Source organism: Genypterus blacodes, unplaced genomic scaffold (genome assembly GCF_046128005.1).
Source record: "Genypterus blacodes isolate CSIRO-AG114 ecotype Tasmania unplaced genomic scaffold, CSIRO-AGI_Gbla_v1 ptg000021l_1, whole genome shotgun sequence".
Lineage (NCBI taxonomy): Eukaryota > Metazoa > Chordata > Actinopteri > Ophidiiformes > Ophidiidae > Genypterus > Genypterus blacodes.
The window spans coordinates 6,714,988-6,769,301 of NW_027466834.1; the positions used below are offsets into that span (position 1 = coordinate 6,714,988).

General features: G+C 43.9%; 2 protein-coding genes across 4 annotated transcripts; one reads left to right on the top strand and one right to left on the bottom strand.

Moving 5' to 3' along the window:
• Positions 1–15,367: 15,367 nt before the first annotated feature.
• On the top strand, positions 15,368–22,002 carry znf710a (zinc finger protein 710a). Of its 2 annotated transcripts, none has more exons than XM_076142073.1 (5): positions 15,368–15,413; positions 17,616–19,124; positions 19,751–19,942; positions 20,029–20,203; positions 20,615–22,002. In XM_076142073.1, exons 1-5 carry the CDS (start codon positions 15,369–15,371, stop codon positions 20,782–20,784), a joined length of 2,091 nt encoding a protein of 696 aa, XP_075998188.1. In that variant the 5' UTR covers position 15,368; the 3' UTR covers positions 20,785–22,002. The 2 variants fall into 2 exon arrangements, with proteins under 2 accessions (XP_075998188.1, XP_075998189.1); XM_076142074.1 differs by having other exon boundaries at positions 17,616–19,094.
• A 485-nt stretch (positions 22,003–22,487) lies between these two features.
• On the bottom strand, positions 22,488–37,977 carry LOC142991901 (isocitrate dehydrogenase [NADP], mitochondrial). Of its 2 annotated transcripts, none has more exons than XM_076142070.1 (11): positions 36,387–37,977; positions 27,317–27,387; positions 26,733–26,898; positions 25,621–25,781; positions 25,289–25,432; positions 24,764–24,900; positions 24,462–24,613; positions 24,170–24,282; positions 23,779–23,876; positions 23,585–23,677; positions 22,488–22,932 (listed from the first exon to the last, which is right to left on the bottom strand). In XM_076142070.1, the coding sequence occupies exons 1-11, from the start codon at positions 37,975–37,977 to the stop codon at positions 22,848–22,850; spliced, it is 2,811 nt and encodes a 936-aa protein (XP_075998185.1). In that variant the 3' UTR covers positions 22,488–22,847. The 2 variants fall into 2 exon arrangements, with proteins under 2 accessions (XP_075998185.1, XP_075998186.1); XM_076142071.1 differs by lacking the exon at positions 36,387–37,977 and adding an exon at positions 31,988–32,196 and having other exon boundaries at positions 27,317–27,408.
• Between the last annotated feature and the right edge of the window lie 16,337 nt (positions 37,978–54,314).

The following is a 54,314-nucleotide window of genomic DNA, read 5'->3' on the forward strand; positions in this document are numbered from 1 at the left end:
ATGAAATTCAGGAAAAATATATATATTGGGTGTCTGTTGGAGACGCTTAAAGCTTTCAGCACAGAAGCACTTGGAAGACAAAGGGACTAATTACAAAATGGACCTGAAGTATTTCACAGCTGGGTTCACAGACACAGCTGTAACTCACAGACAATACACTGTATATGTTCTATAATGGATACAAAATAGGTATTGTTAGACACACACGTCCATTACATCTAACAACCATACGATACGATGTGAAGGACCGGCCAACAATGTGCCTCTTTGTCTTTATTCTCTCTCAGGTGTAGTGTCACTGTATACTTTCAGTATTGTACCACGTCAGAATAAGTTTGCCAACTACACAATACAAATTTCTAAACTTCTGTTGTTGTCAGTCGATACAAACGAGTGCAAAGAAGCAGCGATGCATTGTTCGGTGTCATTTTTCAGGAATGGCGTTGCGCAACAGCCTCACAAAACAAGACCTCCATTTTCTCTTTCAGCAGGATTGTGGATGTGTTCATGTATGAAAACAGAAAACAGAGGAGAGGTCTCAGTTAAAATTAAAAAAGAATATAGAATTGTAATGTGAGTTCTGTATGTGCATGATAATGTGACTTTAACTGCTCCTGTAGGCTGTAATTTCCAGAATAATGTTTTGTTTTTGATATGATCAGAATAAACAAATGAGGCACTTTATAGTTACTTTCATCTGTTGGCTATTTTCCTGCTTTGCCTCTTCACTTCACTACACACATTCGGCTCCAGCTCATTGAATTGAAGAAGTAATAGTTTTAAATTAATTTTCCTCCCGTTCTCTTAAAAGACTTTGAAGCAGGGGCTTTTTGGGTGAATACAAATTCTCAGTTTGTGATCAAACATTTAACCTGAAGTGCCCTTTTATATGAAGGGCTGCTGTGGTGCAAAGGTGTGTACAGATATGAAGATGTGGAGTCTCGTGTGTTTGTTGTAGCCTGATGGTTTCGTGGCAGCACAATCCACACAATCAAGATTCTGCTCTTTCCAACAATAAGGTGTTGACACATTCTCAGTTTCTCCACCAAAAGAAGAAATCAGAAAGAAACCAGCTCATCCGGAGTAATGACGACCTTGCGTGGCCTTCAATTTTTTGGAGATAGTGATGTCATTTTTTTTTATGGTGTTCACGCCGCCACACTGATGAACCATGACCCAGGCGTCACACACCACTGGCTCTCTGACTGACCTGAATTTGGCCCCTTGAAGATACAACGCTGTCGTGATCATGTTATGAAGGAAAAAGTAAGTATATCTTTGATGACTTATGGAGTCAAAAAAAACGGGGGACGGGTTACACTCAGCTTTCCTGCAGCCTCAGAAAAGCCAGAATTCTAGAGGCTGCATTTAATCTTTCATATCAGGATTATTAACTGAAAAACTAAATTCCAGTTTTGAAGAATTGATTTATTGATTTTTCTGCTCAAACTGCAGGATTAAAGGGAGGACTGGAGGATTCAAAAGTGTTGATTTTCTTACTTATAAATGAATTTTACGTGTTTGCTTTCCCCCTTAGAAAACGTTAAACAAATTCATAATCTCTCTTCCCCCGTTAAAGGTGTTGTATTTTGCAAAGCTCTCATTATTTTTTAATTAAGTCTGGGGATTTTGGATCTTTATTTTGAATCTTAAAATGCATGAAAATCTGAGTTAAAAATCAATAACTGAAGAATTCAGGGGAAATCATTTGAGAAAAGAACAGCAGATGCAGCACAACCACTATGCAGTTAAAACATTAGTATTATTATTATCATTTTCACTTTCTTTGAGGAGGTCTGATGCATAATTATCTCCTCGCTGGTGTTTTCTCGCCATTTCTCTCTTCACTTTTATATGAGTGGAAGCTGTCGGTGTCTTGTTTCACTGTAAACTCTGATGAAACGCATCCTCTTGCAGCAAGAAACAACAACAACTTTTGCATGCCCGGGGTGGGGAGAGAAATTCTGGTTGAAAAAAAAAAACACTTTCAACACAATGGCTCCTCCAAATAAAAGTCTTTCTTTCTTTATTCCAGCATTCTACACACAGAAACGATCACATTTTCTGAGATTTTGGCGTTTGTGTTTAGAAACATTCCATAGTCATGAGAGAAAGAGTAGCGATAATTTGATGGAGGTTTTTGGTGCTGGAGTGATGTTATTTGACCTGAACTTGTAAATGAAGCTTTGAAGTGGACTACTTTACGTGAAGAACGGCAATAATTGGAAAAATTTGCAAGTACCCTTCCAATCCGAACATTTTAGCACTCAGATTTGCAAATTGTTAGAGCAGTTGGTTGAATTTGCATTAATTCCTTCAGTCAGAATTTCACACATTTCAGGAGGGTCTGAAAGATGAACAAAGGATACCAAAAAGCATGGGGGTCTGCAGTACATGCAAGGGGGGTGGGGGTGAGGGGGGCATACGTTAACCATGCAACTGTGCCTTTTGTGGCACCTCGCAGCCATGAAATGAAAATCTCAGGGATTTGCCAAGCTGACAAACAACATAACAAGTGTGTTGTGTAATCCCAGCTCAGTGATAAATGTCAATGCACTGCAGATTTCCCCTCCTGGCTTCAGTCACCGTGCTCTTGACAGTGCTGCCTACCAAGGGTGTACTGGCTGGCAGTCGAGGAAGAGGAAGCTGAATGTTTCCATTGTTTGGTAAGCAGGTGTTTAGTAGATCTCGGTCTGCGTGTGTGGCAGAGCAGCATGAGGAAATGGTGGCATAGGAGCAAACAGACAGAAAGAGCAAAAACCATGGAGATAATGGAGAAGCTCGTCTTCAGCTGAAAATCAGAGCATTGGACCAGTGATTCATGTTTAATTGCTGGTATAGCGCAAATAATCATAACAGCCTGTTTGGGTGTAATCTTATCGCGTGTTGTCGTTAGTAACAATATCACTAAATACTAAATATCACGATTAAACCCCATGTAAGACTTCAAACAGTGCAGGATTCAAAACACTCAAAAACAAATGATTTATGAGGCAGGAAATGTATTCTACACGTTAGACCTTCAGGGATGCACACAAACTATGCTTTGGCAAGAGATGCTGCGCGTAAACAAAACTCTGTTTGTTTGCAGTGAAAACTACCTTTATGTCCTAACTAAGAAGTTACAGTCTCCACCTGACACACACACACACACACAGACACACAGGTACTGTATTTTACTGTCGCAGTGAAGGTGTAACTTATACCCTTATACCCTGCTGAGGTGACACTGAGTGAGGAGGAGTAAAGGCTGAGTAGTTGTGATTATTCACCAGCTAGACATTAGGAAACATTTCAGGAACCTCTCAACGAATAAAAGAGCATATATAAGCAGGTGGAAAACTTTTGAAAACATATCAATGTCTAGAACTAAAGGGAGTCGAGGCTGTCGAAATAATTGTTACCTGCATGCATAATAGTGGATAACACAAGAGGGACAAAGTCATTGATTTGCAAGACACAAGTAAGTCTGTTAGATAATAACGATAATAATACTAGTAATATAATCATAGAAACACTTCAATAGTAATAATAATACATTTCCAAGTACCCAAAGAGCAGAAAGGACTGAGGAAGAAGTTATCATTCCGAGACCAAAGGCTTAAGTCCAAGTGAAATCAAAAGTTACAGGTGTCAAAGATGAGTTGCTAGTCTTTTTTTAATGAACAACAAGACTGTCTTCCACTTATCTGGGCCTTTGTGTCATATTTGCACACTGGAAAAGCTCAGTGGCTGTTCTGAAATCTGTACCAAGGTTCTGAATAAATGAGAGGTCCTGCAGCTACAGAATCACAGAATCTGTCTACTTTAAATGTCCTACTATTATCTGAAGACAACCTGTTGGACATGGTGGTAGACCTCTTCTCCGGCCTTTGTGTGACTACAGAGATCATATTTGAAATTTCTCTCCGTCTCTTGAAGTTTGTTGCACCTGTTTATGGCGAGTCTGGGGCCTCCTTTTATCTCCTTCCTGTCTCCATTCTTGCATTCCTATTCATCTCCTTCCTGTCTTCTGTCTGTCCTCCCCCATTGCTCTACTTCCCATCTTTTTGTCCTTTTGCTGTTTCTCTACGTACGTCTCCTCCAACTTTGGCTAAGTCCAGCTGGCAAAGAAAAGGTTTTCAAACATTTTGCTTAAGTTAGAGAACATATTGTATCTATTATTGTTGTTTTTAATAGATGACTTGATGACAACGCTCCTGTGGGCAATTGTTGCTACAAAAGTGTGGCATCTGTCATAAATGTGATGTGTTTCTTATCCAAAACAAGTCATTATGTGTTCTTTACCACTTTCCTCCCATAATAATCACTCACTCTCTGATTGTTCAATGTCAAAATGGGGAGATGTGTAAGAAATCAGTGCTCTCTTGCTTTTAGAAAATAAAAATAAAGCCTTTTTTATTGATTACTCGCTATGTCATCATATCATCAGCACTGTTGCTCCTATTGATAGCCATTGACACTGTGCTAGTATTATTATTATTTGGCAACATCAAAGTAAGGTAAAGACCAAATTGGCAGATTCCTTGAACATTTTTGTACAAGTTTAAGGAAAGCAAAGGAAAGCACAGAAAAGCAAAAACAAGTCAAAATGGCTAAACTAATAACTATAGCCTGATCATGATTACAATACGAAAATCACAATAAACATACATAAGGAAGTATGGTATATTGTGTTATATCATGATTGGATTGTGGATGGAAGATTAAATCAATTCCATACCTGCTATCCCCTCAATCCTGCCTCTTACATGCGATCAATGATCGAGTAAGCGCTCCCCCTAGCGGTAAAATTCTTTCTCCCAAATTCAGTCAGTAGGAGGCGCTACAGTAACATGATATTTTTTTTTACAGGGCAATCAATTTACGTGTTGCTATCATGATGTAATGACGCCTACAGCAACTTGCGAAAGAGTCAACAACAGCATAATTTTGTGAATTGTGTTGTTGTTGTAGTATTTGTTTTTAAAAGCAATGCTCCTCAAAAGCTCCCTTCATGAAACCTGAGATTTAAAGATTTGAAGATTTTAATGGAGCCACACTGTTTGTCAGTCAAAGAAATGTGCTCTTTTGCAAACATTACATATTTTGATATTTGCAGAACAATCTCAAACCTTGGGCCCGGGGTATTTTCTACTCTCGTGGAACAAAATGTAATTCTGTATACAGTTAGCAGCAGAGTTCTTATCAGGACAAAGGTTGGTGTGTGTGCACCAAAATGAAGCAAGGGAGTATTGAAATAACCTGCACAATGTACTGTACCTCCACGATGCATTCACACACACTTATGAAGGCAATATTCCACCTACCGCAAACTTACCTGAGCAAGGTTATCCTACTGGCATTAAGCTGTTTAAGCAATAATTAATTTGCTTTACTACCTTTGTCTGAGTATTCAAAAAAGCTGAATATCCGCAGATTTTGAATTATTTGTGTGTATGTAAATCGTTGTTGCACACTCAGCCTTTAGTCTTTCCTTTTCAAACGGATGTCTTCTCCCTACTTAGATACTGAGCTGTGTGACAGGCGCACGTCTTAACATACATCCAGAGTCACTATAGGGATGACACACCAACGCTGATATTGCACCACTGGGATGAGGCTGTAACTACGGAAGCCGAGATAGGATGTGCAATGTAATAATTTTTATTGTTTGCCTCAGATAACAAAAGAATTTCCAAAAGATCTCGAGAGAAACGAAAGCTGTTTTCTCGAGATAGCGGAATATTTAGTTGAGATCTTGAGAAAACAAAAGGTAAAGACTGGCAGGTATTTCAGCCACAGCCAAACCATTGTGGGAGTTATCATCCTCTAGCCACGGCAGAGGAGCAGGAAGGTATTGATCAGCACATCACACGGCCGGACGCAGGTGGAAATAATGCCTAATGCCTTGCTACACAAAATATATACATTACTGTGTGTAATTTAATGTTCCAAACATGTCATTTTCTCCAGTGCCCATGGCAATTACCCTTAAAAAAATTATGATAATCATAATGCACGTCTTGTCTCTCTGCATTCAGATATAACAACATGCTTGCACTCTGTAGGATCCGGCGGTATAAAATCAGCACAATGTATACATATATGTAATAATACACATATATGTAATAATACACTGCCGTTTTCTGCATTGTTTGAAGTGATGCTCGAGTTTGTATTATTGCTGTACACAGTGAATCAGTCCACACCCCCACACACCACCACACCTCTTGTTGGTGTTTGAACGCCATTGGAACTGATGCACTTATCAAAGTGTATTATTGGGCTTGTTTATATCTTCTTATTACAGAGATATCTGTACTTGTTGTTCCTTGCCTCCTTTCTTCACCCGAGCCGTCAGCAGAGGGGGGGAATCTCTCTATGAACCTCTCTGCAAAGGTTCCTTCAATTTATCCTTTGTCCAAGGAGCAGCGAGATGACAAGGCTATATGGTCTCAGATGAACATTCTTTGGAATCCTGCATCCTCATCGCTCCCTTGCTGTCATGGTGTTGGCACGCCCCCTACTTTAATTGCATACACGTGCACGTGACCGTCTATGTGACATCTGGGATGTGCCAGTCATTACCAAACATCCTTGATACTTCAAATGTTAGCACCGGATCAAACAGACTCCTCTTCAAGGGAGTGCACTGTTCCAACCCCACAGAAATTACACAAGGAAAATGTAAGATGTCTTTAGAAATAAATATATATCACATCTAATGGGTTCTTTGTATGTCAAGGTTAGAGCTGGGTTAGTTAGGCTTTAGTTCGTAGTTAGTCTTTGTCTTAAATGATATAAATAACCCCTTAAAGAACATTTCGGTAAATGGATGAAGCCCCTGAAATTGACTGCGATGTGAATAGAAATATGACTAAAATGTTAAAATGATTGTGAATTAAAATTTGAGTCATTTGCTGGATGGGTGGATGAATCTATTATATTCTCGTAAAGCCTATATTCAAACAGCCTCTATGTAAACAAAGAATTGTGTAAACTGTACAGCCATGCAGTCATTATGACATCTTTCATATTGACCAACGCAATTATTATTTTTCTTCACATGCATCTTTGCCAGAACAGAGCTGGAAGGTCAGTGTTTTCAATTACAGATTGTATTGCTGATAGCCAGTATCAGATTCTTGATCATGACATCATCGGTGCCAGTGGACAGCGTTAACCTCCTGCAGAGCACACGGGCCAAACACTGTTCCTTATAGCACCACACCTCAGTCAGATGCAATGGCCGCAATTACATAAATTGTGTCAATTGGACACAGCAGACTTATTTCATGGAAAAATCCTGGTGTATACAATCTCTCAAAAGCACATTATGACTCTGACTGTAGAGTTCTGCCATTTTTCTGGTGTCTGCAATTTTTTTTTGTAGAAATAGCCAATTTTACACTCTAGCGGAGAAATAAAAGACACAATAACAAACATGTTATTGCTTCAAACTAGGGATATCAAACTCTTGCATAAAAACACTGTTTAAGGTATCTATGTTACCACTGATTCAAGAGAAATCCTCCAGATTCTTTCAGTTGAGGTATTTTATCAGAATATTCCTTGGATAAGAAAAAAAAACCAAATTCTCTTTTCAAAGTTGGAATGTTTCTCTCTAATAAGGGAGTGATTATAATTCTTCAGCCGAGTCTGGGAGCCTTTTGGGGTCCAGTTGTGTAGCTCCAACACGCAGGGAGTTTTGCTGTATAGTCTGGTTATCGTCATTGTAACTAAAGAAATCCATATTATGAATATTTTATCCATGATACATTAAGGAAAGTGAAATACAGTTGGTAAAGACAGAAACAAGGAATCAAAGATGAAACACCTAGGAGGACATACAGACCAAAAATCAAAGCGATTGTCGTTGTGATTTATGAAAATTTAGACTTTGTTTCTCAGCATACACAGATTTATTTTTTTTTTAAGATTTCCCTTATGTTCTATACACACCTTGCAGTCATAATTACAGTGCTACAACCGTGGCCAAACCAAGCACACTGATGAGGAATAATGTGAATTAGAACCAGGGGAGCTCACATTAAATAGTCACTTTCAAAGGTCAAATGTGTTTTGCTTCAGTTCGACACGGACTGCTCCAGCGTTAGTTTCATTATGACTGAAAACAAAGAAGTGTCTCTGTCTGCTTTGCTGTAAATGTTTATTCGGCTCAAATCTAGACCACTTATAGTATCCTATTTACAAAATCTATACTGCAAAATTGCAATTAATAAATTTTGCAAAGCCACTCAGGGCCATTTCCAGATAAACCTCCTCCTCTCCAATATATCCCTTCCCTCATTATCCTCTTAGAATTTACTTCCCCCTGAAATGTTTCTGTCTTTGCGAGCTGCCTGCTTTATGCTTCTGCTCTGTATCTTTTTCTGTCTCCCCTCCCTCTGTCTGTCCTTCTTTCTCTCCTTCCTTTTTTCCTTTGGCTGCTTTTCATACTGTTTTCTTTCATTGTTTTCTTTTCTTTCTCGCCTAGGGACCCCATTTTTTTTTTCCCTCTTCCTCTATTCAGGTTTTCTTTATTCTCTTTTCTGAATAGTTGTGGTACTTTAAGGGGAAGGGGAAGGAGGGGGAGGAGGAGGGGGGGGGGGGGGGGGAGGTTAGTTTCAGTCAAAGCTGCAGAACAAAACTTCCTCCCACACCACATGCAGTGTCTCTTGGAATGAGTTTGTCACTGACTTGAAGACACACTCCCCTCCTATGTATACCACCGTGGATGACAACCCTACAGTGAATCGCTATTAGGGCCAGCAGCCCACGCACGCCATGCACGCAACATATTGATGATCCTCCTCTTAAATATCAATGGGGCATGTTCCCTCTGCCTCTGTGTCCTTGTCACTGTTTGTGGTTAAGTGGTGTTAGCTCGGCGTGCAGTATCACATGGTGACACATGACGTGGTGGTGCGTTAAACCAGCCACAGCTGTGTGTGAATACGATTATCTCCCAACTGAGGAGCGTAGAGGGAGGCATTTGTGCTTCACAGGGACGTCTTCATCACTGCGGAGAAATGACAGGCTACCTTACAGGAGGCAGCCCCATGCAGAGGTGCTTTACCTCCTCACTGGCTTCGGTCTCAGTGGGATTCTAGTGGGATAAGCACATCGTGGAGTGTAGTCCACCACTAAATCCAAAATAATAAAACCATAAATGGCAATTTGTAAATTTGTCGATGTAGCAGTTGATGTGGTAATGGGGAAATAAGAGTGTACTCTGTGGGAAAAAATGCTGATCCATTATTCAGCCCCCCCTGATAGACAAAAACCGCACCAGCCAGTTAATCTCCAGATATCATGACAGAAATCATTCCTCTTCCTTTATGATAGTGAAAGACTCCAAGCCTCTGCACCTATGGCTTCCATCTCAGTCACACACACACACACACACACACACACATTCTGCCCAAGACAATTTAATGCATGCCTCAATGGCACTGGAAGTGGGTTGGATAAATTGGAAATGATTAAAAATGCAGAATTGACAGGGAAACCGATAAAACTTTCCCTCTATAAGTAAGAACCAAAAACCAGCATGATGGAATGGCAGGCTTGAAGGGGAGAGAAAGGTGAAAGACAGATGAAAGTGAACAGAGATAAAAGCCGGAGTGAGGAGGGTGTGGGATAAAGCAGGAGGAAGGGAGGCAGAGATGAAAGCAAAATGAGAAAGATAAGAACAGAGTGAGAGAGACAGAGAGGGAAACGGAGGAAGAGATAGATAGTGTACAGAGCAGAGAGAGAGGTAACCATGGAAACAGGAGGAAGGTACAAAAGAAGAGATAGACAAAGGGTTTGATTTAAAAGAATGAAACTTGGACGAAAAGAAAAGTAATTCCGACTGAAATTTGTTACCGGGAGGTAGAGGAATAATACAAAAGAGCGACGGCCATAGAGGGACGGTGGCTCTGTCCCCGCCGTCTGCTCCAGCCACTTTGAATGGAGTCGCCTCTAACCAGCGTACCAGGCACTCCAGAGACCTCTAGTGTTAATAGGCTTCCGTGGTTGATTGTGGGCCTCACCTTGAGTGAATCTGGGGCCGTTCCCGTATGTAGGACAGTGACGAATTTGTCATTTGCCAAAAAAAAATGTTTAAATTCTCTGCCGTGTACGTCTGCGTGTGTCTCACATAGTAACACACACACACAGACGACACGTATGGACGGCGAGGACGTGTAGGTTTGTTCTCCGTACTTTTCAATGAATCACATCCGTACGGGGGGGAGACTTTGCAGCGACTGAAATAGGATGGAGTACCTCTGTAAATTCCTCTCTCCCACCTTTACTGCCGTGAAAAACTGCATTCCTGATAAGGCGATATGAGTCCTGCCGCCGCGCACGGCCCCACGTTGTGTTTACTGACTTATTGAATGAACTTGAGTTGCATGTTGAATTCTGTGCTGTTGACTATGCCTCCCCCGTTGAATAAATGCAAAGGCGCACCATACATTAGGATTCATATTTGTATATCTATATAGAGTTACAGACAGACAGAGGGTTTTTATTCTGTGGTTTTTGAGTCTCTTGTGGCTATCCCTCTTTCTCCCTTCCCCCTCTCTGTTTTTCTCTTTTCTCTGTCTTTCTCTTTCGTCCTCTGTCTCTGTTTCTCTCTCTCTCCCTCTCTCACTCTCTCTCTCTCTCATTCCCCCTCCCTCCTCCCTCTTTCTCTTGATCTCCCTCCCTCTCTCTCTCTCTTTCTCTCTTGCTCTCCTCTCCCATGCCCCCCCCTCCCTCTTCTCCTTGCTCTCTCCCTCTCTCTCCCTCTCTCTCTCTCAAGCTCTCTCTCTCTCCCTTCCCTTTCTCTCTTTCCTTCCATAGCTCTCTCTGTCTCACTCCCTCGCCCCCCTCTCTGTTCCTTTTATATCCTCCTTGCTGAATGCTCTTCTCCTCTCCTCCCTCAACTCTGTCTTTTCTCCTTTATATTCAGTCTTCTTTTTTTTTTTTTCAAGCTCTCCCCACACTCCTTTCTCCAGTGTTGTCTCCAAGCAGAGCTATTTCATTGCTAATATTCTGTCTTTCCATTTAGTACCCAACTACAGAATAGGGAAAGCAATGCTTTATTTAGGGGTTTTGGCTCTGGCTATCTTTGCATCCTGCTTCAGTTTTCCCGTAGGACTGATTTATGTAACGAATTTAAGACTTGATTTGCTGAAATATATTAAAAAGAGGTGGGGGGGGGGAAAGGCACCAGCAGTGTATTTGCAGCAGGATCTTGTTTACTTGCAGAACGCTTGAAGTTGAATCGATTCCCCCCTCACCTATAGACCAGTCTGCCTCCAAGTACGCATCAAATATGATTTACAATTAAAGTTGCCGTCCTTCGCAGCCTCGTCATCGCCGCGCAGATGTGAGACTTTCTGTCTTTTCATTTCCAGCCTTGTCCTCACCTGTCCACGCGTCCACTCGTGTGTTTATTGACCTTATTGGAGGAAGCTTGGGAGCGTGTGGGCTATTGTGTCGGCTGCTTTCATACAGTTTAACTATATTCCATGTGTGTTGCTTAGATTCAAGCTGGGAGATTGTCTGTTCTGCACTTATGAGAAAGCCCTGCTGTGCTTTTTTTAGTGAAAGCTTAATTACAGCAGCTAATCATGCCTGAGACTTACTATTATATCAGCATGCCGTGCAGAGGTAGGACTGATCCGGCGCTGGAAATGTGTGCGTGCGTGTGTATGTGTGGGTTTTCCATATTGGATGCACGTCTGAGACAGAAGGAATAGCCTGGGTAAAATATCAACATCAGTCTAATAAAGTTCCCAAAAAAACGAAGAGCGTACGGGCTCCTCTTCACCCTATAGTGCGGCTACAATAACAAACCGGCAACCTGTACGGCGTCCATCTTCCCTGACAGTGAGAGGATGAGCAAATTACAGCCATCATCCAGGCACAACGTCACACCCAGTCGCTGCAAACTCTGGCTGTATCCAGTCTGTCACTGGGCAGCCGAATGAAGAAACAACACACTGACAACGCCGAGCTCACTCACCTATACAGCAAGAGGAGCGGATGTGTGTGTGTGTGTGTGTGTGTGAGAGAGAGTGTGTGTGTGTGTGTGTGTGTGTGTGTGTGTGTGGATCCTCTCCATGGTCTCATTTCCATTTATCAGAATGTGTACCTGCATTTATTTGAACAGAATGAGCTGTGAGTTGTCATTAATGGGGCCTCTATAGTTGTATGATGCATTGAAAACAGGCCAGTGATATGTCAACCTCCTTCCATGTGTGTCTCCTGCTCTCTCTCTCTCTCTCTCTCTCTCTCTCTCTCTCTGCATGCGTGTGTGTGTTGCTCTCTTCCTCTAGTTTGGAAAAAACCTATCACTTTGACCTATATCACAAAGAGGATATGACATCTCTGCTCGGCCATCCTCCTATAGACAAACAAATCAAAATCAAGCCGCTTTTGGGAGAAACACAAATTTGTCGAGCTGGGGAACTGAAAGTGTGTTGGTGTCAGCGGTGCGTGCGTGCATGTGCGCGTGCCCGTGTGTGTGCATGCGTGTGTGTGTGTGTGTGGTGTTTGCGTGTGTCTGTCCCTGATCTCAGACATCAGACAAACACACACACACACACACACATGAGAAGTCCCCGTTGAGGGTTAGTACACTGGAGAGTTTGGGCGATGCCTTGCTTACCTAGCTCTCTCTCTCTCTCTCTCCCCCTCTCTCCCTCTCTCTCCCTCTCTCTCTCTCTCTCTCTCTCTCTCTCTCCCTTGTGTGCGTATAGGAACCTGTAGAATTGACTGCGGCCTGAGACACAAATGCAGCCGGGGTAAATGGACGGACAAGCAGGGTTTTTTTTCATTTTTTTTTTTGTACTGTTATGAAGATTCAGGCCTGGAAAGGAGCCAGTGTGTTTCTTCCCCCAAAACTTTTGTTGTCTGTGTCTTTTTCATTCTCCCCATAGACTGGTTCTGTGTTGTTTTATGTACGTTTCCCTTGTTGTTTCTTCCATGTGGTTTCTTTGTCTTTCAGCCTCTTATCTCTTTGTTTCTTCCCTCGCTCTCCTTCTATTTTCTCTCCCATTCTCTCTCCCTCGACTTCCTGCTATCTCTCCCCCTCACTCAATCTCTTTCTCTCTCTCTCTCCCCCCACCACCACCACCTCCTCCTCCTCCTCCTCTTCCTCCACCTCCCTCCTCACGCTCACTCTCATTCCCTATCTCTCCCTCCCCTCCGCTCCCCTCTCTCTCTCTATCTTTCTCATTCTCGCAGCACTCCCAGCCGCTGATGATTGATCAAGGTTTTCAAGGTTTGCCCTTTCCTGTTATTTAGTAGGAAATGTTTATGCACAGTCTTCAGCATTACAGTCACAACTGGCGTGTGTCCATGCAGTGTTGTCGTACCTTTTTCCACATACACACACACACATACACACACTGTTGTGACACAAAACATTTTTTTCTCCACACGTGTGTAAGGTATACAGCGCGCTCATAGTTGGCCCGAGCATACCTGTTTAATTATCAGGCTCATCTTGGCCACACACTCTTCCTCTCTGAACACAACCTGTACTTCCCCTCAGGTACTGCCGCACTGTTTCTCCACACAGTCTGAAAGAAATCTGGAAGTTCAATAGTTAATGTCTTCCCTTGCTGTTTTTCCTTTTCCTCACTCTCTCTCTCTCTCTATCTCCTTTCCTCTCTCCGTTCCCTTTGCTCTCACCACCACCCTCCTCCTCCTCTCCTTCATTCTGCGCCCCCCCCCCCCCCCCCCTCCGCCCCCCTCCTCTTTCTCTTGCTGATGGACTCTTCTTCTTTATTTTCACACTCCACCATCCCCCCTTTTTTTCTTCTCTCCTTTTCTCTCTCCTTCTTTCCTTCAGCCCTCCCTCCCTCCCTCCCTCCCCCCCTCTTCTCTTTCACTGCGTTTTCTTTCAACCCTCCCTCTATCTCTTTTTCCCATCCCCACCCCCTCTCCACCACTCCCCCTCCCTGCCCTGTCTTTCTTTTTTCTCTCTCTTTTATTCTTTCTTTCTCTTTCTTTTGCCACATCCTTTCTTATGCCTCAGCCCTCCCTCCCCCGTCTCTCCTTTCCCTTCTTCCTCCTTTTTGCTGCATTCTCTTCTTCCCTCCCCCACCCCGGCTCTCTTTCCTCTCTCCCTTTTTCTTTCTGTCTCTCTCTCACCCCCAGCCCCCCCCCCCTCCCTTCCTCCGCTCAGCTTCACTCCCCCTCCCTCTGCCTCTTTCTTCCTTATTCTTTCTCCCCCACGTCTGTCTCCCTCCCTCCCTCCCTCTCTCTTAACTGCTTTTCTCTCCTTTCTTTCTCCTTCTCTTTTCTTTTGTCACTCAAATTTTTTCTTCTTGAATTTCTCAGACACTATACTTCAGGCTGTCTCAATTGTTAATTAGTTTGAATCTTGAAATAATGGCAGCAAACTACAGGATCTCTGGAAAGTTACAATTTAGTATTTCAGACATTATCTGTCTGCCTGTTTGCAACTGACAGGCGCACCTCCACCCATACTGTGTGTGCGCGTGTGCGTGTGTGTGTGTGTGTGTGTGTGTGTGTGTGTGTGTGTGTGTGTGTGCGCGTGTGTGCATGTTGCATGTCAGATAAAGATACACAGTGTATACGTATATCCTTCACTGACAAGCAGTATGTGTATATATATGGAAAGATGTACATATATAAAACACACACATATATGAATATAAACATACTGTATTGTAATTTGTATATAAAATATATATATATATATATATAATATCACATTAATATTCATTTATTTGTGTTTGTGTGTGAGAGAGTTTTGTGTGTTTAGATACGTGCATAAATACACATTTCTATCTATCAGTCCACACACACACACACACACACACACACACACACACACACACATACAAACAGCAACTGCTGATTAGATTCTATAATTGTTTGTGTGTGTGAGCAAATGCACGTAAAAAGGAAATGCAAAGTGTAAGAGTGATCAAGAAGAGATAGAGGCTGTGTCTGCGTGTGCTTTAAAGAGAAATGTGTGTTGAAGGGTCATGCTGAATTGTATGTAGTGAGAAAGGAAGATAAGATGTGTATGCGTGTGTGTGTGAGCGCGCGCGTGTGTGTGTGTGTGTATGTGTGAATGTGTGTCTTTGTAAGAGAAAAGAGGAGAGAAAGAGAAGTGCGATGGGAAGGAGAGGGTGGGAGGAAGAGAAAGAAATGGGGTGATACTGTGTGTGTGTGTGTGTGTGTGTGTGTGTGTGTGTGTGTGTGTGGAGGGGGGTGTGTGTGTGGTGGTGGTGGTGGTGGTGGAGGGGGGCAGGCACAGTCAGTTCTGATAACAGCAACAGTAGGAGGAGGATGAGCCGTGGGACCGCCCCACTCTCCCACAGATATAAATAGGAGGTGGATTTTTTTACTCCACTCATTTCTCCTGAAGGATGAGATCCCTGAAACACCTCAAACATCACTCCAGGAACAATGTGGTGAGTTTGGAACCCTAAAGATGGAGACGGCTTTTTTGTTTGTTTGTTTGGGGTTCTTTTCTCTTCTTTCTTTCACTATTGCTGTTGGGGGGTGGGGGGTGGGGGGTTGGGGGTGTGAGGAGAGTGTGTGTGTGTGTGGGGGGGGGGGGGGGGGGGGTGTTCTTAGTGAGGTATTTACACTTGTGTCTGCCTGCGTTGAGAGGAAGCCAGATTACTTTTCACGTTCACGCCAGCCCCGCAGTGGGAACATCTCTTTAGAAAGATAAAGAGTGGAGACTGTTTTTTGTTTGTGTGTGTCTCTCTCTCTCTCTCTCTCTCTCTCTCTCTCTCTGTCTGTCTCTGTCTCTGTCTGTCTCTGTCTGTCTGTCTCCTGCCACACATTGTTGCTTGCATGCTTTCCATCTCTATTCTAATTGTTTTCCTTTCGTCCTTAGGTGTCTTTCAGTTGCAACTTTAAAAAAAATGTGAAAGTACAGACTCTGGCAATTACTGCCCTACCTCTCTCTCTCCTTGTCATTTGTCTTTTTCTCTTTCATTTTGTCAGCCTTTCATTTCGCTGTGCTTTTTCTTCTCTCTCGCTTCTCTCCAGCTCCCCTCCCTCCTTTCCCTCTTTCTCTCTCACTCACTCACTCTGTCTTTCTGTCTCTCTCGCCCTCTCTCTCTCGCTCTCTCTCTCTCTCGCCGGCTCCCCCCCGCACCCCCTCCCTCTCCTTTTCCTTTCTCTCTTCCCTCCTCTCACATGCTCACTCAATCTCTCGTTCCCTTCCCTCCCCTCCCTCTCCTCCCCTCTTTCTTTATCTTTCAGCCCCTCCATCTCATTTCTCTCTCCGTCTCCCTCCCTCCCTCCACTCCTCCCCCACCCACAGCTCTTTCTCCTTCTCTCCATACCTCCCTCCCTCTCTTTTCTTTCTCTCTCTCTCTCACACACATACACACACACACACACACACAAACACACACACACACACACACACTTTCAAATACACACCCAGTCTCTTTCCTTTTCTTTCTCACAAACACACAAAACACACAGTCTGTCTCTGTCTGACTACTTTAAAAGCAGTAATTATAAATGACGTGGTTATCAGGGCATCCAGGTCTACTCCCCTCTCCCAACACACACATACACCCACAAGCACACACACACACGCACACACACACACCTTTTACCTATTTTTTGCTGTATGTCCTCTTCCTTTTTCTCCATCCACTCTCCTCTCTGTGTCAAGGAAAGAAGCAGCTCTTGCAGGTTGTGTACAGCACCGGGTTGACTGGTGTGTGCAGTGTGTGTGTGTGTGTGTGGAGAAACCAAGGGTCAGAGCTTCTCCATACATTGTCAGATCTAAAATAAGAAAAAATCAAAAAAAACCTGACAGCAGCGAGTTACAAAACTGGCTGCTGTTTCACGCTTCCTCTTTTGCAGACAGAAAGAGAAAACACGAGAGTTTGAGACGTCTTCAACCAATAACCTTGTTCAATGGTTGAGAATACAGAGAAACACACACAGCTCCAAATGTGTGTTATGGATATGAAACAGCCCGCCAGCATGTATCACTGAGTTCAGGAAGCTGCGATGAAGTCAGCTTTAATAAGAGTTTTCGCGTTAAGAGGAGGAAAAGCTTTGCTCCTCGTGAATGTGGCGAGGAAGTCTCAGGGATGAGCTGACTCTGGTCGGGCCGAGCTGCCCTGGGACCTCACAGGAAGTGCTGAGGACAGTCCACGGAAGTCAACTTCCTGGTTGGACCTGCATCCCTTGTTGTAGTCTTTATTATTGTAAAAGCCTGTCAAGGAAGGAAGCGGGGTGCTAACAGAGATCTACCTTATCTCCTCCATCTAATGTTCTCAGAATTCAGAGCAAAGAAACAAGGCGTAGTCTGAAAGCAGCTTTCACAGGCTGAAGAACATTGTCTTAATATTCTTCTAGAGTCGCAGGGAAGGAAAGTTGTATTGCTTTTAAGTGTCCCAGTCTCAATAACTATTCACAGCATTATCTTACCATTACATCAACATTAAACAAAGGGCTTGTATTACTAGTAATGTTACAGATGTCATGAGGCTGCAATGAGGAAATGAGGGTATAGAGGAAGTATTGCGCAAGGCAGGTTTTGTAACAATGGACTGATGGAATATAATAGATGTACGGTGACTTCTCATACATTTTATCTGACTTATGTTGTGTGTTTGTTGTGGTTTTCTCCTTAGGAGGAGGAGAGTGGCCGCCTGGTGCGGACGTACCCCAAGATGACAGAGGGCCCTGTGGACGTAGGGACGCAGACGGAGCCGGTGGTGGTGCTGTCTCTGGCTCAGGCTGCTGTTCTCGGTCTCATCTCCCAGAATGAAATCTTTGGCGCCACCATAGCTCCCAATGGCTTTTACATGGGAGAGCCGCGAGAGTGTCCCCCACCTCCGACCGAGGCAATGGAATATGAGTACGCTGACCAGCTGATTGGGGCTAATGGGGACTACCTTGCCGAGCCTGTCGCCGAACCAGAAGCCCACTGCAGTGAGAGAAGACGACCCGGACCCCGCGACAGGACCAAGAGGCAGCGGAGCGACGGAGAACCTGAGGCTCGACCGCACAAAATACAAACTCCTCAGGCTCAGATCAAAGGCGAACGTATCGAGTCGAATACTCCTCCTTCCTGCGTTCACATGCACAGCAGGCACAGCCCGAGCAAGCCGGAGGACCCAGGTGCCAGACAAGGTTCCCTGAAAGAGGAGCAGACTTGCGGGAACTGTCCCTCGTGTGTTCGAGATACACCCAGGCTGCAAACACACAAACAGGAGCGAGAGGACAGTCCAGGCAGAGAACGAGAGGGGAAGGAAGAAGATCTAGTAGTGGAGGACGAAGAGGAAGAGGAGGCACTAAATCTCAAGACCGGTGGAGACACAGGAAGTCCTTTGGGGAGCCGATATTACGAGTCCAACGAGGTTTCCTACGAGGCGGCTGACATGACGATGCCCGGAGAGTACGAGGAGAACGGTCAGGCCATGCTGTGGTCGGACCCAGAGGGGCTCGCCAGGCGCATGCAGATTGACCGACTGGACATCAATGTACAGATCGATGAGTCGTACTGTGTAGACGTGGGAGAGGGTCTGAAACGCTGGAAGTGCCGCATGTGTGAAAAGTCGTACACGTCCAAATATAACCTGGTCACTCATATCCTGGGTCATAACGGAATTAAGCCCCACGAATGTCTACACTGTGGAAAACTGTTCAAGCAGCCCAGCCACCTTCAGACTCACCTGCTTACCCACCAGGGAACGCGACCTCACAAGTGCACCGTGTGCGAGAAAGCCTTCACACAGACCAGCCACCTGAAGAGGCACATGCTGCAGCACTCGGACGTGAAGCCCTACAGTTGCCGTTTCTGCGGCCGCGGCTTCGCCTACCCCAGCGAACTGAGGACCCACGAGAACAAACACGAGAACGGCCAGTGCCACGTTTGCACTCAGTGCGGCATGGAGTTCCCGACCTACGCACACCTGAAGCGCCACCTCACCAGCCACCAGGGCCCCACCACCTACCAGTGCACCGAGTGCCACAAGTCCTTCGCTTACCGCAGCCAGCTGCAGAACCACTTGATGAAGCACCAGAACGTGCGGCCCTACGTCTGCCCCGAGTGCGGCATGGAGTTCGTACAGATCCACCACCTTCGACAGCACGCTCTCACTCACAAGGTACTGGCAGAGCACGCCCTGGCACTCAAGGTACTGAACTCTGAAACTCAGTCATGTGCCTGACTTTGTCGGCCTCTTTATGTGTTTGAAACTTTTAACTCATTTACAAGTAGGTTGGGCTCGTGCAGTCGCAGGGGAGACAACAGCTCCTTTAACAGAATCCCTATAGCACACACCTGGACATGCTACACACACTTGCCTCACAGACGCTTTACCCCAAACCAGTTGCTTTGTAAACACAACCATCAAAGGCTTCATTTTTGTGTGTGTATGGCTCAACCCTACACATGCATGTGTTTTGTGTTGCGTGGTTTGCAAAGCTACTTTTCTTTATGTCTGATGAATCATTCTCCTCTCAGTCTAGTCCGTCTCATTACAGGCTGTTTTACGTCTTGCTTTGGTCAAAAGTTTGAATCAATGTTAAAATAATTGCTCAAATCAAAGAATTATTGATTTTTTTCCATTGTTAGACTTTCCTACTCCATGTTTTAACACTTTAGGGGGGTGCTAATGTCATCTACATGACATGGCAACAGCAAACATCCTCTCTCACGTGGCTTCCTTGTGTTTGGCTCCCTGTGAGTCATTATTTACTTTCTCTAAACAGCATATTTAGCCAAATTAATTAAAATCTCCAAACACTTGTGTCTCCCCAGGGTATGAAAGAATTCAAGTGTGATGTTTGTGCCAGAGAGTTCACTCTGTCTGCCAACCTGAAGAGACACATGTTGATCCATGCCAGCGTGAGGCCATTCCAGTGCCACGTCTGCTTTAAGACCTTCGTCCAAAAGCAGACCCTGAAAACCCACATGATTGTCCACCTGCCGGTCAAACCTTTCAAATGCAAGGTGAGTGGCGAGCGGATTGTTGCCGAACTCCACCAGCTAGGCTCCCGCAGACACAGACGCTGACTGTTGTCCTCTTGTCTTCCCAGGTGTGCGGAAAGTCCTTTAACAGAATGTACAACCTCCTGGGCCACATGCACCTCCACGCTGGCAGCAAGCCCTTCAAGTGCCCTTACTGCACCAGCAAGTTCAACCTGAAGGGCAACCTCAGCCGACACATGAAGGTCAAACATGGCGTCATGGATGCCTCTATAGACGGACAAGGTGAATAACTTCATTGTCCTGAAGAACACCGCAGTCTTCCCTGTAGTTACCTCCAATTATATGGAAAGCCACGATGATTTTCTGGCGAATTTCATAGCCGACTGCTCGGTGGGCTTCATGTTGCATTCATGTCACTCTGTCTGTCACTAATGCACTTTGACTCAGCATGCACTGTAATCTAGTGGCCAAGTGTTTTGATGTTTCCCTGTCAGTCTCTCTCTGTGCGTTTAGTAAATATAGCAGTGCCTGGATTAGACATGCCTGTCTCTATCAGTGGAGACTGATACGGAGGCAGGCGAGGAAGGCCGATCTAGCGTCCGACCTCGATGAGCTGCGCCTCTTTATGAAAGGTTCTGTGTGCGTTTACCGCAGACAGATTGAACTCATATGTGTGTCGCTTCTTCCCTTCAGAAGCCCCCCAGGATGCAGAGAGCCAGGAGGACTACGAAGAGGAGAGCTTTGAGTTCAGCGAGCGAGAAAACAGGGCTAACAACAACAACACACCGGACATTGCTAAACTATCTCAATTGGAGTATTACAGCAGCTATGCGAAGGGCGCCGGGCGTTTCAACACCGCGTGAATTATTAAAATGACCCCAAAACTGAGTGTAAGTGTGAACTAATAAAAATTGGGATTGTGTTTTTTTCAGCTGTTGAAGGTAGAAGAGCGTGGGTTTGTACTTTAAGGGCAGGAGGCAAAAAACTGCACACTCACATGCACTGGAATTGAAATTTGGAAATGTATCATTGTACCTGCCTATTGTTATTCTTCATCTCTAACACTCTGCAAAGCTACTGAGACGATATATACTGTAATATCTGAGAGGAGTGGACTGTCTAAAAAAAAAAGGATCATTTATTTTTTAGGGTAACATAAAAAAACAATATATGTACGTTGTCAGTTGAGAAGAGGAAGATTTTTTCGGAGCCTAAACTGCAAAGCACATATTTACTCATAAAAAGCTGAAAAGCGAGAGGAAAAAAAAAGGTTCTAATGCACTTATTCAGACAATCCCACTCTCTTTTCAAGAATGTTGGGGCAAAACTAATGTGAAGGGTCAGAGAAGTAAAAAAAAAGAAATAGAGAAAGAAGTGTTAATACTCATTCAAACTCACCAAAGCCTGCTAACTTGTAGAGGTCACTCATTTTGAAGTCGCTTATAATTCCATAGGATGTGTGATCATGGGGTTTTATTGTATATTATTGTACAGAATGTGTCAGCCTCCTCTTCCTCCTCCTCCAAGCTGGCTGGTGCTCTAAATCAGTGCATCTCACCGAGGGCCACTGTGTCAACTTTTCTAGGGTTCTTCATTAACAAAAGCATCGATTCTGTACTGATCTGTAGTCTTATGAATGTAATTGTTACTGTGGAATGTTTCAAAAAGATGCTAATGAAAAGAGAATCAAAAAGCCGTTTTAATAATAGTAGAGCCCTTTTACCAAAGAACTGGATCGGATCTTATAGCTTAAGGGGCGGTTGGGGGATTTTTTTTTTTTTTCATTGTCTAATCGCGGCCCTCGTGAAATTACATTTAGGTTTCCCCCCCTCCCACTCCATCTGTAGATCTCTCCGCAGAGATTACCAGACTCTTTCAAAACCTTCATCGTTTACCCCCGCAGGCCCTTCAGGAGGATGGACTGCGGCATTTTTTGACAAACCAAACCCAACGCAACCCCAAACCCACCGACTCGCCCCACCCGCCCCTGCATTCCCCTCTTTTGCGGTGTCGCTGGATGTATCTCAACAACAATCGTCCCAAAAAAGTCAGACAGAAATATTAAGTGCCCCAGTGTGCCTGTGAGAGTACGCCATCCATCATGCTGTACACTGGTCTCAAAGTGATGAACGACAACCTCCCACCGTGTGACAGGGAGCACGGACCCTTTGCCGGGGAAAATGATTTGGGGAAATTTCTCAATATATTCAGTTTCCCCCAGTGCTTCGCTTTTCAAAAAAACGTGTAACCTGCAAACAAGGTATCTATTTGATGAGATGTTGATATAGTGCGTTACAAAAAAAAGAAGACAATGCTCATTTTTGTGAGTCTTTGGCATCCGTGGTTCATTCCGTCACAGTTCTAGTGATGAAACAAAAGGGAAATTTAAAAAGATGTTCCAACTTTAAATGGCTTTCTGTATTAGCATTAGTGTGGAGATTATGTGGATAGAAAATGTATGTACAATGTTGTGTACCAGCCAATACTGTAAAATAATAAATTTATTTACCTTTAAAACGCTTCGGTGTTGCTCGTTTTCCTTTTGAATCAAACACGAAAAACGGTGTGTGTTCCGACAAGTTAGTTTATTGACAGGTATGATTGACAGGCTTCAGTCTTTTCTCCCCCCGCAAGGTTTCACACGGTATCTATAACAGTACTTCACATTACAAAAATAAAACCTTGTAATTACGGGACAGGTAGTTAAAGGAGGCGTCGAGGTGGAAAGGAAACGACCTCTTGATTGCTTCATCTTTACCTAATAGAGCACTACAAAATTCTATAGTACAGTAATACAGTACGTTTTTGCTTTCTTTAGATCAAATGCGCGTGGATTTCTTGACCTTTTTTTAAGTTAAAAATGAGGTACAAAAATGAGAACAATGACATCGCCATCTACTGGCTATGCGTGCTCCTTCCGACTCCTTCACTTGCCGAGGGCTTTGTCCAGGTTCGTCTTGATGGCGTCCAGGAAGTCTGTGGTGTTGACGTAGTGCTCGTTCAGCTTGACACTGAGGAGACAAAGAGGGGGGACACGTTCTCACTCCAACTGCTTTGTAGTGCTTGTAACTCCATTCTATACGAGTGAGTAGAAGGTAAACATCCTAACGCAGGAGAGGTATGACATAAGCAGCACTGAGGAAGTAGTAGCTATTGGTGGCAAACGTCTGTTGATGCGTCTAAAAATGGCTGCTCTCCAGGTATTTTAATTCGACGCCGCGTACCCGATTCGCCAAGAATAAACATCTAGACAACGAGAGAAACATCCTTGGGCGTGCCAGCCCAAACAAGACGCATGAAAACAATTGCGCGTTAAAGCGAACGCCGGGCAATAACGGAGCTCATTTCCAAAACGTGATGCGTGACAGAGGCAGAACTCCTCAAATGCTTAAAATAGTTTTACATAAAAGGAACCGACGGGGGTTCCTGGCAGCTAATAAAGGATATTTTAGGATGCATACCAGCGCTTTAAATGCCACTTACCCAGAATCAAATACGTGCAACAATGGGGTGCTGCAGTGTTTCCAAACGGTTTTCAAAATAGTTTTGTTCTTCCGGCTGTTTTTGTAAACGTTTCTCTCTGCTTTTATTGCTGCGAGCTGACTTCCTCTGAATGGCTCGTAGCCTCTGAATCTCAGTGAATACATAGGTTAAGGTGCTTACTTGGGGAGGCCGTGGATGCAGCCTGCAAGGTCCTTGGTCATAACGCCGCTCTCCACAGTCGCCACACACACCCTCTCCAGAGTCTGAGAGAACCTGCGGGGGTTAAACAGAAAGCGTTTAGGAAGAGCAAAGGTTCCTCTCAGGTGCGGTGCGATCACACCTGCAACCACAAGACGCGTGGATGTATCCTTTACTTGATAAGGTCGGGGTTGCCGTCAAGTTTCCCGCGATGCTCCAGGCCCTTAGTCCAGGCGAAGATGCTGGCGATGGGGTTGGTGCTGGTCGGCCGACCCTGAAGGAAGAAAAGGAGGCAGAAATATGTTTTAAGGGACTTGGTTAGGACAAGAATATACATTTTCTATTTCTAACCCCTATGGGAATAGTTAAATAAACAAGCCTCTGCTATTTTTGCACAGAAAAATCGATTTCCAATTTCCGCCACATGATGGCAGTGTCGCCTCACAGATCCTACAGAGCGACTGCAGGGCCTACAATGTGTCTCACGTTGAGTTTTCCATTGCCAAATTAAAGCGTTTGACTAGCACACAGTCACAAGGCTAATTAAAAGAAGAAGAGGCTTGTAACCTTCTGGTGCTCGCGATAGTGCCTGGTCACGGTGCCGTGGGCGGCCTCGGCTTCAATGGTCTTGCCGTCAGGGCAGACGAGGACGGACGCCATCAAGCCCAGGGAGCCGAAACCTGAAGGAAGGGAAATGGAAAAAATGCGGAGATACTATTTTTAGGAATCCATTTCACAGAAACGAGCACGTGCTCAAAAAAAACAGGCAAGCGGCTCGCATCTCTCCTAAGATTCCCACGTTTTCGTCATGACCTTATTGCCGTAACAAAGCGAGGCGATCGCCGTCCGAATGTCTCACCCTGTGCCAGGATATCGGACTGGACGTCTCCGTCGTAGTTCTTGCACGCCCACACGAAGGCTCCGGACGATTTCAGCACCTGAGCCACCATGTCGTCGATCAGCCTGTGCTCGTACCAGATCTTCAGTTTGTCAAAGTCGGGCTTGTAGTGCCTGGAGGAGATCGCCAAAGCCAAAGTTAAAGCTGTGAACGTTCAATAAGAAGCCTTTCCCCCCCGCCCCCACACTCTGTTTCATCTGTGTTACACATAAAAACAAGCCTCAGAGATGATGACATCGCAATGAAAATCGGAGGACACTCACTTCTCAAAGATATCCTGGAAGATATCCTTGAATCGCCCGTCGTACGCTTTGAGGATGGTGTTCTTTGTGCTCATGTACAGGGGCCACTTCTTACCGATGGCGTACTGGAAGCAACTGTGTGCAAAACCTGTAATAGACTGATGGAGAGGGTTTATCAGTAGGACAGGGGGGGAAGGGGAGGCGGGGCGAGGGGGGGGGTCAACAACCTGCTGTTGATCTCTGATAAGATCTCATAAACACACACACATCTCTCAGTTTTACTTCCCTACAACCAGTTCAGAGTTATACAGTGTGACCTGTGATGTTGTAAAATCAAACAGACGCTTGCTGATGAGGGCAAACAGTAGGAAAGCGGGTTGACAAGAGGTCAGTCATTAGTGCAATGACATCATCTCCATTTGTGCAGAATAAAGAATAAAGACTATCAAGATTCTCCGCTTTACCAGAGAAAGTATTTGATAATTATTATCATTATTAAGGATGAAATGAAAAGATAAAGAGCTAAATGTAGGTAGATATTCTCACCTCATCCGTGTTGTACATTCCCATGCCACAGCCGCCGGCGGGAAAGTCGTACACCTCCCATTCCTTGCCTGCACTGCCATCGGCGGGGGTGAAGATCATCTTAAACTTGCCTGGCTGGTCCACCACAAAGTCTGTTGCTCTGTACTGCAGGGCAAATAAAACACGAGTCAGCGTTAAGACTCGTCTGGCTTATTTGCGTGTTTGCTCAAGATGCAAAGCGCCGCCGCAGCAGGCGGGAAGGCACGGCTGCGGGGCTGTTTGGCACGGCTGCGGGGCTGTTTGGCACGGCTGCGGGGCTGTTTGCCCGGACGTGGCGTCTCGGCTCGGCTCACCTGATCACCGAAGGCGTGTCTGCCGATGGTGATGGGCTGCGTCCAGCCTGGGACAAGCCGGGGAATGTTCTTGCAGATGATTGGCTCGCGGAAGACGGTGCCGCCCAGGATGTTCCTGATGGTTCCGTTGGGGCTCTTCCACATCTTCTTCAAGCTAAACTCTGGGAATGAAAGACAGAAGACGGTGAGGAACTGCACATCGGCTCTGCTAGTCTGCACTCAACCCCCGCTGCACCACAGGGAAACTACAAATAGAGATTAAGTACAGGTTAGTGAACTTGGGGATGTTTGTGACTCCTCATTCCATAAACCAAACCAATTCTGAAAAGATACAGATTCTTAAGACCGAGTTAGAATCTTTATCTCCTCTGAATTCTTTAATAAAAGTGGACACTTAAGACTTTGACTCTCGACAAGTTGTGTCTTGGCATCGCAAACATTCCACTGTGTGTGTGTGTGTGTGTGTGTGTGTGTGTGTGTGTGTGTGTGTGTGTGTGTGTGTGTGTGTGTGTGTGTGTGTGTGTGTGTGTGTGTGTGTGTGATGCAAATGAGACCCCTGTGAAGGCGACAGTATAGGAATGAGGTGTCAACAGTTCCTCTCAGCTGTTTGAGGCTTTTTGATGCCGTCTAAAAAAGAAAGCTTAAACTCTTTTCATGGCGAGCTCATTATGGTCACCCTGACTCCTCCCAGTGAGTTTGACGGACAGCCGGCTCAGACGTCGGCTGTTATCCAGGAAATCAGCCGGATTCACCACAGAAAGTGTCAAACTTGCATTTAAATCACACGATATTTACTACGTATCCATGGTTACAGATACAGCGAGTCGCACAGATGTGACTCGCTGTATACATTGTGTACCCATGTTGCCGTGGATACACCTTGCACAACCGATACAAAGCTCACAAGGAACAGTCTGTTCTGTCTGAAACCAAACCTAGAATGATGTCGCTTCTAAAAGGAAATCACAATATGAGCATCGACTGTAAAAACATGTTCATACTCTGTGTTGTCTGCTACAGGAAGTTCCAAGACTTAGAAACGTACACGTGGACTCAAAATACATTCATCCTGCAGTGAGGTGATGGGGTATCGGAGCGTTATTGCGGCAGACCTTGCACTCTTTCCTCGTCGGGTGTGATGGTGGCACATTTCACCGCCACGTTGTACTTCTTGGTGGCCAGGGCCGAGTCGATGGTGACCTGGTCGTCCGTCTGGTCGCGGTACGGCAGACCCAGGTCGTAGTACTTCAACTCCACATCGACATTGGACAGGATGAGCTGGAGAGACAAAACCCAGAGAGGGAGAGAGATGAGGATCCACGCTCCACGGCCAAAGACAACATTTGTTCAGTCGGAGCGTGACAGTGAATTTTGGAATCATTAGGATTAGAGACGGGGGAAGAAATACTGACTTCTTTTAAAAAAACCTACTCCAAAAGCGAGGGATTTGATCTGGTGCTCCCCTTCAGCAAGACAGAGACACGCTGAGCCATCTGCTCGCTCTGGCCCCTCCCCCTCCCACACACACACACAACACATAATGTTCCTAAGCGTCCTCCATACAACCGCCCCCTCCCGTCCACGTGTCGGTCAGCGATACAAACACACACAGGTCAAACAGTGTGGACACGCCCCCTGAGGCCTACACACACACACACGCACATATGGACAGACAGAGGAGTGTGTAGCCCGTCACCTTCTCTTTGATGAACTCCCAGATGATCCTGGTCATCTCGTCTCCGTCCATCTCCACCACCGGCTGGGCCACTTTGATGCGTTTGTCGGCATCTGTTCAAATTGTAAAGAAGAGACTCTCTTTAATGACTATGACCTTAACGGGTTAAAAAAACAAATCTAAATGCTATAAATGACCTTTATTTCAGGGTCAAAGTCTGCTGAGCAACAGCAACCATCAGGAACACAGGATACTGCGCTGATCGGAAAACGAGATCCTGTTTTAAGGACGTGCACTTCCATTTCCTGTTCCTTCTATAAATACAGAGCCGAGCGGACAGAGTGTGCCGGGAGGAAGTTAGACAGAACAGACGGTGCAACTTCACTACTAACTAACTTACTAACTAACTAACTTACTAACTAACTAACTACCCAACTGCAAAGACAACTGGCAGAAAAGGTTTTAATTGATAGATTTAGTTTAATTATTGATTATTCAGCATCACTGTCAAGAAGTTTCTCAACAAAAACAAACTGCGTGTCCGTTCTCAAAACCATCCATTGATTATTTGCCCCCTTAATGTAACAGGAGTGCTGAGCATCATCATTGCGTTGCACTTCAATCATCAGGTGTGATTGTGTTTGCCGTCCTCGCTGTTCTCGCTCTGCTGGTCAGATGTCTGCCAGCGCGGCGCTTTCACTGAATAGGAAAGTACAGGAGGGGGAGGGGCGCGCGAGCGGGGGGGGGGAAGAGATCAAGTGACGCTCAGATTTCCCAGGCAAGTCGACGCAGCGCTGCTAACTTCACAGAATTACGCAAGTCCACATATGAAACTCTGCCTGTGGTCGGTTATAGAGTGGACTTCTTCCTCTACATACCAGACTCTTACGCTTACATGAAGAAAAAGTCACAGGTGCACGTGGGCTCTGGAGAGACATCTGACCTTTAGCTGGCACCATGCGGCCATGACAGCACCTGTTAAAACACGCTGCTCCCTTCCCATGCTCCAACCGTGACACGCCAGCCCCAGCCGGCTACAGATTAACCACACGCCGCCAGAGAAACGCTGGAAACGTCCTCGCGGCGAAGACGGTTTCAAATCCCGCGCACCCGCCGTTACGTAATGACACAGCGTGGCCTTATCTTTCTTCCACTTATCAAGGAGGATTCACATGGACACGCCGTTCTCTCTTTAGAACAGCTGCACGACACAGGAGCAGGCGACCGTCGCGGCCGTAACTAATCGACTGTTAGTCAAACGTTGGCAGCTTGTTTGGGCTTTTGGTTCCGGACCTTCACGGCCCATTTGTTGTCGTTTAGGCCCGTGGTAAAGGTGAGGCGGGGTCAAAGGTGCACATAAAGCTGGGATTATAACTTTTGAGTCACGAGGGGAGTTTCTTTGGTATGCAGATTCCGTGGGCCAAGCTGATGCCAACATTCTCTTGTTCCACTGTTGATATCTTAAAATAACAAGACTTAATGTTTCCACAGCCTACAATTTTTAGCGCAACAGTCACAGAAATTGTCATGCCAGGCCAAAAGAAGTCCGATTTTAGATCTTCAAACGTTGTATGTTGAAAAACGTGTGATATTATTGAAGCGTGATGATATAGAAAACAGGAAATGAGGCTGCATCTCAACAACGCTTAAAGGCGTCGGCACAAGCTTCATTTGTATCTTTGGTGCAACAGCCCTGTGGTGATAGTGCTTTATTTGGCCAGGTAAACAGGAAGTGAGGTCACCTGTTGCCTTTCATTAAGTCATAAAAACTATTGCACGTATCTAAACATCTTCTGACGCTCTGCAAGTTGATGAGGATAGGGATTTGGCGTGCGATGAATGAACGATAGGAGTGTATACGCTCACGGCTCTCCAATAGGATCAACTTAATACCTGACAGTGAGAAAAATATCTTTCTCCTGTGGGCTTTAATATTTCAACCAAACCTGCACCGCCGCAGAACAGAGGGAAGAGGAAGAACCACGGAAACTGCAGAACTACAGACATTCAGGTGAGACTGGCTATTTTACAAAATGTCAATCGGGTGCGAGCAATGAGGTCGCTGACATCGCTGCCTCAGAAGTAGCTGAGAGTTTGGCAGATACTGTACATGGAAAAATACCAGCATCACAAGACATGATTAGCTTTAATTCATAGCCGTTTGATGCATCATTGTATTGTTGGGAGTAACAGCACAGGGGTCTGTAAAGGGTTCAATCAAAGGCTTTCAGGCCTGGTAAGTGAGGGTAAGTGAAGCCAAAATCTGTGCACCACTCTAATTAAGACAAACTAGCGCAGAGCCCTTTGAATGGCAACGCACACACAAAGACAACACACACACACAGGCTCACACAGGCCCTTCCGATTATAGTGCTGTAGTGAGAAAGATGATTGTAACAGCAGTTTGCTATGTTTACAGGCTTTTAAGGCGATTCAACAAAGAGCAGAGAGGACAACAGGGTTTGTCAAACATACTGTACGAGCCATTCCAAGGTTGGTAAGAGAATACGGTGGGTCTAATAGCATCTCTGCCTCTGTGCACTGCAGACGAGCCAGTTGCTTTTTGGCATCGTCTCAAAACCATCCGACTCAAATCTGCTCACAGAGGGCTTTTAAGGTGCTGCTGCGGGAGGGGAGGGGAGAGGAGAGGAGAGGAGAGGAGAGGAGGGGAGGGGGGAGTGCAGCAGGGAGCCGGGGACTGAGCCACATTACGTAACTTGCGAGCGTATCAACAAACTGCACACTGAAGGGCGAGCAGAAACAAAGTCATGTGGGCCGGACTGAACCGTGCCTCCTGGACATGGATGCATTAGTTCCCTCCCCCCCCCCCCACTCCTATAGATTGAGATTAACCCAGTTACAGGAAATATATTGTACACACTATGCGTGAAAGGTCTAACTTTGTAGCTCGTACCACAATCCATGCTCATCTTAGTGAGGCATCACGAGGCAAAGCTTGCTTTTTAACAAGGAATGAACCTGCTTCAGTTCAGCTGGGGAACATTTAGAGGTCATTTGATCACGCTACAAAATATAAAAGGGCAAATACAAGATCATGTGTGCGATATGCATAACAGAGAGAGCGAGGACTCGATGACAACATGGCAAAGTCATGAAAACTGGTATATAGGTGCTCCGTATAGGATGTCAACACCTCCATTGGATATGATGAGTATGTTATCAGCAGAAGGAGCCATTCATCTTATGACTGCAATAAACAAATATTCTTGTCGAACCAGCCGGCCTCAGTAATGACTATTTTGGAAAAGCTTGTCTCAAAGATAGGCACGCTGCCTTATATCACTAATAACTCGGAATTAAAGATAAACCAAAAGCTTGTGATGATGTAGATGTTTACAATAACAACTTTGGCTGCCCAGTGTGTGTGAGAGAGAAAGTTGGTTTCTCTTTCTTGGATTAGTCTGACCTGATCGAGACTAAAGCCCGAATCCTTCACTGCCTGACAGCTCGTTTGAGTACAAACCCAAGCTCAAATGTCATGTTGACTCAATCACACCATGGAGAGGAGCGAGTAGAGCCGTGCAAAGTGCCCTTCAGTTGACCCCTCCACTCACAAACAGGTGCAGCAGGTGTAGATTGCAGTTCCTATTGTATTTAAAGCAGCAGGGGCTATAGATGTTCAGCCTTAATCCTAGTTGTATAGGAAGTGTCAACAAAGCCAAACTGTAAATCTGAATCTAGTCTGTAGATAACAAAGCTGTTCATTCGGTTTGATTCTTCAAATTTGTTAATAATCTATCAGATTTGTCAGCAGCATGTAAGCGAGGTTGTAAAGGACTTTTATAGGTGGAAATTCGGTGTTTATAGCTGCAGTGTTGATGTGACCCAGATGGTGAAGAAGAGTTTGTAGGACGGCAGCCATTACCGAGTATAGCGGAGTCTCGTCTACAGTTGCCTGACCTTGGAAAACTTTCCCCCTCAAGTCAATGTCGCACTTTCACGGGTCACAGAAGCAGAACAGCTTCTGCACGACGCCTCGTTACTTCTACACTCACAGATCGAAGGGTTTAAGTGCCTGTGTTGGTGTCCTTGGTGCTGAAATTAGCAATTAAATCACAAAAAAAAGTGATGGCTACCCCGAGGGGGTTAATTCAAACTGCCGGCAGGTTTTATGTGGCGCTTTTCCAACTCTTGGTTTCGTTTTTATTCATTGATAAAAACGGGTTGGCGCGTTTAAAGAGAATGTGCACCGCGCTAAACAGTTTGTTATCTGTGTCACATTTACCGCGTCGTTAATGGAGGCGAAAAACTTTGAATGGGGAAAGACAAAGACAGCTCGCCGGCTGAAGACGTCGCTGTCTCGGCCACATCTCATCTCTTATCGTTTTGTCTCCAAATTAAGCACCCAGTCTGCCACATAACGACAGATAACAAAAGGGAAATCGTTTACGGTTTCGCTGCCCTTTCGCCGTTTAAGCCATTAACACCATTAACCGCATCCGCTGTGGCTACTGGCTAACAGCAGCTGCAACTTGGCTAGCATGGTTCCGTCAGCACAGCGCCACCGGCTTTCGTGGCTGGTTGATTCTGACGCACTGTAGTTAAAATGACTTATGCTGGCAGATGCCACCCGTGCTGCATTTAAATCGCCATCTTTACCCAAAAGTGTGGTAATTCTACGACGAGAAGATACTGATGGCGAGGATGAGAGCCGTTATTGCTCTTACTCACAGTTTCTTTGTTGCAAATTCTGGCAATTGGCAGCCGGTGCGAGAACGGCGGGGTTTCTTGAGAGAGCACCAGCGGCAGATCTCGACAGAGAGCTGAGGACTTTCAGGTATCCAGCCATGTCTCCCGGCCCGAATCACTTAGTGGCTTCACACACGACGGAACTCTGAGCGAAGAGGGGGCGAAGTGCTCCGAGGCTCTCTGCAATATACTCAGCAGCAGCAGCGACTGCACCGCCCTCCCTCCTCCCCGCCCCGGCGGGACACGCTGGGTGCTACGTCAGCGTCACACAGACAGAGGAGGGACCCAAACATAGCGGTTTAGCGTCCATGGAGCTTCAATACACACGACATAGACACACTTTACGCGTTTATAACGTGTTACTTACAAGGCCAGTCTATGCCAACTCAACTGTTTATATATTGCATAAATACTTGAGTTCGAATTCTGTTTGCATATGCCACGTTTGGTGTTGTTTACCTGACACGTTGATGGTGTCCATGCATTTGATGATACTCCTATGGTTCCACTGAGCCCCCTTGTGGTCATTGTTGGAATACATTCTCTGAAGTTTTCTCCATGTTATTTTCTTGAACTAAAGCTCAGCTAATTGACATTTACTTTAAACTTGGTGATTTTGCCTCGATGCTTTCTGGTTATGTATTTAATTCACCATCGTTTTTTTAGAAATGGAGCTGTAATCTGTAGCTGTGATGACAACTTCACTGGTACACATGCATGTATTCTAAATGCAGAGAAAGGTCAGTGAGAGTTAAGTTGTAGATGTCCACTGAATTGTCAATGAGCAGGATCCTAGAGGAGTTTCACTGTGGAAAAGGAGATCATTCTGAGTCAAATTATTTATATTCATATTGTATATGTACCATATATGAACATATCCCACCCTAACAGTTTAATATATGAAGTATTTGTGAAAGTAGGCCTGTAGAACAACTGACACAGAAAAACGAGAATCAAGGGGAAACTGAGTAGTTAACCCTAGAACAAATATAATGTGTATTATATGTACAAACCAATGGATGGGGGCAATTATAAACTACATTAACAGTGTACAGAATTAGTTGTTGTAAGTTGTAAATTGTGTTGAGACAGATGAAGAAGGGAGTAAAGAAAAATAGGTACAGTTGAAGAACACTTACACTGACAGCAGAACAGAATGTCATGCATGTAAAATATATGTCATGGAAATGTCATGGAAAAAATAGTACAATGGCAGTCATGCATGTAACTCAGCTGCATTTGCAGTGCATGCAGATGTGGATTTATACTTTACTAGCTGTTTAAAAAACAACAACAGTACATTCAATTTAATCCAAAAAGCACAATATCTGATGAAACAGAAACTAGCTCAGAGTAATTCATTCAGATTCCACATCATTTCCAGGACAGTCACTGGATAGTCATATTACAATTCCTCATGATAGAGCGCTCTAATTTTAGCAGGGGCAGGTTACCATACTGGGAGAAAGACAGGGAAGTGTGTTGCACAGTCACATGATAAGTTTGGTGGAGGGCCAGAGAATGAGCCAGCCTACAGCTCCAACCAGCCAGGTCACCTCTGAAGTCTCCTTTCTGTTTGAAAGACATTTGTTTGCACAGTTAGGGCACAATGGTCAATGGTAAGACAGGGAACAATGTGACATTACTTCTACATTCATTTAGCAACCCTAGGACCCTTGGTATGTGAAGTATGCTAACAGTCTCCACACTCTCACTGCCCCTCGCTAACATCACTTTCATATGTCCCTCTGTGAACTCCAGGGTCAACACTCTATCTTTAGTCCAGACTAAGACCATTCTGTCCTGCTCGTAATCAAAGCCAAGGTGATTGCCACATGTCGTACTAACACACTGATTGAACACACCCAAAATGTACTCAACAAGCATAGGTCCCATCATGTTATTTTAAGAGGCAGTTGTCCAGCTGGGGGTCTATTTTAGGCCTTCATTTAGAGTTGAGGGTGCAACGCTGTTATTACTGTCATGTTGGTGGTGCCGCTGTGTTTGTGTTTTTGTCTGCTTATACAAAAACAACGACAAGTCTCCATTTGCCTGCAGGAATTAAGAACATAATTTGATACTAAATACAGTTCTGTGTTGTTTGACTTGGCTCGGTACTGCAATTGTAAAAAATGCAGCTGGGGTCTTGAGGACAGCGTTGAGATTGTGTTGTAAGTCTACAGTGACCCCTGTCGAAAATGACAGGAATTGCGTACCTAATAATATGTAATAATAATAATAATGATAATAATAATGATAATAAAACTGATAATAATAATATTTTTTATTATAATTGTTACATTATTAAATTATACTGATTTAATAACAATACTATTTTAATAAAAATAATAAGATAAAAATATAAAAATAATAATAAATATTATAATAATGATGATAATGATAATAATAATAATAATAATAATAATGTGTGTTTCCTTTTTGAGAAATTAGCAGCATATACAGCTCTAGAGAATGTGTTTTATTGTGCATCTTTATGTCAGATGCAGGTGCAAATCACGTCTGATTTTGATACAAGGATAGTGTGTTTACATCACATTCCACTAGCTCTATAGCAACAGATGAGAGGTGTTAAACACGTGTCCGTGGCTGTTACAGTATCTTTACTTGCAGATGTAATGAGCCGTGCATAGTGGCACATTGAAGAGGGCTTCCAATGGCAGTTTATTGTGAAGCACCTGCTTCAACTTCATTTTGTCTCCGGGGTCTCTTGAACAACTCGGCTACCACCCACAATACATCTTTCTCCAGTTTACCTCAGGGAAGAGGTGATGTTTTGTTTTTGTTCTTTTCACTTTAATCAGAGTGTCTTATTTAAGTTAAGCTATTTTGATTTCATACGCCAGGAGAAAGATTATCACCCTGGATAACCAACTTCCTGATTACAAGGGAGCTGACAAACTGGCTACAAGGTATGAGAATTTCATATCTTAAACCAGCCATTATGCCATATTTCTAATATTGCATTAGTTGTTAATTCAATTACTGTAGGTCATTTTTATATTTCCGTGACACTATGTTACTAAACTAGCAAAATATTGAGATACAATTTGCTGTTTCTGGTCGAAGCAGAGGGGTATCACAGGATGAATTGTTTTACCTCAGATCAAGAATCCCATTGTCCCTCATGAGTGTAATTGAAACAAATTGAAAGTTTGTGTTCAAACAGCAGCAAGAAGCAAAGTCATTATTAATATTTTGTACTGTGTCCCCTCGGAATTGAAGATGAAGCTGAGATCTTCTGTGGTTGGTTTGAGATAATCACAATGACAACAAAGACGATGATGATCAAAACACTAACTGACTGCCATGATGTCCTTTTCTAATGACAATCAGCGTGGCTACTGTCAGCTGAGCTCTGTCCTAATGTGAAGAAATAAACAGCACAGCAGAAAATCACAAGTGATAGACATTTATTTAGAATATACAACAAACTACTTACAAAAATACTATAGATTATGTTTGTTTGTTTTTGTTTTTTTTAAACTGAAGTAATGCTTCACTGGTAAATTACATGGAAGCTGTATGATCTACAGTTTTGATTGCCATTTTTGTTGAAAATTACATTTGAATTGTCACTGATGTCTGTATTGACTGAGGGATATTATTCAATGTTACATGAATACATCATTTCAGAAATTACATATGCTTGTAACACTGTTAGTTGTAACATCCCTGTTTTGTTTTTTTTCTCTCCTGGGCATTAAAGTGCTGTTATTTGTAGCCCATAAGTTACCCGTCTCTTAAGGCATATTGTTCATTCATTCACATCAGGTATATAATGAGTCATTACATTTCAAAAGTATTTTGGTTACATCACTGGGAATTAAAAATGGTCTTAATACACTGAATGTATCGCTCCACTCTTTTTTTCTTTTTCTTTCTTTATCTTGAAGGCACTTTGTACAATTTGCTACAAACTGTCAAATTTCATCACACTCAAGCTACATTTTAGACAAGTGCATCACATTTTAGCTTAAAGTAAATCCATTATGGTGGTAATTACATATGCACTAAGTGCACCCAAGTGTTCTATTGGCTACAAAAGAACCCTGTTTGTTCCCTACATTTCCATGTAAGAGCTAGTTAAATGGAAAGTGCCACATCTTGGCATGTACATTCAAAACTGCAAAACATATACAGTAGTATGTTTGAAATGTCAAAAGATCACAATCCGTAAGGTTTAGGATTACAAGGGAGGCCCTATCTACAGTATATTGCTCAGTTTCAATATAACATTATTCAACATCTAGAATGGCTATGTGAGTCTACATGATTGAACCCATGGATGTACGTCCTGGCAATTTAGGGTGTTGACATTTTTTACTCCCACAAAATGTTCTGCATTAACACCTTCACTAACTAATGTGTAGCTCTTCAAAATCAGAAAGCTGCTTCATCTGCTCCACTTGCATAGAATGCCTTCTAACAAGTTTTTTCTTGCACTTAAGGCCTCCTCTCTTTGGTGTGTTTGGTGCTACTGGAACTATAGATCTGAAGCCTGTAGCCAGAGGTGAGGAGGGCTTGCTACTAGCACCAATATCAGGAATGGGAGGGTTGGGGTTAAAGTTCAGAGGGGGTAGATGGCCAGGTCTGGTATGGGAGATATGGTCTAGCAGCAGTGTCCCTGACCCTCTCCTCTCCAGAAGGCCTGGTGCACGCCTGCGTGCTGTGTTGGGAGAAGACATGCTAGCATTGCTGTCTAGAGATTCTCTGGAACTGGTCAGCATTGCTAGTGGAGAAGTGTTCAGTTTCCTTCGCTCCACTGGGACCTTAGGGGAGTCTAATACGGCAGAGTCTGAGTAGAGCTGTGAGTCAGAGTCATAGTGATCATTCCCCAGGCGTCTTCTGTGAATTGTGTCTCGCAGACTGCCTGGTGCAATGTTGCAGTTGCTGCTGTCCGGCTCCGTGGGTACAGTGCTGCGTCGCCCCAGCGGCTGGTGCTGACCCAGAGATCGCTCAAGTGATGTTTTAGCTGTTGAAGGAACTGACAGTGAGGCTGCCAATTTGCAGTGTTGTTCACCAACAAGTGGGAACAAAACTTCTTTTCCATCAATGCTGTTCTGTCGAGATAAAGCTGACCTCTTACTTTGGGAGAGTCCGTTTACACCTGTGACAACGTCCTCATCAGAACTTGCCTTTTTACTTTCCTCATGGGCCGCAGCTGCAGCCAGCACAGAGGGAGCAATCAGCCCCCAAGGCTCTGATTGCAGCCGCTTTAGCTGAGGCAAGCGTGCGCGCTTTGGGTTGGCGGGCCGACGTGTTGGAGAGGTGGGTCCATTGGTGAGCTTGGCTGAAGCGCTAGCGGAGGGTTTGAGTTTTGTCTGGAAACTAAATACTGTGTTTTGTTGTTCTTGATCATTTGTAGGAGATGCACTCACTTCGATATCGGACGGAGAAGTGCAATAGGCCTGAGTGGCTCTCTCCTCTAACGCCGGCGAGGGGGGAACATTCAGATACTGTTTGGTAGTCTTAGTGCCAGATGGTGATTTGTCTGTGGTTATTATGATGACCTCCTTGCCTTTAGCTTTACACGCATCCAAGAGCAGCTTTAGTGTCTTCTTGTCATCTGCATTGATGGCGTAGACCAGAGCTGAGGCCCCACTCCTGTCCTCCAGACTGGGATCAGCTCCATTTGTCAGCAGGTGTTCCACCACCTCGTGTCCAGCCTTATGGATGCAGGCGTGCATTAAGGCCGACTTGCCTGCTTTGTCCTGTATGTTAGGATCTGCTTGGTTGTCCAGCAGATATTTAATCAACTTAGCCTTGCTAACACTTTGCTGGTCGCTGTGTGTGGACATGCAGGCCACCATAAGAGGCGTCTCTCCTCGCTCGTTGCTCTCATTGATGTATGCGCCCCCTTCCAACAGGAGCCTGGTGAGCCTCAAACGTTTGAGCCACACCGCCTTCAGGAGCGAGTTCCCATCCGTCCGCAGCTCCAGTATGTCTGCCATCTCCCAGCCAATCACAGATCTCCCCTTCAGTGTTGAAAAAGCAGCTACAGCTCACAGCCCTTTGAAGAAATAATGACAGTGTTACATTACTACAAAATCTAAATAATTTGAGGATCTGTTGAGGATATGAGAATCTGAGAATTGTGTTTGCTTCCATAAGCTCTTGAGGACAGGCACAGAACCACGGCCAGCAGGTGGCAGTACGATACAACAATGTCATTTTCAAATTACCGACATGAAACATAATCTTATAGTATTGACCATAAAACAATCTTGTGATCATACATTTATTACTGAGTTGTGCAAAAAGGTTTTCCTCCAAATTTGAAATGACGCAACAATCATGTGCATCTAAGAAAACACGTTTTAGATGCACTTTTTTAGATTCACATTGGCGACGAATGATCTGTTTGCGCTGTTTGTATATTAGATTTAAAGTTGATCTACTTGTAAAGCGTAACTTACTGATGTTTCTTATATCATAACGATGATCGATTAAAGCCTCTATCATCTATCAAGCCACAACGCGCATAAGCACCTGCCTCATATGGCTTTGCGTATTCGAACAGGTACATTATGTACGTAAGTCCCTTAACGTAAAGGATATTTAGTGATATTATTAGTATTAGGAACATTAATAGCTACAGCAGATGCCATAACGACGCACTGGGCTGAGAGTCGTTCTCCGTCGTTCTCATTTTGGGACGCACTCCATTTCAGAATTGTTATAGAGTGCTTATTTAATTTCCTGCCACAAAACTGCATGCTAATATTAATATCAATTCACAATATCAAACCATGAACCACGCGCTTGACGTTGTTATGCGTAATAAGGAAGATTCGATTACACCAAACAGCCTCCTTCAGGGGACACGAAGGAAGAATCAAGGCTTTAAAGACACAAGTTGAATGAAAATAAGCTCCGTTTGTATTCGATTTGTACTTCAAATAAAGCAAAGAAACTTAAGTATCTTACCTGCTGGTAAAGCTTTCCCATGCTCCAATAAGTGCCGAGTCTTAGTCATGCAAAAGAGAAAAAAAACCAGGCTGATCAATGATTAAAGACACAAAGTTTGGAGTAGTTCTTCTCAATATTCCTGCTTTTCCTGATTGGATGGAAGCTTTTCCCAGAGACGCGGTCCCTGCTTCGGGTTACGAGCTGGCGGACCTTTGTGGCACCATCTCGCATGAGCTGGGTGGCTTTTGTTATAGAGGCGCATCCACACCAGTCCAATCGGGGACTATGCCTCTCACTGCGCAATCAATCACAACCCGGAGCTGCTGCGGTTATAAATAACTTACTTTCTTGCTCGCTGAATGAAACGTGTATTCTCTTGACGTCAGAGTTGACCCAAAATAAATCGCGTCACTCTGCATATTTGCAGGAAGCAAATAAGAAAACAAGCGATGTACCTTCCAGAAGAAATATGTAAATGTTCTGCGCGTCTATGTTTGCTTATTGATCTCAAAACAACGATTTGCAAACCAAAGCGTCGGATATGATGGATATGGTTAGGAGGGAATATTAATTGGTATTACTGATTATATTTGGTTTATATTTGAGGAACCCTGACTCAGACTGTCACCATATGTTACTATATTAAAGAGCACAATGATGATATGGCAGGAAAGACGTATATCATCACTTAATACTGTGATTATTTGCATTATATAAGGAAGTGCAGACCCTCTCATGTACCTTATTATGACATCCTGGTAACAGACATGTGATAGTTACAGTGAGCTGTGATACTGACTCATGTACTTTGCATTGTGAGGATCTTTGATGAGCCTCTTCTGTTATTTTCATACATCAGAGCACTTGGGAGTGTACTGCACATACCATGGCAACAACAGTGTCCAAATCGTCCCCCACTTTTTTGAAGTTTGTAGTCATTTTAAAGGTAGAATCTGTCAACAAAATACTCTCCTCAGCAGAGAAACTCCAAAGAATAGATTCCACCCCCCCACCCTCTATTTGCAGACACACAGGCTAACTAAAGATGACAACATGATCCAAGCTATTTATGTTTCAGGTGCTGTGAAATGTTTGTAAATACAACACATGCAACATTTTAACAAACAAATGATTTACTCGTGATTTTGTCAAACCCTTCTATGTGACTATGTGAGCTCATAGTCCAGAAATAAGGATTGGATCTTTAATGGTTAGGCGCTGTAGGAAGGTAAACATAGCATGAAGCAGTGTAGTTGCTATAGTTACCTGCAGTTTATACCCTGCACTGATTTTGAAAGGTGCTTAAACTCTACTGCGATGTCTTGATATGGATTTTAAAGGACACCTACCTGCCAATCAGAGCACAGTATGTTCACAGGTCGTGCCATAAAATAACACTTAAACACAGCAGCCACAAGCTACAAATCCCTTATGGACACACTGTGATCCACATTGCTTTACTTTGAAATAAACAAACGGATATTAAATATTTCATACTTAAATGTTTACTGCGCAATTAAAGAGGCCAAAACTTGTACCAGCCATCACAGCCATCGAGCTTAATAGGGACGGCTCTATTTTTAGGTTGCTATGAGACAGCAGAGAAGCAGTTTCTAATGAGAACAGCGATGCTCTCAGCCCTGCAAGGAACAGGTAAACCGGACACATAACATTCCACCAAGGACCGGAGGATTTTATGTCATTTACTCAAAGACAGTTGACGGTGTTTTTTCACTTGCACAAGAAAACCGACCACTAGATTAGATCATTAGTCCTTTGACCCTGGCTGAGTTCCTCTGAGACCGGGACTAATCACTTTATTAACCATCCAAACACTTATTTGATGTCTCAGGACTCCAGCCGTCAATGCTGGCAGTGATTTCTCACCTGTGATTGCCTCCTCGGACCCCAGGGACATGTTGTTTACGAGGCTCGGGGAGAGGCTGGATTTTAGAACAGCGTGTTCATCCAGCCTAAAGAATGTGTCCCTCTTATTCAGCACTGTGCAAAATGAATATAAGGTGTTTATTCCTTACATTCATCCCTGTTCATTAAAAATCCTTGCATTTAATGGTATGTTTTTACATCCAAGACAGTGCAGCTGTGATTGTAAATGTCAACCAAACCTGTAGGTTGAGTAATCAGCTGTAGAAAAGGAAGCAGGAAGAGATTTTCCTCCCAAACCATTGTTGTTAAGAACTGCAGTCTAGCAAAAGTATACCTAGTTCATTCAGTCCCCTAAAAAAAAACATTTGGTGCACTTGATTGTCGTGCACTTTCCTTTTGAAATCACCTGCATAATTGGTGGAACCTGCTGTCTCTTTCCACAGGGTGCAGGAGAAAGGCCAAAGCTCACAGGTTTAGATGCATTCATTAGCACGGGAGTCACAGGGACGTCAAACAGTCGTCATACAGCCTGATCTTTGCCCCGGTGATGCTGCCGTCGGTGGTATATTAAAGAGGAAAATAAATAATTAAAGCGGGAGGAGAATAAGTGCTGTCATCCCACGGGAGCAGTTTCCATTTTCAGATATCTAACATCGCACCTGCTGCTCCCCCCACCCCCCCCCCCCCCCTTGCTAAATATAACCTCCTCTTCCTTCCTGCATTGTGAGATTTTTACTCAGACTTAAAGTGCCGAGTCTATTTCTGGATCCTGGGCGAGGAACATGTAAAAGTTACAGGTTATTGAAAAGAGCAGGTAGCAAAACAAGAATGTGATCATGGCGTCTACGCACTCATCAACACCGTGAAAGAGGACGTCTAGCCTCTCATCCTAACTACTGTGAACCATTCCTATAATAGAAGGCAGGAATTGATAATGGATGAAAGTGGAATAAGAAATGAACATCCTTCTCTCATCCATTCTCTCTACCTGCTTCTCCTTTCCAGGCTGGAGCTGAAAGAAGACATTAGTTGTAAATGTGATAATACTCAGATATGTATGAACCCTGCTGCTACATTACCCACATGTATATTTGAAATATGTTCATAGAGAGCAAATCTGATTAAAATGACTTGAGAAAGCACCTCTGTAAGACTTCTTCAGACTCTAAATTGTTAATGTATGTATGTATCAAATATGCTTCATATAGTTCTTTTGCATATTATACAATCAGATGAAATCAGTGTAGGAGAATGAATGTAGTAAGCCCGCCGGTCTCTCATAACGACTCCATTTCCGGAGCACATCCTGTTGATCTGGGCCGGTTGCCACTGTTTCAAAAAGTCAGATTGGCATTTGGGGGTCTCCGTGATTGTACCAAGCGAGCGTGTGTGCTGCGAAAAGCGATGAACTGGCGTGAACTTTGCGCCGGACCGGCTCAATTGCCTCACCTCCCCTCCTGCCTGAACAGATTTTTGGGAAATGCCTCCAGTGCGGTTTGAAACCATGCCACCCCTCACATATGCCCTGCGAGTGATTTCCCTCACACACACACACACTTACGATTACGTCCCATGGAGCATAGCACATTGTTTTGGACGCTTTGGTCTTTTCATATTGACAAGTGCTATACTTTCACCATTCTTTGTGTGTCATTCCTTCTCCTTCATCGCTCCCTCTGTTCCTTCACATCTCTGGGTGGAAACCAACACCTGCCCTTCTGGTGAGCATTAATTGAGTAAAGCGCATTATTCAAGAGCGTTATACAGGCTGCAATTTTGCTGGGGTGATCATTGTGTGTGTTGGCTGTATCCTAGGAGATTGGTGAATATCTAATAAGGTGTGTGTTACTCATTTTGCCGAGTGGGCACTTTGATGTCCTTGTTGAATTTTCAGTTTCAGTTCAACATCCTGGTGATGAAGGAGAGAGCTTGAAGCTTCAGAATCGGTTGCTTATCAACCCTACACACCTCTTATTGAGACTTGTTGTGGAGGCTTTAATTGGATATTGGCACAAGAGGCGCCTTAATGGCCCCGTCAGTAATCAAGTAGTCAAGATACATCCTAAAATGACAGGAGTTTAACAACATTAAGAATTTAACCATCAATATCCAAACGCGACATGTGTTTTTCTGCTATTTGTCTTGTGGGTTGAGTCTGAGTGTGTATTTTCACTAAAGCTGCCACACACACACACACACACACACACACACACACACACACACACACAGAAGTAATTACTGGTAAAATTGATGTTTTGGTAAGACCTGTCACACTTCTGTTCACACAAGCAAATAAAAAGCCTTCCTGTGTGTCTGCACCCCGCTGAGAGCACATAGGCTCCTCTGCCTGCTATCAAGTAAGTTGTCTGAAGACTATATTTTGTACCCCCCACCCTTCATACGACCACGTAAATCTCATCTGGGGATAGTAACTGTGTGATTCTGAGCTACAAAAAAGGATGTTTCAAAGGGTGCGTGTGCTAAAATGTAATTTGTCTTAAAGGAACCCCGACTCTGCAAATACGTTCACGTGTTCCGTCGCCGCATGTATCAGAAACGATGCTCCGCAGGGCACATCAGTGAGGATGAATGGATGTTATGACAGCGAGAACTTTACTCTGCTTTCTGTTCACACCCATGAGACCGTGACGTCTTTGACACCACGAGGCACTCTGACCGAAATACACCTCCTCTGCAGCGCAAGGTGGGGGAAGAAGCTTTTTCTGTCTGTCGCCGATAGTGACGTCAAATCATGCCTGTCCGTTCCTTGAGGATGTCTGGGGGGTTCGTGTATAGAATCAGACATGACAGGACTGAACAGGATCCGCCTGGCCTTTGCAGAAACGAGTCCTCCCCGTGTGACAGAACTAACAATAGATCCCCGAGCTTCATTAACGTGGCTGCAAAGGCAGACAACCTGTCACCTTTTAATTTAAAATGGAATCATGCTCCAATGAGTACATCCATAATTAATCGCTGAGTCATTGAATCAACCATATCATCCCACAGTATAGTTTTCCAAATGTTACATCTCTTTTATGTCTTCTCTAAGAACTAAGGTGGGTGTTTAATCAGTGATAATCCCACTCTAACAATAAAAGAAGGGTGAATAGAGCTTTTGTTAGGAGAGACAATTGTTCTTTAGGTTCCCCGATAAGAGATTACGGGAAGATGACGCCAACAACGTATTTGCAGCCAGGTCTGATCATCTATATCAAGGGTGGGAAGCACCTGCGGGTAAAGGAGAACCAACACAAGTCAGTAATCATCACTTGGTGCTATAGGAAAGCACCCATGAGACGGTGAGAGGTGTCATACGTTGTCACTCACCTCTGCAGTTAATTGCCGTGGTGAGGTTGATTAAGTTTAGTGTTTAAATACACACACGCACGCACACGCACACACACACACGTACAAATTTGGCTCATAGAGTATAGCATTTACAGTTTAGTCCATAAAACAAGTTTAGCATTTATTATATCCTTTATTTCTTTGCTATAACTACTACGCGTGGTTGATTGTTATATCTGAAGTTATAAAGCGTTAAATCTAACTAAATGGCTGGACTTTGAACATAGTATCTCTTCTCATCATGTGCTCTGGTAATGGTTCCATGTTAAATCTCAACTCTGCCTGGCTCGCTTCTTTGCCTGATCTTTATTTCAAAAAAACAATTGACAGTGACGCAACTCCCATGTTCCCTCGACGCCAGCTCATTATATCAGAAGTGCTGACTCAGTAAGGACAATAGAGATCGTTAATGCAACCCTGTAAAAAGCTCAGTTCAAGACAAAAACAAAACTATTCATCTATACCTGTTGGATCTGCAGTTCCTCTGCAAGCGTTCCCCCCCCCCGGGCCCGGGCAGCTCTCATACCTGACCGGGCAGATCCAGATTAGAATGAGTTATCTTTGCCTCACAGCACCGCTCATCCCAGAGGGGGGTCACCTAGACACGTATAGACGCAGCAGCCCCGGGAGTCGATCGAACCGCCATTGTACCATTTACTTTGTCCCTTTTTCTAAATTACATCTACAGTGAAAACAAACAGACAAGAAAGTACCAGAATTGTCAGTCAGGGTTTGGGACAAAAGGCAGGTGTGGATGGGTTTTGTCTGCTCTGATGGGGGTTGACATCCTATTCCTGTCAAAACGATAGCATTAGCGGATGATGTAATAAAGATAAGATAGATGCCGTCTGCTGTTTGACCGCTTCAATCGGAGCCTGAATCTGGTGGATTGTCTCGTCCGTGTTCAGCAGGTCAGCGGGTACGGAGTAATCATGAGTGCAGGGTGGAGAGAGAGAGAGAGAGAGAGCGAGTCGGTGCAGAGCGGGAACCAATCACTTACACTCAATTAAACCAGGTGTTGATTTGTCTCAGCCGCAGAAATCGAGCCATGGAGCCTGACGCCTCATGGCAGAACTGAAAAGGATCATCACCTGGAATTATATGCTGCCTCTTTATGTTGATGTGACTCTCTCTCTCTCTTTAATCACAATCTAACACCATTTGACAGAGAGATCTAGTGTGATTTGATCAGTCTTAGTCTTGATAGTATGACCTATGATTCAAACGTTACAGCGGTTGTTGCAGCGCCACCACCAGGTCGTCCGCTACCAAAATTCAATGGCCGCTAACTTTCATTGAAGAGTTTTCAGACTGGCAAACACAACTGAACACGCAACTTTTGTCACGTAGACACAACAACGCAGATTCAATGTGAGAGGACACACCACTATTAAATAAATTAACCCAATGCTGTCATCGTGCTTCGTTTCCAAGTGCTGCTTTAACAGAACGACCCACTGTGAGCAAACGAGGGCGTAAACTGGAGGAGACTCTTCCATGGCGACGGGCTTTCACAATGCTCGTCTGAGAGTTTAGTTTGGCTCTAAATCGAAGGTGACAGAGCGAAGTTTGGCACAATCTCACGCATCGAAGGACAATATCTCGTGCGCTTGGATGACGCCGTTGTCTTGTTTTCAGAGGCTTCCCAAGGTAGCTTCCTCTCCAGATAAACACCCACGACAGTCACGGAACCTGGGTTTGGAATTATGACGATTCAGTTCAATAAATCTCTTGCAAGTTGTCACGTTTTCTTCCAAGAATCTTCTCTAATGGCACACGTCCACATAGAGGTGGAGATATCCAGCGCTAACAGACGACCGGGATATCTTCCATGGCACGACTGTGTGTGTGTGTATCACAGTGAGGTGACTCATGTTTGTCATTTCTCCTCTTGTGCCTCCTCCTAATGTGAGGCTTGAAGAAAGTGACAGAACATGCGTGTGTGTGTGTGTGTGTGTGTGTGTGTATGCGTGTGTATTTGTGTCTGTTGATGTTTCTATGAACCACAGTATCATCAAACAGTGTGTTGTAATGAACTACAACAATAATTACATTACACTTACATGCACAGTTAACCCTTGAAAATATAACACCAATTAAAGAAATATTATCTGTTTTTTAGTCATTTCTTGCTATTTAAGCCAAATTTTGTCGCATCTTGCTCGGCCTTGGCGGAGGTGTGGTCCCCTGATGATTGCTCTTCCAGCTCCATCATTACAGTCGTCTGGATAAAAGCTCTGGCGGCTCCGTGTGCTCTGCTTCCAGCCTGCACTCCCCCCATTCTGTACCCTGATACACTGAATGGATTGGCAACATGATTACATTAGCGGTGATCAAAGGGTTCACCGTGCTTTTTGATTACCCAAGTGTGGCTTGACAAAACGCTCAGCGAACACAGCCCACAATGGCTGCCGTGCCACGGCAACAGACTTAGCACATGCCAGGTGACAACAAGTCATGTTTCTAAGGGAATGATGCGGCGCTTAGAGCTGCTGCAGTCTGATAATTCTGCTTTTTCCTCAGTGTGCATGAAAGCGTGAACACACCCACTTGTATGAACTTCATGAATAACTAATCCTTTAACCGCTTTGATTGATCTGGGTTCAGTTACTCTTCTGTCCACCATGCACACGCCGGCTACACAAATGTGAACATAAGAGGGGAAGGCGAGATTTCATTGACAAAGCGCCAATAACAACAAAAATATTCCATTTTCATTGCTCTGCTGTGGTATTGGACTCTATTAGACCGCACGGGTGTGATGAATAAACTGCTAACTCGTTTGTTCAGTAGATACAAAGAAAGATGATTTCGGGTCATCACTGTGAAATCACTTACACTCTTGTTGTTGCACCGGCTCTAAACCTGCAATATGTCACATTATACTCACTCTACATTGTGCTGCTGGAGACCTGGTTGTGTAAATTTGATCTTTGTGCTGTGGCTATTCATTCATACAATCAATGATTACTGTACTAAGAAGAAGAAGAAGAAGTAGGAATTTAAGATTTACTGCTGTGTTGATTGTGAGCCCCTGCGTGTGTGTGTCTCGAATAAAATCTGCATTAAATTTAGCATCGCAAGTGTCACAGCTCAGCAGTCGGGACGAGATGTGACTGAGTGTGTTTTACAGTGTGACTGTTGATACAGGCGCAGATGGAGGGGATGTGCCCTAATAATTATGTCAGTAGTCATGCTGAGTTCCTGGTTCTCCTGCGGCTCCCACCGACGGTATTGATTTAATTGCTCTTTTAAAGCCCAAATGCCTCAACTGAGATATTATCTGTTGAAACTAGTTGTCAGAAGCAGCAGGTTATAGTTCTTGATTGTGAGCACTTCACTCGGTGATCCCTGCATAGATATTTGTGATTTCCCCCTCTTGCAAACACTCTCAAACCTCAAGAACAATGCTATAAATGATAGCAAATGTTCTCATACATTTCTGTTGGCGTTGGGATGACGTTCATTCGCTGCTAATATATGCGGAAGAATAAATCAGCTGTTACACAATGGATTTGTACGTGTGGTGAACCTCCTTGATTGTGCAGTTTGCATGATTACAGATTGCGATTTGTCTCCTCTGCAAAGGTTTAAGATTAAATTAGATTATTCCTAATCAACGCTTCAGCTGTTCAGAAAAGAGGAGGAATGAGATGAAAGCTACAACATCTCAACAACATCTCAACGACAGCAACAGCAACAACAACAACATGCATGGCTGAAGAATAACGTCTCTGCATTTGTAGAGATGATTCATGGGATTCCCAATCCAGGACAACATGACTAGAGAGCACGATGGAGAACGGGGTCATCTGGTAGAACGGTAGAACGTGTACATACAGCATACGGATACAGCAGCAACAATTAAAGTATTAGTAAGAGTGTGCCTGTATGGAGAACAGAGTGTTATAGAGTGTTTCTCAAATGATTTATAATATTGATTTCTGATTTTTTTGTTGCCTTCCATTCAAATGCTACTGGTGTAAACAAACCTGAAACAGCATCAGAACATATTAATCACTTGTGTGTTGAATTTCAGGGGAGATGATGATGGTTTACTTAACATCTGGGTTGTTGATAGAGACTTTGACGTGATGTACTGCATACATATCATGTCAAATGCAAAATGAAACCTTTTATAGCTGTTCAAACACAGCTGAGTGTACATTTAACTGCAAAATGACTTTTAAAATGAGATGTATTTTGAAGGAACAGGCATCAGATTTATGGCGCTGGAGGCACAGAGTGGTGGAGTGTTTATCATTAGCAGAGGACTGGCTCGATCAATATGATCAGTCATGCACAGCCAGGTGTGTGAGGAAGCTCGGCGAGGAACAGGCACCCGGGTTTAAAAATAAAACAAATAAAGGACGGTGCCGTCAGTGACCCTTGAGATGTGGCTTTGGAAGGGTGGAAAGGCAGACGTTTATCCTGAAGAAACTAATAAAGCACTGTCTGTCAGCCGGTGGAGGTGAGTCAGCCCATACCGGCATCATTAGAGAGAGGCAGCGCTCTGATCATGTCTCTGAGGAGAAGATGACCACCGTGAACGCCACACAGAAACACCCAGAAACCAACCGGGGAACACTCACACGCTGACAATACGTAATGTTCCAGCGTCAGAAAAGCACCTACGTACTAAAACAGCAGAACACTTAGGACGTTTTAGACAATTGTCATGGTGATAATCTCCCAAGCAGGAAAACCATTCATCTTATCAGGCATCTTTTGTTGGATAATGATGTGTTAGCTCGCTCAAGCTGTCATTACACCTCTTTCACACAGAACGCCATCCAGAAAGCCATTACGCTATGGTCTCCCTTAACCTTTCAAATCTGACAGTTGACAAATAACGTGGCGGGCAGAAAATGGTGGACTGCCACAGAAAATTACCGCTCTTCAATAGTCTGGGATCATCTTCTGGACAAAAATAGAAATTGCATCATCAATCCAGTGCGTATGCAATCACGCTTTCGGAACGATTTAAGCTTAAAAGTGTATGAATAGGCTCATTTTGTTGAATGTTTAGAGATATGAATGGAATATTTGAGTCGTCAGCGTCTTTCCTTACTTAATGAGGCAGTTTTATTGGTAATTTCTGCTTTATAATGTCTTTAATTCTGCACATATTCATACATAACATATTTTCTTTATCAGAATATTCACTCTGGCATATTTTCTTACTGCCTTGCGGCTGTTTCCAGATTCTTGGCCTTTTCCCAGCAGCTTTCAAATGCTGACACATTTCCCTCGGCTGATGAAAGTCAGAAAGTGCAACGCTAAGTGAAATAACAGCCAGTTTGTTTAAGGGCTGACGACCTGCAGGCTGTAGCTGGGAGCTCCAGGGGCCACGAGGCTGCTGAAGTCTCCTGAAACAGTGGCGAGTGAGAGGTGAGAGGTAAGAGGTGCTCTGGGGTCAAGCAGTAAAGATGGCGTTGCATTAAAAACAAACTGAAGGGCTCTAAACAGTCCGTTTTTGAGTTTGTGGTGAATAGGTAGGGATGTGATCCGGCCCCCTGCACTTTCACTCTTCCCACACTCGAATCTGACAGTGACAGGATGACATCAAATGACGAGCCTGTGGTGTTAGAGTAACAGCGGGCGTCGTTCTAAAATCGTCCGCTTGTTTTTGACGGTGGCAAACATGTCTGCTTGAAGAAGGGAGCTGCTGAGATTCACATCGCACAGATAAGATGATTCATTTTGTGACTGAACAAAAGGCTAAGAGATAGAATACGTCTATGTCTTCGCTTCCTACCAGTTAAACACACATTAGTAGCACTGGTGAAACAACATTTGTGACTTTTGTGACACGTGGTTCCTGCACATGTTGACAAAACTGCATTTTACAGACTGAAATTGCTACTTCTCACCTGCTGTTTTCCTCTTTCCACATTCAGATTGAGCTCTCAGAATCGTTTACCTGTCCTGTGGGTGTCATATACAGCTGAAATGGTCAATAGATGTGTGCTTTTAGGTGGAGAAATGTCTATGAGGTGTACAGCAGAGGCCCCTGGTCCTTCACTATTTCTCCAACCGTCCAATAGAAAGCACTGGGATGTCACCCAAGACTGTTTATACAGACACACTGGGAGAAAAGGCTCAAATCGCTTTCCCACAACGCTGTCTGCTTGGTGCTTTAAGCCTGAGCCTAAGGTTGCCTTGCTATAAGTTAACTGGTTGGTGGAAAACAGGCAGAAGAAACAGGAACATTTGGCAAAAATATGCCATGGCAGCACAGTTCCTTATTAGCATGTGCACTTTGCCAGACTTTCTGTCAGCGCTGAAGTGTAGAGGCATGAAGATGTCACTGGCAGACTGCTCACCAGCCACCTTCCAGAGTTTTGTCAGCATCCTTTGGCACATGAAGGAGGAAAATGCAAATGCGGTGTCAGGAAGCAGCTGGAGACCACTCGGGAGAGAACACTCCAACTCTTAATTTGTTACAGGAAAATAACATTAAGGAGGATCGGGATTCAATATGGAGTAACGTGATTTCCAGCGATGTCTCCACTGTATAAATATATTTGTTTGTGTTGCAGTTTAGTCTCAAGTGTACCCTGCTAATTATTTGCACGAGCTCCACACAGAGAAAAGGAACAATCTTCATCATCCTTGATATTTATCGTCATATTAATACAAACCCTGCGGCTTTATCACGTGCGTCACACACTCTGACGTAAGCAATTAGTGTCACCAGGCGCTTAGCCATGTGTCAAACCATAATAACTGCCGAGCTCCATACCACCACGGAGGTACGAAGCAATCCCAGCAGGCACCGCGGCGGCTCTGTGAAATTAAAGTGCCGTGCTCGCTTCTCCCAGGGTCCTGAAACCCACCCTGGAAGTGTTTGAATGCGACCTGTCACTCAGCCCCCCCGTCCCACCAATGCTCAGGTGCTGTGTGCGTATTATGCGGTTCTAAAATGGTTGTTTTGGTACTGATGCAGTGGGTAAACACTTAGCACATGGCAACAGATGGCGGTGGGGAGCTCCAGGCACCAGTGGGTGGTCTGCTGTGAGCGGCGAGAGATGAGGGGGAATCTGGTCCCCACTCATTTTGAAAGGTGTGCTTGATCTCTCTGTCGTTCCTTGTTAAAATATTACAAGCAGACCGTCTCCGTCCCAGAATATCCCGGACATAATCACATCTCATTAAATATTTCAACCAGTGGACATGCGGTCTAGTCAAAGGAGCATCAAACCAGGACTGCTGGCTGATTTGTGGATCCTATCAAAATGAATCTCCAGCAGAAATTAGCAGTATTCATCCATGCATCAGACATCACACGTTTATAGGCAAATATATGTTGGTATTTCTGCTTCCAGAGATGCATAGCGACCTGTTTTCTTCCTCCTCTATCTTTTTTATTGTGTCGTCATGGTGATGGGTTTTGTCTTTGTGTCTAATTAAAGAGACAGGTTTAGATGTATCGACTCGCTGCTCTCACAGAAGACCTCTCCTCCAATACCTTTCTGTATGACGTCAGTCATTAATCTCTCATTTGTATCATTCCCATGCTGCCAAGAGCGGCATGTGGATCCACTTACTTAGTCACAACACAGCGCTGTCGGTGGTGAATTGTGGCTCTGCTGAGACTTAGTCTTAGTTCCATTTTTGATCAGGGATGAACTCTGACATTTGCTCAAACGGAAACCAACGTCACAAAAAGTAGAATCTGTACATTTTCAACATTTGACTACAACATCATAGGTGTGAGAAATCAAAAATCAGGATGTTAATTAAAATACATAGTTTCCATAGTTACCAGAAGAATAGGGAAGGAATGAGCCAAAGCTTGGAGTTTTAACATGGCACTCTACATCTCGTGATTTTCTGAGCAAACATTATGTAACACAAACCTGTGAAGGGTGATGCTGAGGTTTAGGGACAACATCACCTCTTCAGATGCTTTTCTGATACGCTCTCCCTGCACTGAGATACAACATGTGGTGGTGAAAGGCTCCTCTGTGCCATTCGAAAAAAAAAAAAAGATAAGAAGGCTCTCGCTGAAAGATTATCAATCACAGTTGTTGATGTTGTGCAAATATAAAAGCAGTCGTAACCATTTGCGTAATTGCTTTTGGAGCTATAGCTAATCATGGCTGCATAATGGAGCCCGGCTAAGGAAAGACTTCAAAGCCGCGTCACTGTTTGGTGTCACCACATTATCTAAAAAGGCATCTTTGTTCATCGCATTTAGTCAACTGTAGTTACTGTGTGTGCTGCACTCACCTACTGTAACAAATCTCTCAAAATATACAACAGATATGTTTTGAATAAACTCTTTGTGGCCACTTTATTAGGTGCAGCTACCGAATTCAATACAGTCCATTATAAAGCCCCTATTACTCGTATTTCCTCATTGAAGCTGATAATGGTCTGCTTTTGTTGTAGGTTGTTGGTTCTACTCTGATAAGTAATTGTGAAGTGATTTAGTTAGTTAGTCAGTAAGTTGTACAAGACTGCATTGTATTGAAATGTGCTCACATATGTAAATGAGCTGGACAAAATATTGGAAACAAATCGTACTACAGCATCACTGACAATGGCAAGAGGAAACACCAACACAACAACAACAACAGCTTCACAAACTTAGGATTTATCCCAAGTGTGTTGTATTGAATAGTAATGGATTGTCTAATCTAATAAAGTGGCCATACGTGTATTCCAAGGGGTTCATTGTATACATGATTATGAGAGCTATTCTTAGAAAAACCTGACGAGCCGGGATACGCCTTGCGTATCACAGCGCGTCAGTGTGAGTAGCTTTAAAGGTTTGGCTGCAAAGCAAACAAATCAACCGGGGCGCAGCTGGAGGGTCCTTTGGTTGACAAGTGAGAATGCTCGAGGCTCACTCTAATACTCCCACTCCCTAAATTCAGCGCGGCTACGTGGATTCAGCTCCATGTGACATTGGTTGACCTTGTGCATTTGACATGGTTGATGGTCATCATATTAGATTTGGATAATCTAAGTTGATTGCATTCCCTCCTCTTAGGGATTTCATTATGGAAGCATGAGGTGTGTGATTGGTGTGTTGTGTGTGTGTGTGTGTTTGTGTGTGTGTGTGTGTGTGTGTGTGTGCTCTGATCATATGCTCCAGCAGCTGTGCAAAAGCTGGGAAATACCGCCCTCCTGTGGAACTTAGAAGTGTCTGTATGATAAATCAGATTTCGTGGAAGAAATTCTAACACATTGACGCCTAAAAGCCTTTTGCCTCAATATAACTGAAACGTATTCATTCAGTTTAATGTGACGTTGCAAGGCACAAGAGTTAAACTAGTAAGTAGTAAAACATGCAAACCTCAAGAGAGTTAGTTGTTGTTTTAAGAACAGCAATGTCATCACATGCTTCAGTTAATAAATGTTATTTATTTGATTTTCATTGAAGCAAGGTGTTAGTCAAGGTAACAGATGTGTTTATTGTTTCGACAGCACAAGGGTGTACATTAATCATAGTTTGTATGAATGACATGCATGTATATATTGCAAGACATTATATTAGGAATCAACATGTAGTGTTTGTGTCAACAGGTTGCAGTTTAACCCTTCAAATGGTTAGATTTTGATGAAACTTGGATCACAAAGCAATTTAAAGGTTTAAAAAATGAAAAGAAAAAAAACTGAACTAAACAAAAAAATGTGTCTCCTATACAAATTTAGTATTTTTGTTTAATGTCTCAGTTCTCAGGATGGAAAGGGTTCAAATAAACATCACATCTTTGTTTGAACTGTTCACAACTTTGCATACGTGTGATGCAGTTGCTTTACCTTCTGAGACCGCGTTGCCAAAAAGGTTTAAGAAGTGCTGTGCGCTGGAAAAGAGGTGCAAAGGGTTACACTGACATCTGCAAGCAAAACCTGACCAAGCCTGAAATCCAGTAACCTGACAACAGGATGAGGTATTATTGTTTTATTTATTTTAACTACAATTTCACAGTGATAATGTTGTACCTGAAAAGATGTTGTACTTCTTGTATAGGCCTCATTACTGCAGCATCACTTGAAGCCAGTGGTTTAATCATTTATTGGAAATTGGCAGAAGGAAAATGTTAAATGATCTCCAAATCATCTCCAAAATGAGCATCAAGCAGATCAAAAATTAATTAAAATACAACAAAAACAAACACGAGGGCCT

Coding starts and splice junctions, on each gene's coding strand:
- znf710a (XM_076142073.1), top strand. CDS start 15,369: ATGAGATCCCTGAAACACCTCAAACATCACTCCAGGAACAATGTG. Junction 15,414..17,615: donor ATCACTCCAGGAACAATGTG/GTGAGTTTGGAA, acceptor TTTTCTCCTTAG/GAGGAGGAGAGTGGCCGCCT. Junction 20,204..20,614: donor TGCCTCTATAGACGGACAAG/GTGAATAACTTC, acceptor TCTTCCCTTCAG/AAGCCCCCCAGGATGCAGAG.
- LOC142991901 (XM_076142070.1), bottom strand. CDS start 37,977: ATGGCAGACATACTGGAGCTGCGGACGGATGGGAACTCGCTCCTGAAG. Junction 25,782..26,732: donor CGACGAGGAAAGAGTGCAAG/GTCTGCCGCAAT, acceptor TTTCATTCCCAG/AGTTTAGCTTGAAGAAGATG. Junction 24,283..24,461: donor GTCCGATATCCTGGCACAGG/GTGAGACATTCG, acceptor CCCTTCCTTCAG/GTTTCGGCTCCCTGGGCTTG.